Consider the following 72,089-nt stretch of genomic DNA (forward strand, 5'->3'; position numbering starts at 1 on the left):
CTAATCACAATTATTCCAGTTATTTGAGACACTTTAAAGATTTAACAATTAAGACAACCAGAACAGGAAAAATCTGTCCCTTTGCTACTTATATTACCACCATTACATAAAGTGCTGGTATAGATTTTACCTCTTTATCAGGCCACAGATGTATTGTTTCCTAACAGAAGGAGGGAGATGGAGAAAGAAGAGCAGATGGTGACAGCATCATTGGCCGCAGCCTTTCAAAGATTATCAAATTAATAATCTTTTATTTTTAAAACAAAATATGTGAGGCATTTATGAAACGTGATTGAAAAGTAACCAGATTATTTTTTTAGAAAAATCTAAATACAAATGGAATTTGGTTTTTGTTTTAATTGATCCCATTATTTTCTTTGATACAGCATTCCTGTTTGCTGTTCAAACTATGAAGTGACCAAAGCATCTCCAAAGGTGCATGACTGAAGATCAATGGTGGGATTCCAAATATTTTCCTACCGTTTGTATGAGAGTGCGCTTTGCGCACGCACACACGCTTTGTGTATACAAACACTTAACACATGCTTCGTGCACGCACAGCACTCAAAGACTGCCCTTGGTGTCAGCGTTGGTGAGCTGAGCTGTTGTTTAGCTCAACTGAGGCATGACAATCTGCTATGCTGTGCGAATCAGCTGAGGTAAAAAACAAGGGAATATAGGACAGTGAACGGTGGGGCAGGAGGGCGGGGCGAACCAGAGGTGATATTTGCCGGTTCTCTGAACTACTCAAAATATCCACTACCGGTTCACCAGAACCAGTCTGAATGGGCTGAATACCACCTCTGCTGAAGACCTAATGACTGTTGAGGCCAACAAAATGAAAACCTAACTCGAAGACATTTTTTTTTCATTTCTTTGTAAACATGACAGGGAGCAGGTTTATAAAAGCCTATCAGTCTTGAGAGAACTATTTCTGGCTTTAAACAAAAAACCCCTTAATCTTTTCAAGTGGAAAAGAACGATATTTTACTCAATGCAAGCAGGATGAAACCACAAAAAAAGGGTCATTAGAGACTCAACCCATGAAATTTCCTAAGGCAGAGTCCATGAAGGCATCAATCAACAATGTCACATGTCAGGAACAATATCAGGGATTAAAACCATAGATGTTCGGTAGAGGTAGTCCCAGTGGTAATATTCAGCCAGTTTGGACAGGTTACAGTAGTGGCAAACTGTGGTTGGGGGTGCCCCGCCCTGTCCACCCGCTGCAGCACTATGCCATCCTATTTACCCATGTTATCTAAGTTGCATGCATGCGTGCAAGGCATGTGTGCGAACAAAGCACATGTACAGAAGGCCATGTGTATGTGCCGAAGGCGTGCATGAGCGAAGTGAGAGTGCGCACACACTCACATTTTCGGTGCATGGTGAACTGGTGGTAAAATTATGTGTAACCCACCTTTGGTTAGCCCTAGTTAAGTGAGCACATTGGGACAGGCCAGTGAAGTCATTAAGGGAAGTGGTCACTAAGTGAAACCACAACTGTGCTCATAGTCTTACTTCAATTTATTTTTGCTGTAAAGTCCTGAAAAGGTCATAAATATGAGGATCAGTCACAAGGTTACTTATTCATTATCATCGTAACTGCAGACAGTTGCTAAATGAGGCAGTCATTAAAGGACATCCTGTAACCAATTAAGGGTTTTTTATAATACTATAAATGTTCTAACCCTCATTAACAAGAAACAAAGGTATCTCCAATGCAGTGGTGGGTTTCAAATCACCTTCCAACTGGTATGATTGGGACGGGGCCATTGGCGTCCTCATGGATGCGCGCAGCATATTCGCACACATGCGCAGTGTGCACATGCATTTTAGTGTTTCCGCAACTCTCCACAATGCTCCAGCTGCTCCGCAGAGCATTGTGCAGGTGCTGTATGCGCCATGCACCTATGTGGAAGTGCAGAAGCCTTTAAACACTAGTAAGGAGCTCAGGCGGGTGGGTGGGCCCTCCGGAGCACCGTACCGGAACAGTATCTGGTGCTCCATGCTGGCTCCAGGGTGCACCGCCTGCAACCCACCACTGCTCCAATGCCATTGCCATCTCTAAAATGTTTACCCCCTCCCTTAACAATGGAATGGTTCCTTACACGATCAGAACTTATATGGTTTCTTCTGTACTGGAATAAAATTTGTTTGTGTGCTATGCTGATTCCATTTGTTTGTAATAGCATTCCATGTGCCTTCGGCATTTAGTTATGCTGGCCACATGACCACTGGGATGTCTTTGGACTGTTAAGTCCTCGGGCTTATGACCTGGGCTGAGTTGAACTCGCTCTGGCTGTGCTGATTGGTTCCAGTGCGCCCAGAGACAGGTGCGTTGAGTGTAGGCCTTGGATTGGCCGACTGCCTGGCAGCGGTTCTACAAATGGCTGTCAGACAGCCCTTGTTGTTCGTTCATAGTTTTACGTAGCTTGTTAATAAAGGTTTGACTGCAACTTGGCGTCTGGTGTTATCTTGCGGACCAAGCACGGACAGCACTGGCTTTTCAGCTTTGAAATGGAGATGAGCACCATCCCCTAGAGTCGGGAATGACTAGCACATACTGTATGTGCTAGAGGAACATTTACCTTTAAAGTCCTTGGAAACATCCTAAGTAAACCAAAAGACCAGGCAGCCCCAGAAGAAAAAACAGGAATCAACTACTATATACAGTGTAAAGACTGCAACAGCCACTACATAGGACAAACAGGCAGAAGACTAGCAGTATGCATCCATGAACATCAAATAATAGAAGCCATGATGAAAACTAATTTCTCAACATATGGACAGATCTAACCATAGTCTCAACTGGGAAACTGTGATCATCCTAGACCAGTGGTGGGCAACCTTTTTTTTCAACTGAGCCAAATCTCGCCAAAACCACAATTGAAATTTATTTGGAGAGCGGCATTTTTAAAACCGAAAATACATAGGATGGTACACTGTTTTTAGTTTCAATAAGTTTTTATTGACAATATTCTGCATGCAAGTATCCACATAGGTTGGGAGGATACAAATAACACAACTAATAAAACAAAAACTTTAGAATGATATTATTTATCGATAACGTTAAATTCCGTAAAATTTGCCTTACAATGTAGAGAAAATTACATCCTGACAATGACTGACAAAGTCATAACCACTAATGTGAACATTGGCCTTGCATTTCCTTGGATAGTTTGAGTAAGTCAGGTTTGTATGTTGTTTTTAATTTCATCTCTCTCTCCCACTTTCTTTCTTTCTTTCTTTCTTTCTTTCTTTTTTTTCTTTTTCTTTCTCTCTCTCTCTCTCTGGCTCTTTGTCTCTCTCTCCCTCCCTCCCTCTCTGTCTCTCTCTGTCAATTTCTCTGGGTGTCTATCTGTCTGTCTCTCTCTCTGTATCTCTGTCTCTCTCTCCTCCTTCCCCCCTCTCTGTCAATCTCTCTCTCTGTGTGTGTGTGTCTGTCTGTCTCTCACTCACTCTGTGTGTGTGTGTGTGTGTGTGTGTGTCTGTCTCTCCCTCTGTCTCTCTCCCCTCCCTTCCTCTCTCTCTGTCACTCTGTGTATGTGGGTGTGTCTGTCTCTCACTCATTCACTTAATCACTCACTCTGTGTGTGTCTCTCTCTGTGTCTGTCTATCTTTCTCTCCCTCCCTCCCCCTCTCTGTCTCTGTGTGTGTGTGTGTGTCTGTCAGTTTCTCTCTGATTCCCTCCCCCCTCTCTCTCTCTGTTCCTCTCTCTGTCTGTCTGTCTCATTCACACACACACACACACACACACACTGTGGTCACCTTGTTGAGTGTTCCAATCACATTTGAAACACTCAACAACTTGCAGGCCAGTTGTTGAGTGTTTCAAATGTGATTGGAACACTCAACAAGGTGACCACAGTGTGTGTGTGTGTGAGTGAGACAGACAGACAGAGAGAGGGAGTGAGAGAGGGAATCAGAGAGAGACTGACAGAGAGGAATCAGAGACGTACTTTTAACTACCTGGCAGCGGCGTTTTGCCTTGGGGGGCTCCTCAGAACATCCCAAGACTTCGGAGGGAAGTTTACAGCCCTTCCTCGGAACGCTTCGGAGGGAAGCTTCTGCAAAAGCCCGGGCGATTGACAACAAGTCTCCCAGGCTATAATTTTCCGAGCTGTGCGCACGTGCCTGTTTTCCACGACGTGGAGCAGCGGCGAGATTCTGCGCAGCGAGCGATGATTCCAGGGGCCATCCGGGAAGATGAGGAATGCGAGGGGGGACCCTGCCCCCCCCACTGATGGCCCCCGGAATCATCACTCGCCGTCCAGAATCTCGCCGCTGCTCTACGCCGTGGAAAACAGGCGCGCGCGTACAGCTCGGCAAATTACAGCCTGGGAGACTTGTCACTCGCTGGGGTTTTGCAGAAGCTTCCCTCCGAAGCCCGAGAGGAGGGAGGGAAGCGGGCGCCCGGCACACAGAAGAGCCGCATTAAAATGTTTAAAGAGCTGCATTTGGCTCGCGAGCCGCGGCTTGCCGACCACTGTCCTAGACCAAGCCAAGTCTCAAAATGCTACAGAATTTCTGGAAGCCTGGCATTCTGGTATATTGGTCATCATTAGATCTACATACTGTGCAAAAGAGACAAGCAACAAGCCGAAAGGGGAACAAAAAGACCAAAACACCCTCCCCATCAGCAATCAACACCAAGATGACCGTAGATTAAGATCAAGATTAACATCAGGCCAACAATCAAGAAGTAAACAATACCCTTATCAAGGGAGTCCCAAACAAGCTAACAGTAAATGACCCAACCCAAAGAACCTCCAAGACCACTCACACCAATACTTAAAGAATAAGTAACTATAACAGTCCTGTCAAAGTGGTGGCCCATGGGCCGGATGCATCATGTGTGGCCATGCCCACCCCAGCTCCACACAGGCAATAAATGTCACAATATGTCACAACACATCACATGACACCGTGCACTAGCATATAAACTGAGACCCAAACTCCACTCCTTATTAACATTGATGATACTACCTAATTTGGGTAATTAAATATGTGCAAGAAAAGAACCAAGTTCAGAGTTCACCAAGGAGCTCTTATACTGACCACAGATCCTAGAATGTCTTGACTCACAATTCAAAATTAAATGTCTTCCTTTCTATTGTTTTCTGTTCTCTCTCCTGAAAGTTGGAACCCAACATTTATTGGTTCTAGACAGTGCATGGACCTCCTCCTCCAAGTTGGACTCCCTATATGCCATCCACAATGTGGTCATTGTCATATTAGTCCAGGACCATTCCTTGGCTAAGAACACATAAGATTACAGAAGTCCAGATATCCAATAAATTTGATTTTTAAAATTACTGCATATGGATTAATGACCACTTAAAGAAAGGCTTGGTAAAACAAGGGCAGGGCACAATATGAGTGACAATTGTAGCATTTATAAATAAGTCAGCTATTAGGAAATGAAAACTTTTAGAAGCCAACATGTGAATGAATATGAGTTATTCATTTAGTCAAGCTAACTACTTCTCTTCCATCTTGTTGAAAAAGACATATGCTACTTTTACATTCTAGCATTCAGCTGCCTGATTGGATTTATTCAGCGTTTACAAACTTTGACATCAGTCAAATTTTAATGCCAGAACTAAAGGCTAAATTACTCATTTATCTTTAAAATTAACTCATTATCATAGTGTTGGAGAATAGCACATTGATCTAACAACAGAGCTGTCAAGAGGACCAAAGTTTATGGCCTTTTTCAGATAATGTATTCACAATTATTTCCTATGAGTTTACAAAATATGAAGTTCCACTGTGCTTACAGAGGTCTGAATAGGACAATTCAGGAAAAAGAACAAACATGAAAAATGATGTCAAGGATATAGTAAAAGTTAAAAGCAATTTAAGGACTTTCTTCTTTGCCTAGCATCATCTTGATTAGTTACTTACAACTGACTTCATTTGGTCAAATCCAGACTGAATTTTTATTATGTGATATGATAGCATTATATTTGTAATTCCACATCTTCTGTCAAAATTGCACAATTATTAATCATCAATTGTTTCTGAAGTTTTTCAACTAAAAATATAATGAAAATAGAAATCAATAAGGTCATTAAAATAAACAGCATATGATACAAGCATTATTTAATTGTCTTCCTATCAAGGATTTTTGTGAATGGGGTTCCATAAATAGAAGGCCATCCCTTTTGTATTCAATTACAGGAAAATTTCCATAGATAACTGAAGGACCTTGTGCATACAGTAAGACAGAAGATATTACATTGCCCTCAAATGGTCCTGGTCCCAAGCCTTAAAAATCAGCAGCTAAGCATTAGGTTCAGGACAGTGGTGATATTCAAATAATTTAACAACCAGTTCTCTGCCCTGATGACCAGCTGGGTAGGTGTGGTTCAGTTGTCATGTGACCATGTGGGCGTGGCCAACTCAATGTCATTCAGGTCGATGGGCGCTTCACCTTAGCTGTTACAATGTAATAAGGGTTAACCGGAGAAGCAGTTTCTGTAAGCAGGACATTAAAGATTAGGCTAGAAACAACACCAGAATGTTTCCTTCCTGAGTTCTTTACAGGATTAGCCCTGTAAAGTGGAAAAAAACAAAATGAGATTTCTTTCAACAACTGGTTCCCTGAACTGTTTAGAAAGTTAATAGCCGGTTCTCCAAAATAGGTGTGAATTGGCTGAATCCTACCAGTGGTGTAGGAATCAACCGCGATTGCATATCTGCCACTCAACATTTAAACTCTATTAATGCTATTAATTTCTATACCATCTTCAAAGATACTATTAGAGCAAACCTCTGAAATCAATAGTATTGATATTAATATTACTGCTAAAGTTTAAACTATAAGTATCTTATTTCATTTTTAATGAATAAGAAATAGACACATGCAATTTTTTTTTATTTTGTATAAATATTCTAAAGGGCCAAGTGGACAATACAAGCTTAATGAAAAAGCCATCTTTGCTGAAAGTTGTGCCTTGGCTGTGAGTTGCTTCTTTGACTCTATTTTGAAAGCTCAGAAGATCTGAAGAAGATCTTTTGAAGATTCACACATTGCCAGAAGGGTACCTTTCGGCCATGCAGGAGGGTTTTCTTTTTCTTATGAGATTCTCAAGCCTTGAAACCGTTTTCCCCTGAGAGTTGCATTTGATCCCTATTCTAAATATTCAAACAATCTTCAAGTTTATCCTTTTTGTAAAAAAAAAAGGAGGGGGGTTAATTGTTAATTGGTTTTAGAATTAATTCAGAATATCTGTTTCAATATAGCTTTCTAATTCTTGTTTTATGTCTAAAAAATTGTCAACTTCCCTGAATACTTGCAAGAGTATAGGGGGGAAAAATAACTAAGTCAACCAGCTTGGAATATCTCAAAATTAAGTGAATGTTTATTATGCTCTTTGAGCAAACACAGAAAAAATGTTTGTGCATTTTTCATAAATAATTCAATACTTACTAATCAGGGGTGGGTTCCGGTTGACTTTACTGTTGGTTTGCTTGTGTGTGTGCATGTGCATTTCAATTAAAATTGTTCTGTGTATGCGCAGAACTTAAAAACGAGATGGCGGTGCTGCTGGCACCAACCAGGGAACTGGTTTGGGGGTGTGGCAGGCTGGGTCACTGCCGGTTCCAGCGACCCAGGCCACCATACCACTACCGGTTCAGCCGAACCAGGCCGAACCGGTAGGAACTCACCTCTGTTACTAAAGCACCCCATAATATAGTCTAAGCCTAGTCAGTATCCTGATACAAAAAGACAGGCTCTCAAACTGAAATATTGCACTTTCTTAAAGAATGTGATTTAACAATGGCCAGATCCTGGGGTCAAGATTTGGTTAACTCTGTAAGTAGCAACTCAATTTTTTCCCTCACATTGGGAGTAATTAATAGTTTCAGATTTACCCCAAATAACCTTTTGTTCTTTTGTCAGATCTCCCTGGGCAATGACAGCAGGGCAGATATCTATCTCAAGAGAACAAACAAATATGATAAGATATATCTCCCTGTTTTGATTTCCTCCATCCCACACGTACGATGTTATCCCACAGTGGGACTGTTCTGAAATCTTTCCTGAAGTAATGAAATGAAGAGGGTGATGGAATGGGCTCATAGGGACGTTCTGACTTATTTTGACTCACCATTCTACTTAATGGCAGAGTTAGAAACATTCAAAAACCACCCCACATAACTACTATGGGACTATGAGCTCATGTTCAATTCTTCTTCATGATTAAAAATTCACCTTGTAAAAAAACCTTCTATTTAACATCCCCATACTGCTGGGAGATTAGAAAATTAAAAGAAAACCTTGCAAACCAACATTTCTCTCAAATGGCTGTGAGAGAGGATCTGTCCTATTGGAATAAAAGGTTAACGGAAAATTAAAAAGCCAAAGGCTAGGTTTAACTCTACTCTAATTAATATGATTGCTAACTGCAGTACTACATGGGTACTCACCTAGCCACAGAAACCTCTGTAGTTGTTCCAGAAGCATTTCATAGAAATAGAGTAAGAGAAATTTAATATAGGCATCCTGGATGCATTATTATTCTGAAAGCTGTTGCTAACCAGCAAGGTGGCTAGAGTTCCACATAATTAATGTGCTTCTGGTACTCATGAAGAAACCACAGACACACATATTTCACATGTTAGCCATTAATCAAACTTAACTGGTCACTAGCCAACTGCCTTTTAAACTGTTTTGAAAATAACTTAAAAGCGGAGATATTGCATTCACTTTTATCAACTTTTTCTTTGAAAAAAATCCAAGAACCGTTATCAGGTTGAACACTGAATTTTAGAGCAAATCTATTGCTTTTCCATTTCCATTTATTTAATTATCGTATGCATTTCTGAAAATAAAAATAGAAATCATTCTGTAACAATTCATTAAACAAAGGAAACAGCAATACTGCTCCTAATTTTGAACACAAAATAATTAATCTTCCTTAAATTTATCTGCCCTCCCCTTTACTACTGACCTAGATAAATGCCATGAAGATATTCAGTTTCTTCCTGTCTTTTCTCTTGTATATAGAGTATACAATAATCTGGGTATTAACTAGATCAGGGGTGTCAAACTCAAGGCCCAGGGCCCAGATTCGGCCTGCAGAGTGCTTAGATCTGCCCCATGGGGCTACCCTGGAAACAGCGAAGGACCAGCCCATGGTACCTCAACCAGCAAAAATGGAGCTCCCAAGCTCCGTTTTCACTGGCAGAGGGTTTCAGAAGGTCATCACAGGAGAAAACAGAGCTTGGGAGCCCATTTTCGTTGGCAGAGCACTTGGGCCACCACAGGTGCCCCTGATATGAGTGACAATGAGCTGGCCATGTCCACCCTGGCCACACCAATGACATCCCTGAGGGCAAACATAACCCTGATGCAGCGCTCAATAAAATCGAGTTTGACACCCCCTGAACTAGATGACACTAAATTTTACCTGGTGTGTTACACCATGTTATCCAATTCATAACTGGTAAATGTTTTGTGAATTATATCTGCCTTTGAGTTATCTTCATTATAATCAGCCCAGTTTCGGTTATTGTTTTTAACAGTCGTTGATATGTTGCTATAGTAGTGGAGTTTTCTTCAATATTCTCTCTCTTTTTATGGATTATTGTTCTTCACTTCAAAGTCCAGCTGGAAGTGATATCTATCTGCTGGAGGTGATATGTGCATTTAATTCAAGTGTAATGACAGTTTTCTTTCACACCACATTTATTGTAGTTTAACCCACTTTAACTCCCTCCATGAAAGAGCACATTGCGAATGTGGCTGCAACTCTCTTTCCACTTGCACAGTAGGAACATCTGTGAATGCAGTTTCAATGTTCTGGCCAAGCATAAAATCTGTGAATCTGTGAAACATTGAAAAGGCAAGACCTAGAGAGTTTCATTAACAATCCATCGCAAACGCCAAGTGACACCTCATGTATTTGAACATGATTTGTAAGCTGGGTGTTAGAGAGGTGTAAAATTATTCCATAAATTATCTATGAAAGTGGTAAAATCTACGACTCCTCTGCTCTTACTTATTTTTAGATCTCAAATTTTCAACAGAGAAAAAATTCTTCAGCAACAGAATCCTAACACTGAGGCAAACTAAAAGGAGAACTTAAGAACAGTTTAAATAATGCTAGGTGTGATAATGATTTTTTTACCATGCCATCTCCAAAGATGAAGAAAAAGCTACAAGACCAGATTGACAATGATGCTAAACTTACTATAAATAAGATCTCCATGAAAGTTAGATTAGATAGAGAAAGTGCAAAGTCCAAAATAATATTACTTCATGGACTTGGTGATATTGAATACTCTCAACTTTAATGTTATGTATATATGTACACTACTCTCATGTCAGATAAAAAAAGTTGTCAGGCCTGGAAGCCATCTTTTACATTGGGCCTTCAGGCCTGCCACATTTTCTACTGTGGGAAAATGGGAGGGTGGATTATATGGAGTATGGGAGATATACAATCTAAATAACATTCCTTTCCCAGAGAGTCCAGGACATCTTGCCCTGCACCTGAAGTGGTGTGGTTGGGAGGCATCTCCAGTTTTGGACAGTGCCTGATTGGATTATGTGATGGACATGTGGGTGCTGGGTAGGCACTTAAACTTTCACCTGGGTGGGGAAAACCTGGAAACTTTCAGATTTGGATTTTTCAAATGTGCCAATATGACATCTCTAATAAAATGGAACTTTAAGGAACTTTAAGCCTCAGAGTCTTCTTTCATTGGGGGTGTTACTTGGAACCCTGACAAAAGGAATGATACGTATATATATACATATATATATCTACGTGGATATTTTGAATATTGATAGTTTATGCAGAAAGGGAAACAAAGGGATTTTATTGTTTGCATTAGGATATTGTAAGAGGCGACTATGACTTAGGGACATCCAGCAGATAAATAGAGAACTCTTATAAGACTCAGATGAAATGAAGATGGCGGGAGATTTTATATGAATGAAAAAATGTTCTTTTTCATTAGCCACTCCTGGCTATACATCATTGTAAACAGATAAATAATGTTGTTCCATCCATTTATTAGAAGGATGAAATAATGGGGCAGGGAGAAATCACTTTTCTACTGCTCATCTTCCCACTACAACCATATTTCTGAATTGTATATGAGGGGAAAATATAATTTAGGAGCTGGTGAAAGGGATTCACACTGATTACAGGACTGAAAGGAAAGATATTCTGAAACTTGGATGTCAGCATTAGTCAGAAAACAATTTGGGGGGAGGGGGAGTTGCTTCTCATTTCAGGTGAAGTTTAATAAATGTTTGACTTACTGACAAGACCTAGCAGAATTTCTCAAACACTTAATCCAGCATGGTTTGACTAAATTCTAAGTCCATTCTATATTTAAGGCTTTTCAGCTTATAACAATGCATGGTTAAGTACAAATCTTCACAGAATAGTAGAAAGACTGTACAAAAGGACCTTTGTCAACATAATAATGCAACTCATTTTATAGTTTAATTCTAGTATTTTTTTTCTTCTAACCATTTTATGCCTTAATAGACTTAGTCGTGATTGGGTGTGTTGTTGATACCGATATTATAGTCTGAAAAGCCAGCTTAACTCTTGCACTACCCTCCTCTTCATTTTACATGCCATACAGAAAGATCTACATGTCTGGAAGAAACAGGAATTATCCTTCGTTGTTCAATGCTTTGTAAGAAGATCAGCCTCTTCCACATGAAGCTCCCAATTTCCATATTCCATCTTGAGATGACCAGAATTCCTTATTTTGAAAGCAGATCTTTTGGATTCAAACCTGACGATACAGAGTTTAAGAGACTCTCTACACAATAAAAGAATATATTCTTTCCTGACAGTTAAAATATTCCTGACAGTTAGAGCAATTAATCAGTGGAACAACTTGCCTCCAGAAGTTGTGAATGCTCTAAAACTGGAAGTTTTTAAGAAGAGATTGGACAACGATTTGTCTGAAATGGATAGGGTTTCCTGCCTGAGCAGAGGATTTGACTAGAAAACCTCCAAGGTCCCTTTCAACTCTGTTATTCTGTTATGCCTATTATAATATATAATGAACCCAAAATGCTATCCCCTTTTCACACATCCTCATCTACCTATTGTTTAAATGTGGGCCCTGGCCTAGATTTGCTTTTTGTGTGGAGTTTATATCAGTATATTTGCAGACACTCTTCTCACTACATTTTAGAAATTTGGATAAATTGGAGCATGATTATTGAGTGATCACAAGTCTATTGGCTTGATAGCAGCAATCAGCAAAAGCAAATGCCTTCTCGGACCCATTAACTTTAAGTCGACTCAGAAGTCCCAGATACGAATAGCCAAATACCACTTAAATTGTTTCATTAAATGACACAAAGAGTAACTTTTCTTTTATGTCTTGAGTTGCATAATGAATTAAAAGTCAATCATTCCTGAGGGGGAAAAAATAGAAGAAATCTATACTGATAAACTGGTCACCTAAAATGCTGCTTTGAATTTTTACCTTGACTATAGTACAGTCTCGTTGAGTCTGCCTTTTCTTGTGTTTTACATTGTTTCAAAAAGACTGTTTGCCACCTGATTCACATGTCCAATATTACTGTCAGGGTTCCAAGTAACACCTCTACTTAATTGTCCAGGCCTGACAATTATCTACAGCAGGGTTGTCAAACTCAAGGCCCGGGGGCCTGATGTGGCCCATGGAGTGCTTAGATCTGGCCAGTGGGGCCACCCTGGAAACAGCGAAGGATTGGCCCACAGTTCTTTGCCAGCAAAAATGGAGCTTGGGAGTGCAGCCTTCCTGAGCTCCATTTTTGCTGGCAGAAGCTTGCGGGAGGTTGTTGCAGCCAAAAACGGAGTTTGGAACCTATTTCCTCTAGCACAGTGCTCGGGCCACCACAAGCACCACGAAACAAATGATGTACAGCTGGCCATGGTCCCCTTGCCCCTGCATCCCCCTGAGGTCAAACACAACCCTGATGCAGCCTTCAATGAAATTGAGTTTGACACCCCTGGTCTACAGTATTCTATTACTTTTATTACCTTTGTCTAAAGTAAGAATTAATTGTTTAGCTAATAAAGCTATGAGATTGTGAAGAGACCAATGATAGATGAAAATATAAGCATTATCAGAGGAAATGATTGAAAAATACATCCATTTAATCAGCAAAATATGTATACCAGGAAATCAGTTTGAGAACCTTTTTCTGTAATATACAGTTTCCCTGTGTCTGAGAAGCTAGTATAAGATATAAAAATAAACTGTTACCAATTCAGCTTGTGTATTGTTCCGTGTTTTGCCACATTATACCAGCAAAGCCAAGAGTGTCCTTTTACATCCAAGCATGGTAAAAGAGAAGATTGTGCAAATCTCCAGTAGAAGGCACACTTCAGAGTTTACTTTCTTCTCAAAATGGAATGACTGTATTCAAATGGCAAAAGAAAAACAAAGCTGAGTGAAACATACGGGGAGAGGGGGCGGTTTATAAATTTAATAAACTAAACTAACTAAACTAACTAATACACCAAATTAACAGCAGCAGCAGCAACAACAACAACATGTAACAGTGATACCCATTGTCATCAGGGCACTTGGCATCATGTCCAATAATTTTACAAAACACATCAAGGAATTGCAGCTTCCTGCAATAACACCAGTGGAACTGCAAAAAACTGCGCTACTAGGAACATCATATACAGTATTTTAAGAAGATACTTGGTTGATACCTAGGACGCTGGCAGCAACCCGTATCAACCATTAGAACCAGTCAATGGTATATGTGACACATCGTTAAATGTTCACTTGACTGAGTTTCATGTTTAATGAATAAAATAATAATAACAACAACAAGAAGAAAAACATATACATAAGAATCCTTAAGGAAAAGGGCAATGATGCACTAATCTTAGAATAATTACCTACTTTTCTTCTTTTTTCTCGGATTACTTGTTGCTTTTCTCTCACACTTTTCTCATCTCTCCTGAAACCTTTTAATCTCTGTATCTTGACAGAGAGCTCTGAGCACCCAGCTTTCAAAACTGTTAGGCACATTGTTACACGCACAGCCTGAGATTTTGTGTTTGCTTGCATGCAAGCTGTAACAATGGCCTCATTGCCCGATATACTGCACACAAAACCATTGTCTGTTTACAGTCTGAATGCTACAGTGTTAAGCACAGTATCATGTTCAGCTAAAATTAAAGCTTTGGACTGACATTCTAAATAAAATTTGGAACCACTCTTGAATCCAATGTTTTTTGTCTGTTGCCTTACTTACAAAGCTACACACAGAAAGCATGAGAGTTGTCTCTAAAGATCTTTTTATCTTCACAAAAGCCCCCACATCATCATTATTTGAGAGAATGGCTTACCTCCACATTTTGTGTTCCCTTTATCATTTCATTTCACTGGTAATGTTAGGGATAGATATAAGCCTCTGTTTAGAGTTATTCATCTACAATCTGCTTCTAATGCAAGAAATAAATGGATAGCATTTCTTCTACATCAAGATAAACAATGCATTTTTCTCTGATCACTTTGGAATATATTATTTGAGTGGTAGTTTTTATTTTATTTTTCAGCTCAGTGTTTATAACGTTAATCGCTGAACTATAAGAACTTTAGTATTGAACTGTCAGGAATGATTTGTTACCAGATGTTAGCATAATTTGCCAGCTGTCATATTTTAATCATTTTTATTTGCCTAAAATATGACACAACTTTTGTGGTAAATCAAGACATATAGCTGAACTCATTTAATGTAACAGTAGCTAAGAGAAGAATATAAAAGAAGAGAGTCTAATGATAATGGAGACATTTTAGGTTGTTAAAACTGGGAAGAACTGGCACAATATTTCTCAGTGACAGTGGCTATTTGATTTAAAACTATAAACTGCTATGCTAAATGACTACATTTAGGCTTTGGCTTTGATTTTGACCATCATGTGAATTTATATCTCCCATAAAATGTAATGTAGAATTATAATCAGTGATTATAAAATCCATATAGTAAAGGCTACATAAAACATAACGGAGGACAAAATTCCAGCCACATTATTTTCAGTGTGGACACTAGTACATGAAATTAAACATCTTGTAATTTTAGTGGAGGGAAAAATTTGTGCAGTAATGATGTCAGAGAGGGTTACCATGTTTCTTTTGCACTACTCAATCCAGCCCTTTCTCCCTGGCAGAAAAAGTATGTGATGTAAGTACAATTCATCCAGTTTGCCTTTGAAAGAGTTGAGATCACCCAAGCCAATCACATTCAATAAAGATATATCTTGGTTAAATGATTAATCTAACTAATGAATCAGTGAGCTAACCATGAACCAATGCAATGTTGGAAAGGAATTATATAAGAAGATCAACATTCTGTCTGCTCATTTTAGGAATAACTGAAAAATGAACATAATAAAGCCAAATAAGGCATGGTGGGAGAAATCAGTGAAATGATGATGATGATGATGATGATGATGATGATGATGATGATGATGATGATGATGATAATTCACTCATTAGGCAGTGAACTCAGAATGTTGCTGACCCCTCCATTCTAAGCCTCCTCTCCTTCTAGTGGTATCATCTAGAGCACAATACATTCAAACTTGCCCTGTACATTCCAGAACACACAAACATATGTAGATGTAACATGAGAAAACAGAAACACACACTCAACTTAGGTTTGCAACTTCATTACACAGAAGTAGATATAGAAGCTTCTTCTGGTCACTGCTGGTAAGGGGACCAGAAAGAATTACAGAAGCCATGCTTGATGTGGTTTCCCTAACTCATTTCTAAAATATATTGTTCCTGCTGTGGCTAAGCAGATGAATGTCACCCACAAAGGAAGGGGAGCAATCAAAATAGGCAAGAGGGCAGGTAGAACCTTTTGGTGTAAGTTTTATTATTGTGTGTATGTATATCAGTGTTGCACTCATATACAAAAGACTTGCATCTTAAAGTTCTGACTGCCACTTTGCTGATTTTGATCTCCTCTCTTGAAGATCTCACTGAGGTTCATTTTTCTTCATGCCTAGTAGTCTCCCCAATTCTGCAAGTCAGTCAGTCAGTCAGTCAGTCAGTCTGTCTGTCTGTCTGTCTGTCTGTCTGTCTGTCTGTCTGTCTGTCTATCTATCTATCTATCTATCTATCTATCTATCTATCTATCTATCTATCTATCTATCTATCTAGAGAGGGGGGAGGGGCTTACAAATTGCTAAACAATTTTTGTAGGTATTAAGAGTTAAAAGTGAATGAAATCCTGTATGAGTGAGGGTGATGATACTGCATAAGATAATGGTAATAACAACTCCTAGATAAAAAAGGTCACAAATCCAATAGGTTGATTTTTACCATTCATTGTGTAAATAATTTTTCTTACCACCATTGTCCATTGTCCCATATAAAAAATACCAAACTAAACAATTACTTAACTAATCCTAAGCAACTGGGCAATTCAGTATTTGCAACTGTGATGTAGCAGTCAAATTGCCTTAAGGAATCACTTTTATGCCACCAAATTCCATTAATTCTACACAGTGATTGAATATTTAGCCCAGAAGGTCTCAGCAGCTCATCTTAAATTAGGTTATCAAATTGTATTAAATCCTAATGCCTAATTTTCAAATTCTGGGGAAAAAAGGGGGGAGATTAAAAGGCCATGATCCTTAAAGTTCATTCACAATCAGATATCTATTATCAAGGGCATCAGTGTTTTCCATCCATGGAAGCAGTCCTTTGAGTGTAGAAATCCAAAGAGAAAGACAAACTTCACTGAAAGAGGTTAAGCTTAGTAAGAAGCATCTTGGTTGTAATGCTGATCGGATTAGTGAAGCATTTTCTTTTATCCACAGTGTGTTGCTCTTGTTCGTGAATTACTTCCAAAGTGGTACCAGTCAGCAAATTATTTGAAACATCACACTGGGAGATTTAAACCAGCAGTGACAAGTAGTTTTAAAAATCTGTGGTGGAACAAGTTAGATCGCTACATTGGGGTGATTTTCCAGTCAGAACCATGTGAGTTTATTATCTTTCGTGATTCTCAGATATTCAGCAGAAAAAGATAAACCACTGTGATTCTAAAAATTGCTAGGTACAAAGAAAATCCTGATACACCTGTCTTGTATTTCAGCACATTGTTTTGTTTTTGACCTTGCCCTTGAATGCATGTTGGAGGGATTTAAAAAAAAACTTATAACATGTATACAAATTTCAGGTTTGTGTAATATTTAAATGTGATGTGTTTATTAATCAAGTAGCTTGGAACTCTGGCCGAGCCTCTCTTTTAAGGTGTCTGTGTATGTGATAGGTGTTTTCTCTATATGCATATGTGTATGGTGGGCAGGACTTGGAGAAAATTATGTGTTATTTGTAAAAGTTATATTGGTTGTAGGTATTTCCATATTGAATAAAGAGGGATGCTCATTCAACTTTCTGCTATGTTATCTTATTGTGAGAATTGTCAATGTCATTATACAAAGGCAAAAGATCTTAAATATAGAAGGCTTAACAGAAATTGCTTTTTTTCTCAAAATATCATTTTAAATAATCAAATTTGACTGCCACCAGCTATATATTTTTATTACATCAATGTCCTCAGATACAGGACAGTCTTATCCACAGCTCAATTTCATGTTCTCTCCATAACTGCTTTGGAAGGGACATATAGGAAACTCCTCATTAAATTCAATATTGTGACATGAGTGTCATAAAAACCACTACCCATGTTCTTTTGTCTTGTCAGTTCTATAGGGACATTTGCCACCAGTGGAATGACTTGCCCCCAGAAACTGTGGGTACTCCAACACTGGAGATTTTAAAGAAGAGATTGGACAACCATTTGTCTGAAATGGTATAAGGTTTCCTGCTTGAATGGGGTGGACTAGAAGACCTCCATAGTCTCTTCCAATCCTGTTATTCTGTATTCTATGTTCTAACTTTCATCCATAAATGATTGTCAATACTCATGCTGGGGATTAAATTGCTTTGTTTTATAGAATGTATTTATATTGGTCAATGACTGGAATAAAGTATCAGTCTGTCTTACAAATAATTTGGGTATATGTTCTGTGGAGATTATCAAAGACCCCTCACTGTAGTTCTAAGAATAGGCCTGCTTCTTAAGTATGAATTTATAGTACTTCTTGTTTCTCATGGAGTATTTTGTACTTCCTACACCACTGTCCTTTAAAGACAATTTGGGAGAAAATTGAAGGAGATAGAAGCAGGTGCTTAAACAGTATCTCACTTCTTTAAAGAAAGAATCTGAAGACTGCTAAGTTGAAGTCATGCTTCACTGCATGCAGGATAAAGCTTGTAAGATGTGTGCCAATAATAAAACTCTTGCAGAGTAATTGCAACTCTCAAAAACTATTACAAGCCGAAGAAAAAATCCCGGTTTGAAATATACCGGTTCTGGCAGAGGTAGTATGGTGAGGCAGCAAGCATAGATGATTTTGTAACAAAACCTCAAAGTAAGGCACGACACTGTGAATGTGGGCCTTCCAAAGATCTTACACAGAGGGCCAAAATTGCTTTTGGCATACGTGATAGCAATTTGAAGGAAACATTTATAGAAAATTCCTCCCTTACCTAGTAAAAGCAATTGATGTTTGCAGAGCAAAAAACTTTGTAAGAGCTTAGGCTAAAGTTAGTCCTATAATTCCACAAGGGGTACTATTCAGCAAAAAAAATAAAGCATCCAAGTATCTTACATTTTACTTATTTATTTATTAGATTTTTTATTTTTATTACTTTATAAGTAACTCAAGGCAACAAATATACTTAGTACTCCATGCTTCTCCTAATTTCCACACAACAACCCTATGGAATAAGTTGGGCTAAGAGAGAGTGACTGGCCCAAGGCACCCAGCTGACTTTCATGAGCTGCAGTAGCACAGTGGTTAGAAAGTGATACTGCAGGCTGCTTCTGCTGCCTGCTGCCTGCCTGCAATTTGGCAGTTCGAATATCACCAGGCTCAAGGTTGACTCAGCCTTCCATCCTTCCAAGTCTTGGTAAAATGAGAACCCAGATTGTTGGGGGCTAATATGCTGACTCTGTAAACTGCTTAGAATTTGGCTGTAAAGCACTGTGAAGTGGTATATAAATCTAAGAGCTATTGCTATTGTTAAGGCAGGACTAGAATTCACAGTCCCCTGGTTTCTAGCATCTTCACGTCATCTTTAAGAAGATGTTGGATAACTATTTGTCTGAAGTGGTGTAGGGTTTCCTGCCTAGGCAGGGAGTTGGACTAGAAGACCTCAAAGATCCCTTCCAACTCTGTTATTCTATTCTATCTTCACCACTACACCAAATTAGCTCTCATGTTCTCAGTTGTATAGTACAGTGACGTCTAACCAATAAAACAAAATAGTTCATTATGACAATATGCCATTGTTGCAACTGATTCTGTACATTCTGCTATCAAATTCAGCTTGTGGAGTAATTTGCTTGAAGTGCTCACAAGTTCAATTTTTTCAAAAATGTAAGAACAAAATTTTGTTGTTATTTTTAAGCAAAAGCAAAAGTAGTATATTCATATGTAATCTGAGCCCAGAAAAGTGATGTTTGAGTGCAGCAAAGTAACAATAGCAGGAGCACCAGTTTTAGGAAAACTAAACTGTAATGCAGACACAGTTGTTAATTTTGCAGATATAATAGAAAACCTGCAAGGAAAAGTTTGCCATTATAAAGACTGGACAATAGACAATATTTTATGATGGTCTTTTTACACATGAAAATGTTTGCATAGCACAGCACTGAAGTAGAATCTGACAATGCTGAGACAATTATGCATGACATCCTTACTCAACAGAATTACATTGGGTCAGGAAAGCCATATTGATGGTGACAACAAAAATATATATATCCTTATATTGATTTATATTTTGTATTAAATTGTATTAATTTTTTGTATGGATCTTAACCAATTGTGATCTATCACAGCCAGAAATGGACAAATCCAGTATGTCAACCCAAGGATGAGTTAATTAATCTACATCAGTAGTCTAATTATAACACAAAAAGAAAATTATGCAGGCTATCTGGTCTCATGAGGCCCCAAAAAGGCAATGTTACATTGTTATTCTTTTAGCCATTTAGTTGTGCCCAACTCTTGGCAACTTTCTAGGCAGGTACTCTCCATGCTACCCTGTCAAGCATAGCTTTTTTCAATTGTTGCTTATTCACTTTTGTATTACATTCAATGCTATCAAGTCAGTGTGTTCTTTGCATGCATGACATGGCCAAGGTAAATCAGACATAGTCTTATGATTTTAGCTTCTAATGATGTGTCTGGTTTTATACGATTTAACACCTCTTTGTTGGTTACTCTGGCTGTTCATGATATACACAATAATTTATGCCAGCACCACAGTTCAAAGGCATCAATTCTTCTTCCATCAACCATTCTTAGTGTACAACTCTCACACCCATGCATCATTACAGGCAAAACTATTTCTCCAATTAGCCTGCTTTTTGTATTTATATCAATATCTTTGCTTTTCCAGATCTCATTCACGTTACCACTGCAGTGCGGCCTAAGGTTATCCTGCATTTGATTTCTAGAGTAGAATTGCCATTATGAACAATTTTAAATCCAAGGAAGATACATACTAATTCAAACTAACTCAATTCCCTCCTTGTTGATTTTAAGCTTCTCATGTCCATTTTTTTGCTAAATAACAGGAATACCAAACACCTTTGGTATGCCCACCAAAAGCAATCACAACAGTGGCAAAAGTCAACATGTATAAAAGAGTTATATTTTTTGTGATCTCTGTGCTTGAAGGTGGATATTAAAATTCACATAATAATAATAATAATAATAACAACAACAACAACAACAACAACAACAACAACAATAATAATAATAATAATAATAATAATAATAATAATAATAATAATAATAATAATAATAATAATAATATAACAACTTTAGTATGGGCAAGTGTCAAATAATAAAAGGAACAAGCTATATTCCTATCAAATGTTAACAAAAGCAGATACATTAGCAGGACCAGCCGCCTCAGTCCAAGAAGCAACTACAGGATAATGAGACATAAGATTAGGATCTTAGTGATACAAAGCCAATATCACAGAAACAATTGGTAAAAGTATACACAATCAAAACGGATACTGTACGCAGTTATCTATCTTATAAGTTACATATAAATATTTAATATGTAGAAGTAAAGGCTAGACTGGAGAACCAAATGCTAGCACTCTCTGGATTTAGAGCTCTGTAATTGTCTGAGTTGACATGACAGTATTTTTATCATTTAGTGTACAGAGAACTTTTCAAAGTAAAGAAGGATATATTATGTCTCTTGTTCCTTTAAAAAGCTTCTATAGGAACAGTGCCATTCAGAAACGTAATTATTAATGAGGGCGATCCAATCATATATTGTCTGTGGTGCTGCCGAGTCTGTTTCCTGTTCCTTAATGTTATGTTGTCTTTTGTTTACTTACCTGCTGGTTGGTGTGATTGCGGATAGGAGACAGGATCCCAGAGGGACAGGCAATTGCAGCTGATGTAAGTGCACCCATTTAGAGGGAATAAATATTAAAACATCAGCTTGTGGTTTTTTTTAACTGTTGAGGTGCTTTTCCCAAGCAGTTAATCATAGTATAAGCCCTGATGTCTGAAACAGGAGAAAGTGGATAGGGTTGCTTCATTTTAAAATAGGGTTTGTGTGGTATGAAAACAAAACAGCAATAGCACTTAGACTTATATACCGCTTTACAGTGCTTTACAACCCTCTCTAAGCGCTCTACAGACTCAGCATGTTGCCCCCAAAAATCTGGGTCCTCATTTTACCCACCTCAGAAGGATGGAAAGCTGAGTCAACCTTGGGTCTGGTGAGAAACTGAACTGCCGAACTGCTGGCAGTTGGCAGTCAGCAGAATTTGCTTGCAATGCTGCATTCTAACCACTGCCCCACCATGGCTCTTAAAATGAAACATGATATTAGATTCATCTTAAATCTGTTTTTTGTGGGGGAAGGGAGATAAATTGCAAAGCACTTGTTCAAGAGGACGGAATAACAATTAAGAGGATGCAACAGGCAGAGTATCACTGTGAACTCTCATCCTCCATACTACCTATCTCTTAATTCATCTGAAACTACTGTTACACTAAGATGAAATATCTGTGGGAACTGCTTTTGAAATGGTCCTGGGGAAGATTGAGCACATGTTATGCAATCCTGCCTTCAAGAAATGGTAAGCAGGCTGTCTTCATGCTGAGGCAAACAAGACATATGGATGAGATATAAATGTCTCCTTGGAATTTCTACTGATTTTTGTCCTTAGCATGTTTAGCAGCAGGCAATAGTAAAACTCGGGAGCTTTCAAAAATGGCTTGAGAATTATCACCATGCTAAAAATGCCTAGTATCCCATTATTGACTCATCAGCTGATACCAGTTTCCTAATTAGGTATGTAATTTTGGATTATAACAAGATCCACAGCACTTTCTCCTGGACAAAAACAATGATGGACATGATCTTCAAAATAATGGGTGCTATTATGTAATCCAAGCCCAACACCTAATTTGCATGGCTCTCACTGCATATATATATAAAGGAATGTGCTTTCAATCACCTGGTGATTCTATCATTTGGAACCCCATGGTTATCTCTATCTTCTCCTTGCTAGAGGTGAGGCCAAATTCTTGGCAAATTATTTATTTTTGTTTATAAATGGAATTTGGAGAGAGACCATCCTCCATCACAGAACAACTCTGTGTATACTATAAAGGGTTGTAGTTTTCTTGCAGTCGCGGAATATAACCAGAGGATGGAAAACACTATTATCTATTAATAGAAATCTACCAGAATCATCAAGAAAGATCACATTTAGCACAAACTGCTGGGAGTTTTAGGAACATTTATTGCTACCTATTAAAAAAAACTTATTAAAAAGTTTGTGCAAAAAATAAAGATGTGTATTAATTTTAACAATTAAAAACAGCTGCAAGTGAGTAGCGAATGATTTATTTCCCCATAAATTTGGAGATAAAGGATTATAACTGATAGCATTGTTTATCATTAGCTACCTAGCAGTATTATGCCTATTTGTTGTACTTAATAAAACCATGATAAATACATCTTTGCTTGAATGTTAGCTCCAATATGTGTTCTGCAATCTTCTTGAGAAACTGTAGCCAAGTCTAATTAAATGCTTCCAATTAGAATTGTGCAGATAGGGAGGAAATTAATGGTTTCATTTGTACTATTTGTTTATTTCATTGTCAGGCGCACTGGATATAATTGCAGTGCCATGGAGAAATCACCAAAATTATTTTCTATTAAAGCTGTGCTATATAAATTCACTGCACTTGCCTCTCTCCTCTCAACTTTAAAAGCAAACATAGCTTTCTAAAGAAAAGACTTGACCAAATGATTTTCCTTTCAGTACGATGTAGGAATGTATTGAACAATATATTTAGTGAGATTGGAAAGATACTGTATAATGCTACACACAGATGATTCAGAAAATATCTGGTTACAAATAGTAATAGCAATATCACTTACATTTATATACTGCTCCACAGTGCTTTACAGCCCTCTCTAAGCAGTTTAAACTCAACATATTGCTCCCAACAATCAGGGTCTTCGTTTTACTGACCTTGGAAGAATGGAAGGCTGAGTCAACCTTCAGCTGGTTAGGATCAAACTCCATGCTGTGGGTAGACTTAGCCTGCGATATTGCATTCTAACCAGTGTGCCACCTGGGGTCTACATTATAAAATACATTATAGAAACAAAACATACCATCAGAAGACCGTGACTATACCATAAGCTAGAAAGAAATATTATTTCCACACGCAAACTATATTCCTATTAATTCAAGGGTATATTAGAAAGAGGGATCCATATTCATGTTCACTTATGATCACATCACAGTCATGTCTGAAGTAAGTTTATTTTTTAATCATACCTTCAATACAAAAATTGTGGAATGACTGAATTGATGGGGTCCAGTTAGGCCACTGAATCCAATCCTACCCTGTCCAGGAATTCAGTTTAAAGCAGTGGTTCCCAACATATTTTTGGCCATGAACCACCTAAGCATCTCTGAAATCCTGATCCTCCCCCTATGACATATAATTTTTACTTTACTCAAAAAGTGAACTCTACTCATGGTGAGGAAGTCTAAAAGGCCATTAACTTGGTTTAAACAAGGTTCAAATTGCCCCCATTAAAAGTCAAATTGCCCCCCCTGTGGGGTTTGGGAACCACATTGGAAACCACTGGTTTAAAGCAGTTTAAAAACAAAAGGACAATTTACAGTCTTAATGATAAATTATATTATTACTATTATTCAATTGGAGTACTTGTCGATATTTGAGCACATACTGTATTTAAGAAGAATTTAATCTTCTGGTCCATTCAGAAAGAGAGTCTTATAGCAGCTTATTAAAGAAGATTCAGAGCTTTTCAGAGATTCACTTTCCATCATTTCCAAAGCCATGCTTGCTAGCATTATGAGAATGGACATTCAGAATTAAAAGGACATTACCAAGGAGACAATTGGGCTAAAAATGCTTAAAAGGGATTGTGCAAGTGGCTCTCTAATGGCTTTTTTCCTAAGCAGTTGTATTTTCCTACAGACTAAGAATACATACATCCTGAAAATACTGTAATGGATCAATGAAGTTTGCTACTGAAAAACATGGCAGTGCAGCTGGAGAAAGCCATAAAACTGCAGGATATTAACTGCAAAATATACTTAAGATATGAACAATGGAAAAAAATAAATCCCCCTTCTTGAAGGTTCGGTTTGGTGGTGTCTGATACAATAAGCTGGGAAGGAGTTATTTTAATTTTATGTATATTTTCTGAGAGGACAGTGAACAAATGTAGATGACTTTGCAAAGATGCATTGTTTGTAGCTCACCATGTGACTGTGACTTTGGAGAACTTTTGTTCTGCAAATCTAGGATGGGCACATAATCTAGCTCAGTTCGACACAATTCAGCTCAGTTCAGCTTGACTCGACTTGACTCAACTCAACTCAGTACATTTTATAAATAGAAATGAATCATCAAAAAGCACTGAGAGAGCCATAAAAGACTATTCCTTCCTCAGAAGTGGAAGGTTTAGACTTAGAGCTTGCATAGATTTCTTCCAGGGAGACTAAGATTTTTCTCCCATGACTTGCCAGAATGTCACTAAGTGATAATTTTGCCAGTACAGAACATTCTTGTTACTTCTTTAATTTTGCAATAGCTTGTTTCAGAGATGTTCTTTTTTAAAAAAATAATAAAGCATTGATTGTACCTTTGGTGATTGGTAGAAAGAAAACATGAAACAATCCACAATGAGCTTCAATGTTTTACTTTCAAGTAATAAGCAAAGTGAAATATGGTAGAAGAACAGATGCAAATCCATGTTGGCTTTAACAAGACTTTGCTATTTTAATATTTCTGAATATAAGAAGTCTTCACCCATTGTTGTAGGCTCAAGTCGATTACAAACCTAAGTTCTCCAAAAGGAGAAAAGGAAATAGGAGGTATGAATGTGAATTCAATAGCATGTTGATTCCTCTGAATTCTCAATGTGCCATGGGTTGCCTCTTCTTATCTTTTCACGACTCTAGTGGATTCCTATTCCACCTAGTTCCTGATTAATCAATCTTTCTTGACCCACCTGGGTAACTTGTAATTTTTTTTAAAAAAATATTATTTTATTTCTCATATATGCATCCACAAATATACATTCTCATAAGTACTGTTAATATTTATGTGTTATATTTTAACATTTATCACAATTCATTTAAAAGTTTAGAAATATAATTGAGGTGGCTTTTCTGCAGCCCCATACATCCATCTTATTTTACAACAACCCTACTTCTTCTTCCGTCTCCTTTCCTCCCACCCACCTTTCTTCTCTACCTTCTTCTTTCCTCCTCTCTCTTTTCTTCTTCCTCTCCCTCCCCCACTCCTCCTCTCTTCTTCCCCTTCCTACCCCCTCTCTTACTCTTACTACCCCTCCCTTCCTTGTAATTTTTGATGACTATTTTTTCCTCCATATTCCTAAAATATTCTTCCATCAAAAAGTACAATTCTTTGATCCTTATTAGTTTGGTACTTCTTTGGCCCACCTACTAATTTCAATTATATAACCTGTTTTTAACACATCTGCCTAATTTGGTGAATTTGTGGCTGTGAGTTGCTCTTACAACAATAAATGAACAAATTCCTGCTGCACCAATAAATAAGGAAGATATGATCTATGCAGCTTCATACAACACTGGGCCTTCAATGTTCAAAATAATCCTTATTCTTTCCCTATGGCAAAGCAATATTTAATACATAATTCTCAACAGTGTTCCAAGCAATAGGCTATAAATTAATAGTAGCCTGTGCATAATGCCATCTTCATGATGATATGACTATGTCTATGTCTACTTAAAGGCATCACTCCGCTGACCAGAACCCTTGAAAATACAGTGATTGTAGCCTTTAATCCAAAAATGTAGCAGTGAGGCAAAAACAAGGCAGTCTTAAACTTCATAAAAAGAAATGTTCTAGATGACAAGAGACTTTGACCAAAGAAATGCGCATTTTTGATTGAAGCCTTCAAACTAATGAGGCAGAATGGAAATTTAAAAATTGGCCTCTTCTCCAAAATAGGAATTACTCCAAATCATGAAATCAAGTGATTGAAATGAAAGCCAAATAAGTACCTGATGCATCTAGCCAGGATCTGATGCAGGATTCAAGCTGGGTTGGTCACTGGGACCAGAGGTTTTATCTTCTGAGCTTTGATTCTTGACTCATGCTGGAGCCCATCCTCAGGGAACTTCTCTGTGTGCTTTGAACTGTATTATGTGTCGAGTTTATATGGTGCCTGCTATGTGTAGCTTTCTAAAGGTAGGTTGGGGAGTTGATGGCTGGCTATTTAGTTATTGGTGATTTTGGGTATCCGTTCTGCTTATCCATTGCTTTCCAGATGTTTGGCTTGCTGGGTATCACAGTAGTTCTCACCCTGTCTTACAGTGTTCTGATGCAACTCTTTTTGCGTGAAGTGGATGGCTGCTGTTGAAATTCAGAATGCGTGGAGTGTTGGTGGCCTTTTGATCAACTGTGGTTTGTAGGCTTCCATCATCTTGTCTGTTGACAAGCACATCTAAAAATTGTAACTGCCTATTTCTTCCCCCATTGTGAACTGTATGTCTGGGAAGATAGAATTCCAGCAACTTAATAGCCAGCCGTCAACTCTTCAATTTACATTAAAAGAGCTACACACAATAGGCACCACATAAACACACACAGAACAGCCCAAAGCACACAGAGAAGTTTCCTGAAGAGGGGCTCCAGCACGAGTCCAAAATCTCAGAAGACAAAACCTCTGGTCCCAGTGACCAACCCAGATTGGATCCTGCAACATTATCTTGGGACATGTATATTCACTTTCATTCATTAGGCATTTGAATTTAAATTAGTATCAGTTTCCAGCAAAAACAAATCAAAACAAAACCTTGGGCAATTACCGATTAAGAGAGAATGGATTCCATGGCATCAAATGAACAGTGTTCTATTGAAGACCTTTGACAGAAGAAGGTCCTTAATATTCTTCAGGCATGCTGCTGGTGAATGATTAGTGGTAGAGGTAGCTTGCTTAGCCTGTCATGCAGCAGGCAACAGCAATCCACTTGAACCTGCCACAGTGAGAATGCTAAATAAAAGAAGAGGTGTGGTAGTAAGATTTAAAAAAAAAAAACTAATCCTACTTCCAGGAGGCTGCAGAAGAATGAAAGTTGTTATTTTTATTCTGCTCATATATTATTTTAAAAGCTAGAGGTCATTCGTAAGTATAATCAACACAGTAACATAGTAAGCAACACAGTACAATACATTATACATAATACATGAAATTAGTAATTACAGTGATTTCTATACAAAACATTAAAGATTTATCCTTATTTAACAGATCATTGACTATGATTTTTTTTTTTTTTAAATCCCTATATTTTGGATGTGGTATGAGCTCATGTATAGAATTATATTGCAAAAATGGTGTACAGGTTCAGAAAAATAAAATCTGTCAGATTTCCTTTTGAAATATAAAGTCATTTTGGACATAGAGGCACACTCCTACAAATTAATTAGCCATTTTTTTCTTGCAAAAGGAACTATACATACTGTCTATTAGGAAGCGTAAAGTGTCCTTACAGCAATTACCATGTACAAAACTATTTTAGCTTTGGGAGAATGTAAGGTTGAATGATATTTAATTTTTTTTAAAAAAAAATTGCAGGCAAGAAAGGAAATTCAATTTTAGATGTCATTCTGTTATAAAACTTTTTCTAAAGTTATTGAACTTTACCTACAAATTGCCATCACATGTGGAAAAATGAGCCAACCTGATTAAAACATTTACACCATTATTTTAGAAAGTGAACTTGTCCAATTTAGCAATCAATAATTTAAAAATGTACTGTGGATAAATTATCTTAAAACAGTTTTCTCTAAGTGTAATATTTGGTGCGAATTTAATCTTTTTCTTCCATTGAAATTTCTTTTGTTGCATATCAATTACTTCATCTTAATTCTTCATTCATTTAATCAAGTGGCCTTTAATGTCTGAATAAAATTTGACCCACAGTTTATAAATAAGACTCAGCAAATGCTATGAATGAGTTATGTATATCTACTGAAGAAGATCAAGCTGGGGAAAAATGATATGGTAGAAGGTACATATTTGACTCCAACAAACTATTCTATTCAGAAAATACCTAAATGTGTCAATACAGCTTTTACCAAAAAGACATATTTAGACCATGGGAGCATCTGTGAAGGTATCTAATATACAAACATTTTAAGAATAAGCTAATAGCTTATTTATTGTTGAAATCAAAGAAATTTATCTGTGGCTTTTAATCCAGAACAAAACCTGTATCCTTTAAGATACAAGTATCTGAGAATAGCAATTTTCCTCAAGAGTTGGAAACTAAGCAGACACTTAGATGAATAGCTTTCTTTTTAACCACAGATTCGTTTTTCAGAATCATACTATTATATTCTGTAAAATATTATTTTTGGTTACCAGCTGTGGGACAGGATAACCAAATTTGGTCTATTTCACCCTCTTATAAAAGCTTTAAAAAGAAAAGAAAAGAAAAGCTACTGATAGTAAAAGAACAGTTCCAACTACTGCATCAAAATATTACAACAACTAAGATTTCTAAATAACATAAATCAGATTTTAACCAATTTGGCTTAAATCTGTCAACATTGTCTAATCCTACTCCCTTCTCATAAAGTAAACACTACAAGAGAAATATAAGCTATGACCTTTCACAGGATTTGGAAAGATATAAACTTGGACGGCATTCTGGATATGACTTTCACTGACCCACACCAATTTGTCTTTTATCTTTCCTTCCTTCTTTCCCCAAATTTATTATGATGGAAGCAGATCCACGTTTTCAAGTATTCAATTGCTTGTGCAATATTACATTAAGTGGAAATGAGATGTAATTTCAAGTACCAAAGGTTGGGGGAGGAATTCTTCTTTCTGATTATTCACTTTCTTTTCTGAGCATTTTCTAAGACTACTTATCCTGGTTTCATCTCTGGGAATTAATTTAAGAGTAAGAACATCCACATATACTCCAAGTGATGCCACAGGAAATGAGGTTATAAGAACTGCTTTAAAATCAAGGGTGTGTGACTGGATATCAGGGATGGGAAATAACAATCATTAGGAGTATGCTGGAAATTCTTATTAGGAAAATAAGTAACTGATCTAAGATTTAGAAAATAACGTGGTTACTAATCCTCTGGAAGTCCACAGATTTTGTTAACCTTAACTTTCTAGGCTGCTACTGGTTCTTTTTTTTTTTTTAATAAAAACTTTCTTTGAAAGCCAAACCTTAAATTAGACTAAGATTCACATCTAAATTTTAATTGATTAGCAGCACTTAACTAGCTAAAACTAAGATAGATGCCATTCACAACCACCCTAAGCCATTCTCTTAGCCCCAGACCCTACCAAACTATCTGTCAATCAATGTCAGCAATATTGGAGCAACATCTTTACTTTGTAGGGGGTAAGTATCCTATGTTGTTCATGCCACCCAGTTAAAGCTATTATAGCTCTCTCCCTTTCCTCCCTCTAAAGAATTTAAAATGCATTCTTAGCTAAATTCCAAAAATGTATTATTGAGATATGGTATGCTAATTCATTTTAGAAATTTCACCTATCTATGGGGAAATTGAGAGGAGGGTGGTGGCTCAGTGGCTAAGATACTGAGTTTGTCGATCAGAAAGGTCAGCAGTTTGGCAGTTCGAATCCCAAGTGCCGTGTAACGGAGTGAGCTCCTGTTACTTGTCACAGCTTCTGCCAACCTAGCAGTTTGAAAGCATGTAAAAAAATGCCAGTAGAAAAATAGGAAACACCTTTGGTGGGAAGGTAACAGTGTTCTGTGCACCTTCAGCATTTAGTCATGCTGGCCACGTGACCAGGGAGATGTCTTCGGACAGTGCTGAATCTTCGGCTTTGAAATGGAGATAAGCACCGCCTCCTAGAGTCGGGAACGACTAACACATATGTGCGAGGGGAACCTTTACCTTTACCTATGGAGAAATTGACATATTTGATGGCTTTTCTGGATAGAGAAGTTTGTTTCCAACTGAAAGACCTGAGTATGTTTCAAAAAAATTTCCAAACCCCAGTGAATGTATCAAACCTGACAAGGAACCCTTAAGCAGAGATTATCTCATCATTCACTTTGTAAAGGCCAGTTTTCTTACATCATCACCTGGGAAATCTGTAAATACCCAAAGGAACAGCTTGCAAAATCAACATGATTTTTGAAACAACCTTTCTGATATAGGGAAAAAGTGGTGTGTTTGATTTTAGATAAAATAAAAGAAAGTGATTCTTAAATCCTTGATGAAAATCTGTTGCTTGGTTCATACAAACTCATCAACACCTGCTATCTGTTTCATAGAAACTCCTCAGAATGAAGATACTTTGCATATCGTTATCTTAGTTATTTTCTTTGACATCTCCAAGTACAGCGAGCAACTTGCTTGTACTAAATCCTGAGAACTGCCAACTGTCACTGTGGTATGAAGCATTAAGCTATATTTATTTTATTTATTTTTAGTAGACTTTTATGATGCTCCAGTTGAAAGCTACTCTGAGCAGTTTATGGTGCAGTATGCAGTAACAGGATTAGAACATAAAATAGTATACAGATTAACATTTTTTATAAAGCAGAGAACAAAACCATTTCTCTAGGAGGCATCATAACTCACCTAATCCCCCAAAGGCCCTTTCCAGAATTCTAGCAATGTTGGGACCACTCATATCTCTCACTAAATCATTTAATCTTTTATTGAACGTTACTGACAGCAAGCAACCTGGCACCAGTGATAGTTAAACTAATAGGCAAGTGGAATGTAAAAGAAAACAACTTTATTGCTGCATGGGAATGGAAAAATGGGGTCTTACAGCTGGGTACACACTAAGTTCATGCAGCGATGCATGGAACTGGGAAACAATTCATCAAGATCAGATCAGACAGATCTGGCAGCAACCAGAGGTAAGAACTCTGCTGCTAATTGCAGTGCAGCAAGTCACATTTGATCCATAATCTAATACTAATTTGTTAGGTCATTTAATGACTTGAGGTGATATGGAAAGAAAAGTGTGATAGAAGCTGATGGCAAAGGATAAATAGAACAAGCACTATCAATCTCTGTTGGGAGATCTCACCATACAGATTCTCACTATGTCATGTAGCTGTCTTCTGTAATAACTCAGATTGAGTTCAGGTAACTCAATCATAGACAGGCATTATGTAAGCGAGTATGAGTAAGTGAACATGTGTCTGGTTTCTCTCTCCCAAGCTTTGAAATCAATAAAGTCTTATTATTGTTGAATTTCAGTGTCTTCTGCTGTTTATTTTGTAACATTAGGCTACCTCTCCAAAGATTGAGATCTGCCTACCCCATAACATTAAAGTTTTAGCTGGGTGTTATAGAAAATACAAGCTATGGTGTTCAGGGAAAACAAGGGCTATTTCCTGGGAGATAACTTCCAATATAACAGCAAGTTGTTTCACATCAGATGAGCAGATACCCACTCTTGTGGTTGTTGATATTAATTCCTAGGGTTTGATATTCCCTTCCTGCTTTTACTAGATTGGCAATCTCATAGTTCACAGCAGGAAGCTTGAATTGCACCCAGAAATCAATTGGTAAACCATGCAGCAATCAACTAGAGATGTTGCAATCTACTGCATTCTGTACTACCACATTTTTCGGAGTATAAGACGCACTGGAGTATAAGACGCACCAAGATTTTGAAGAGGCAAATTTTTAAAAAAAGGTTTTGCACTCTACAGAGCTCCTCAAAACGGCCCATTTTTCATGAAAAATGTCCCCGTTTTTTGTCCAAAAAAAGGGCCTGGATAGCCTTTAGGAGGCTTATAGAGTGCTTCTGGGGGCTGGGAGGGGTAACGGACAAAAAACGGGCCATCCCCAGCCCCTATGAGCACTGCCATTTTTGCAAAGGGGGTGGGGTTTCAGGAGGCAAAAAATGCTGTATTCAATGTATAAGATGCACCCAGATTTTCACCCTCTTTTTTGAGGGAAAAAGGTGCATCTTATACTCCGAAAAATACAGTAATTATATCTTCAAGGGGAGCCCAATGCAGAGTGAGTTGCACTAAATCTATCTGAAAGTTGCTTCAGGCATAAGTGGCCATCATCAGGGCCTCCAGTAACATAGGAGAATCCCTCTTCTAAAGAGATGGCTGGTTAAAAATGTGATGAAAAACAAACAAAGGCATATTCCAACATTGTCAGAAAGAAGCTTGCTTGTCTAAAATTATTGATCTCTGATTAGTTTTTTACTTCAACAAATCTTGTCAGACTGAGGGCTCTACTATCTATATCTATAATATGCTCCTTGAACTATTAGAGAGAGATTGTCTTCACCCTGTTTCCCTCACACAAAATATCTGGACTGACTTTCCTCTTCTTCGTCTGGAATGCACACCCTCCTTCCTGGAGTATCCATCTCCTCACGACATTCCATCTCATCCGTTAATTCCAATATAACAAAAAGTATCAGTAAGTGCAGGTAGTCCTTGACATGACCAAAGTGGAGCCCAAAATTTCTGTTGCTAAGTGAGACATTTTTAAAGTGCATTTTGAGCCACTTTATGACACAGCAATTGTTAAATTAGTCACATGGTAGTTAAGTGAATCTGGCTTCCCCATTGACTTTGCTTGTCAGAAGGTCACAAAAGGTGATCACATGAACCCAGGACACTGCAACCATCATAAATATCAGTCAGTTGCCAAGCATCTGGATTTTGAACATGTGACCTCGGGGAATGCTGCAACTGTTGTAAGTGTGAAAAATGGCCATAAGTCACTTTTTCCAGTGCTGTTGTAACTTCGAATAGTCACTAAATAAACTGTTGTAAGTTGAGAACTATCTGTATTTTCCAAATCTTGCTTTGATCCAAAGCTTTTCAAGTACCACCCTTGCCACTTGTTTTCTGCACTATAGTTTAGGCATGCAACATATGAAATACATTGCTGAGTGAGGCCCCTTGAGCAGACAGAACTTCAAATGCTGATAAGTTGCAATAATTTCTCTTCTCAGTGCTTTTCAAGTGACCTTTCATCATGATATTATGTCTATTCAGGGACTTCATGGGATTTAATAAAAAAAAACAGGGATGCAAATAATGGTAATAGCTAATAGGAATTGCCATCTACTTTTACAGGGAGTGCCATTTCTAAAAATCTGTAGTGTTTTCTAATGAATGTATGTCTTTGCAGATTAACACTTCCAAGGAACAGGAATAGATTGGGCTGGGGGCTGTTACTTCCTTCAAATTCAACACCCCAAGAAGGGGGTTGGACTAGAAGACCTCCAAGGCCCCTTACAACTATTCTGTTCTGTTCTGTTCTGTTCTGTTCTATTCTATTCTATTCTATTCTATTCTATTCTATTGTGGATATTGCCTTGTGGCTATATCCACTACTGGAAAAGGCTTCAGGAGTCAACCTCAAGGGAAAATCTGGAGCCAGAGTCCCAGAAGCAGTTTGTGATTATGTACAACCACGTTCTGGTAACTCCTGTGATGCAGCTGGATGGAACCAATCGTATCGGCTCTGCCATTCCATTGGACTATTTCAGCGACATGGAGAGGGGGGATCTGCTGCTTGGGTAACAGTCTAGCCTCCATATTAATCTACCAGGCCTCGTGCTCTGGAGAGGACACTCCAGCTTAACTCTCTCCAGAGCACAATACCATAGTCTTTTGAGACTGAAGGATGGCAAAGCAATGCTATTCTATTCTATTCTATTCTATTCCCCCCTCCATACTTTTTTAAATAAAAAGAAAAAAAAACCTGCAGATTTCAATACAACACCAGATATTGTTTCGGGTCTTTCAGTATATGTGGCAATGAAATTGTAAGCTGCTTCATCAGGAAGGTTCTATCAATTTGATTCCTACTCAGTTCCAAAAAAAAGGGCCTGTTCAGCTTTTATCTGAAAACAAACCCTAAGAATCAACTCTAATGTGACAGCCCAATTCTCAAAAGCAAGCGCGCTGTGTCATGAAAGGCTTGGAAGCCACTGCACAGATGAAGATGCAACTTTTCATTTTTTAAGAAAAGAGAGGAGATGAGGCATTTCAAAGCCAGCCTGCTTTGCTAGTGGCAAGCCTGCCCATTTCAAAAGTCAATCCTTCTGTGAAAAGGATGCTGTAATAGCTTGCCAAAATATCCCAGGGTGTAATGGCTAAACAAAAGGGTATCTGCGATGAGCCTGTAAAGAAAACAGATTTGTCATCCAGCTCATCTGTTTGTCGTCTTTGCCTGTGCTGGGTGCCAATGACATATTGTCAGACTGTGGGAAGTCACCAGGTGTGTCAGGCAGGGGGGAACCTAACAGGTGCATTGCATAAGTCCTGCAGGTTGTATTGTTAGCATATTTTTTGGAATAGGGACAAGTGGAAATGAAGGCATATATTTTCACCAAGGGAAGCAAGCTTGGGAAGAGAGCATTAGCTTGTCAGAATAAAGTCAGACTTTTTTGAAGTCCTTCATTCCCATTGTACAAACACACACACACACACACACGGAGGGAGGGAGGGAGGGAGGGAGGGAGGGAGGGAGGGAGAGAGAGAGAGAGAGAGAGAGAGAGAGAGAGAGAGAGAGAGAGAGAGAGAGAGAGAGAGAGAGAGAGAGAGAGAGAGAGAGAGAGAGAATGGTTGCTGAGCACTCTGAGCTTTTGCTATTAATCAGAATTACAGAAACATCTGTCTTAAATGACTGCACTGATCTCTTGGAGGCACCCTGGTGGAAATATATCTGCAACATACCAAAGAGGCCAGGTGTGTCTCCTAAACATCTGGGAGTCATTGCTTAGAATGTCTTGATCTAATCTTGCAACAGACAAAGGGCATAACAGGCATATGTAAATAGGTCTTAGATTGCAGAATAACAGTGTTGAAAGGGACCTTGGAGGTGCTCTAGTCCAAGCAAGAATCCCTATACCATTTCAGACAGATGGTTGTTCAGTCTCTTCTTATGAACCTCCAGTGTTGGGTCATCCACAACATCTGGAGGCAAGTTGTTGTACTGATTAATTATTCTAACTGTCAGGAAATTTCTCTTTAAAGGGAGACAGCATAGGAAACAGCTTAAGTTATAGGGGGTGGGGGTGGGGAACAGGGATGCATAACACATCAACTGATCAGAATTTTGTCCAGGTTTTTTTTAACATGTTACATTTTTCTTTTGACATCTAACACTGATGATATTACCTAGTTTGAGTAATGAAACATCTGCAAAATGATTACTTGCAGAGAGCACCAAGGACTCCTCACCCAAGGACTACAAATATTCTCATTAGCTAGCCATACCCTTACTGGGATCTGAACCTGGGTTGTATTACATATTAGGCAGATGTATTAGCCACTAAGCCACAAGCTCTCCTCCTTATCAGCTAAGCCAGGGAAATAGGTATGTATTTGTGTTGCAACCCCTGGTATGCCCAAATATGGGAGGGAGCTGACTACTCCCCCTTTTCTGTCCTTCGGCTCATTACAGAAGACCATCCAGGCAGAAAACCATATTTTTATTTTTAATCTTGCCTTTGCTATGTTTGTGTTGTATTTGTGCTGATAAACAAATAATGGGAGACTAGTATAGATCTATTTCAAGCTATTTAGCTCTCATCAGCTAGCCATACCCTTACTGGGATTTGAATCTGGGCTGTATTACATATTAGGCAGATGTATTAGCCACTAAGCCACAGGCTCTCCTCCTTATCAGCTGAGCCAGGGAAATAGGTATGTATTTGTGTTACAACCCCTGGTATGCCCAAATATGCTAGTTGATGAGAACTAAATAGCTTGGAATAGATCTATACTAGTCTCCTTATATATACATGCATACATACATACATACATACATACATACATACATACATATATATATGCTGGTTTTGTTGTATTCGGGTCTTTTCCCATGTAGGATTGGGATTGTCTTGGCAACATTAATATTGCAACACAGCAGCAGCCATGAGGAAACCACGCTCGCTGCCTCCTGCACCTCAAAAATAATAAGGTCTCCCCGAAAATAAGGCAAAGCACTTATTTTGAAGGTCCAAAAAATAAGACCCTATCTTGTTTTCGGGAAAACACAGTGTGTATGTATGTATACACAAACACACACACACACACACACACACACACACACACACACAGGTATATACAGTATACCTATATCAAGTAGAAGGAGGTATATGTTTGGGATGGCTTCAGGGACGTTTAAAGTAGACCAGACTAGTTATAAGGTTAAAATAACACAATCTGGCAAGTCTAAATGCATTCTCTACTTCCCTTTAATATTAATGACAACTAGAGAGGAACTTGCTTGAGATGCTTATTAGGATCAAAGTTGTACCTCAAACTCAAATTTCTTTTATCTGACCATGATTTCTTCTCCCCTGTTCCTCAAGGTTATAACTTCTGGCCATTACATCTATAAAAACTACTAGGAGCTTCAAGCCACAAGCTAGTCCAATGGTGGATTGATGGATTCATGTTGGCTCATCTCCACTTGGGAGCCCTGCTTCATAGGGTCTTATGATTATCTCAGAACTAACTTCTATAAAAGAGTTGAGAACAGAAGTGGGGCCAAAATACATGATTTTGTCACTCTTGACTAAGTCGCCAAATTCCATAGTGCTGATTGGTCTTTCAGGCCTTGAATGAGTTAAAATCTATCATCTGCCCAATCTGTAGCAGGTTGGGTTGTTTTTTTTTTCCTGAGTCAAAGAGCAGTTACCTTGTTAAAAAGTTATTTGGCAACAGTTTTGTTTTTGGTTTTGTCTTTTTTTTTTTTTACAAAAAAAGTGAATAAAACATACTAAAAGCCTTTCCTTTATTAGACTTAAAGGAATGCTTTCAAAGGAATGCTGTTTTAATGCTACCATAGACACATACTACATATTTTTCAGAAGTAAAGGCAATATTACAATGCACTTTTGATTTTGTTTTTGAAACATAAGCCTGAAAAATCAAAAGATAATGTCAACAATAAAGCAGGATATCCAACAGTAGTTGGTAATATTAAAGAAATGTTGTGGAGATACTCCAGAACACCTGACAGCTGCAAACACTTTTACACAATAAAACACTTTTTAAAAAAAATCTACCTCCACTTAAGTTGTCATTGCATCTGGCCTCACAAATCTGGGCAATGATTCTGTTTTAGCTAAGAGAGAGAGGCTGGGCTCCTTGCTACCATCTAATGGTTGTTAAGTTGCTGGATCAATAGAAAAATGATTGGATGGAGGGTTCAGATCTTACAAGTATCTTCTCAGAATGTATTCTCTACTGATGTTTGGTGGAGGGTTCAGATCTTACAAGTATCTTCTCAGAATGTATTCTCTACTGATGTTTGGTGGTGGATTTTGCATTAGGAAGTGTCATCAATTTGCAGCCATGGAAAACAGCCGGTTATTGCCCTGATAGTCTCATTGGGTAGAGCTATAAAGATAAAAAATATGGCAACATATCCTCCTCCTCTTGTTGGGATGGAACAAAACCAGAATAGCGAGAGTAGAGCTAGAGAACTTAGATAGAGAGAGAGCTTTTGTATAAAGCTAGCCTTTACACAATGGTTACCCAAGAACTCCTTTTCTCTTTTGGAGTGGTTCTGTGCTCATAAGTGCTCTCTCTTGATCTTCTTTTAAAATTCAATTTTAATTTCAAATTGAATTCTCAAATTTCTTTTCAAATCCCCCATGCAACTTGAAATTTGTCTAATTTTTCACCCTGTCTTCCTCCCTGTCAACATTGTATTTTGATTTTTTTATCTTATTTTTACAGACATTTTTTTCTCTACATCTTTATCTTACTTAGTCTTTGTTTATGTATCTCTCCTACACATTATTAATTTCCCCCACCCCTCTCTCTCTCTCATGCAATAGCCTACTTTGCTTCTGGTTCTCTCTTCCCCAGGTCCATTTTGCCTGCATTTCCTGAAGCATAGCAAGAGACACTGAGGGTTTGAAGGGTAGGTGCAGAGCTCAGTCAAATAAAATTATTCTGACTTTTGATCAGAAGTGGTATTCTATTGGTTCAGACCGGTTAGCCTAAACCGGTAGCAGAAATCACGCATGGCCCTGCCCACCTGCCCCGGCTCTATGGCATCTCATTTAGGTCCTTTTTCACCAAAAGCACATGCGCAGAAGGCTCAGCACACACTTACATTTACAAACCAGTAGGGAAGGTAAGTGAATACCACCCCTGCTTTGGATGATTCTTTAGAGTGATAAAGTTTAGCTTAAAAATCCTGCCTTGTTTTCAATACAATTTCACAATTGCTGTTCTTTCAGAGTGGCCTAACCATCCTGCAAATTTCAGCCCACTTTGATAAAAAGTAAAATTACAGGCAGTTCTTGGCTTATTACCACAACCGAGCCTAACATTTCTGTTGCTAAGCAAAACAGTTGTTAAATTTGACCTTCCTTGCCATAGTTGTTAAGAGAATCACTGCAGTTGTTAAGCTAGTAACACTGTTGTTAAGTGTTACAAAACTAGCACTCTGAAACAAAGCTGGCACTATGCTCCCAAATTGCCACTGACTCCTCTTTTGTCATTTTTATTCAATCTTTCTACCCTGAGTTCATTTTCCTTACATACCATGAAAGCCTTCATCGATATAATATCCTTTATTTTAGATCTTTCTTGCAGTATCTCTGGGTAAATGAATCAGCAATGGTTGATCGTTGTGCCCGCACTTGTCTAAATTTAATGGTTTACCAAAGTGTTCTGCCTTACTCCAAATTTCAGAATGAAAATGTGTCTAAAATCACATCAACAATGTAACTTAGAACTGAAGCAGCAAATGTTGCCTTGAAATGTTGCCTATAAAAAAGTAAAAAAGCATTCAGTTTTCATTTCCCTCACAATGCTTTCTAATATCTATTGAAATGTAAAGAATAAAACTTTTATATGAAAGACTTTCAACCTTTAAAAAAAGAAATCAGAGTTTTATTGCCAGGATCATCCTATTCTAACCTCATAGTAGCTCCCTAATACCAAGTGACTTGCTTTGCTGAAACATTTTAATAGATAAGAATGCTTTCTTTTGATTTGATACCACACTCTTTCAGAGCACTGAAAATGCATGAAATAACACTGCTGAATAATATCTACCAAAAAGAACTGCAGGTGTGTGATTAAAAGGTGGTGGGGGGGGGAGCTCTTAGTTTGAATCAACTCTTCCATGTTCCTTTTTCAGCTTTATTGGTGGATGACTCAAATCAGGCTGTCATTTCATTTTTTGTGGTCATTTGAATCTGAGATTAAAAATTGGAAAAAAAATTAAAAGATGGTAAGAAAAGAAAATGAAACATTATAAATCCAGCACCCTCACTGTGCTCTTACTGAGATCTTTTAAATACATAAAAGAAGTAAAAAGTATCAAGATTAATCTGCTCATGTTATGACATAATTAAATTTCTATATCATTTACCTCCTTTTTTGGTTGTGATGTGTGTGTTTTTTTAAAGAGTTGTTAGTAAAATTGCTGGTAGATAGTGCTGTGCAAGGAACCAAGATGCTATTTGAAAATTAACTATTGAGAAAAATCAGTGGTACCAAAGCCCTCCCACAAGAAAAAGATAGTATGATTATAAAAATGTGTACTTCTGTATTGTTTCTATACTCATTGTATCCATTAGATCAGACTTTTGTGGCTTGGCAACCTAATTGGGGTGGGGGGGGGAGAGTGGAACCAGCCTGTGTGAGTTGGAGGATGGAGTGCATGCGCACAGCTTGACTTGTGAGAGCGGCAGGCCAGCGCACACGCATATGCGCATGCAGCTCAACTCACACAAGTCTGCCAGTCACATGAGTTGAGCTGTGCATGCACATACCAGCCCGCCGCTCATGTGGCCTGGTTCCAAATAGGCCATGGCCCAGAGGTTGGGGACACCTGCATTAGATAACTGAATAATAATTTATCATTTTTCGGGGAAATATTGATTTGGAAACAATATCTCAACAAGATTAAAAATAAGATGTCATAAAATACTGAATTGCAAAGGCACTTTGATCAAGGAAATCCAAATTAAGAGATTACAGGATCATAAAAAGAGAATTTTAATTATTGAATTATAGAAGCACTTTGATTTATGAAATGATGGAAAGACATCAAATGAGGTGAACTTCTAATGGAGTGGTCCATAGCCTTCATGGACTGATTGACACCTATATTATTAGAGATCCATAATCAATCGTTTAATCTTTTTATAGTGGCTTTATAATTTTATGATGCTTACATTACAGCAATGTTAAACCCTGGGAAAGACCCACCTGAATGTAGATGCTTTATATCAATATATTTGCTTAATGCGGATGCTTTTTTTTTTTTTTTGTATGTTATGTCATGGTTCTGAGTAATGCTTCCAACCAATTCAAGACTCTGAAGCCTTGGCTTCCCCAAAAATCCTATTTATTGGGTACATCATATCAGCACAGTCAGAGGTGAAACCAACACCGAATAATTCCCCGGTTGTGGGGTTTTTTTTTGTGGTATAATTAAAGAATATATACTGTCCCTTGTGTCACAGGTCACATTTGCCAACCAAACTGGTGATGAGCTTCTCAGCATTCCCTCCTTCCATTGGTAGGACACACTGAATTGGCCTTGGTTCTCAGGAACTTTATCATTGTTATGTCTGGCACATTGGAGGAAAACATTCTACATTCCATAAGTCTTCCTCCCCTCCCCTGTAAGTATGGCAACTAAGAAACGAAGCAAGAAAAATATGACTTCAGCTAGAGTTGTTTCAAAAGTTGTCATGTTATTTATTAATGTGGCTTTTAGATTTTTATCTGTTTTAAGTTGTGTGCCAATCAGTTGTGGGGAAGTGGGTGGCTATATGCAGTAAATTTGATTGATAAATAAAATAATAACTGTAACACTAACCAGGAAGCTTCAGGGAAGCTTCTATGATTCTGTAATTCATCCCCTTCAATCTGGACTTATAAAAAACAGGCATCTGACAATAACCGCCCTTATATTTTAAGTGTCATATCAACTAATTCGAATCAGATATTTTAATTTTGTTGGACACTGAAAAATCTTTTGACACAGTTCAGATTATGAACTGCAATCTAGGAAGATAAGAGTTTCCATCATCTTCCCACATAATTTACAATTTGATATCTTTTCCAATTGGCTAGCTAGAGTGATTGGGAACATTTTATCTTCCAGCCTCTCACGCTATGTAGCGGTACCCCTCAGAGACTTGCCTCCATTCATTTTCCATTTGATTCTTGAACCATTGGCTTCGTTTATTAGACAGTCTCAAGAAATTAAGGGCGTGGAGGTAATCAACATTGAAAAGATATTGTTTTATATGCTCATAATGTTATGCTTATCCTTGATAATTATGCAACGTCATTGACAAAGTTTATTGAGTTGTGCAGCAGAAATCTCACAGCATGCAACCCTATGAGTTATTTTGTGTGATCTGTGACAGTTCAAAAACCTACACCACTGTTAAAACCCAATCCCTGCTGGGTTGGCTCTATAGGCCCCTGTGGTCTGCTATTGCTGTTCTGCCTTGCTGCTTTGTCTGAGCTGGCATGGGATGACCACATAGGCACACAAAGCAAACATTGCTGGTGATATCACCATTCCATGCTAGTTGCCACCAGGGGTCCATGCAGAACAACAGAGAGACAAGGCATAGGACAATAGCAAGATTGCCTTCATGGTGGTACAATATTTTACTGTGTTACGTGAGGTAACATGTTTTTTTTTCTTTAATAAATCATCAATATATCATCCTCATTGACAAAAAACCCCACATTGTAGAGTAAAAATTGATTTTCCAAGATAGGTGGGGAAAAAATAACATTTGGTTACAGAGATGAAAAATAAAATAAAATATTTCGTTTGCAACTATGTTTTGTTCTAAAGGTTTGTAATGTGTGGATATTATGTGACAATATTATTGAGAGCTGTAACTGGCAAAGTGCAAGATGAAAAAGTTCAGCAACTTATCTGGTAAAACAAATATTATTTGTTGATATATTTTTTTCTCCCCACAAATATCAAGGAATAAAGAAAGGATCCAGCAAGAGCAAGTGTTGTCATGAACAAAATTGAATTACCTTGATATGCCACTTACTGTCCCTGCTCTTTCATTACATTTTACATAAGGAAGCACTGTGTGCTAAAATTATACAAATGAACCAAGTAATGAATGCTGTTGTTAAAATAATTAATGTTTCATGTTCAATGGGTCTCAGTCATAGGCACTTATGGATAGAAAATATGAGAAATTGCTGTGTTATAGTGTAGGTAGATGACTGAACCAAGAAATCAGTGGTGGGTTCCTTCCGGTTCAGACGGGTTCGGCCAAACTGATAGTAGCTTGACATCCTGGGTTGCTGGAATTGGCAGTGACCCGGGCCTGCCAAGCCCCCAAACAGGTTCTCCCATTGGCACGACAGGTGCAGCCATCTTGGTTTTTTTTGCTTCTGCACATTTGCAGAACAATTTTAGTTGTACTATGCATGCACGCACAGAGCACATCAAGCATGTGTGCGCAGAACTTCCCTGAGCAAACCGGCAGTAGTCTCTGCCGGAACCCACCTCTGCAACAAATGTGCTTAAGATGTTCTCGTTTTATATTACTTTATTTTATTTTTTTGCTGTAAGAAATGAGATAATCATCATATCAATGAAAAACAAAAACTTTCCTTATCTGCTATTGACTTTTAATTTTTCATTTGGATTTCATTTGGATCTGATAGATGTCATGAGCCACCTGAAAAAAAAACTCAGATTAAAAAGCTATTTATTAGAGAGGTACATGACAGTGTCAATTCAGTTTGGACTAAAGAGTTGTGTTTTCTCTCTATCATGGCACCTGCCCTGTGCAACAGCATCTGCCCAAATCACATGCCATAAACATTTTAAAATAAATAAACAAACAAACAAACAAATAGTAAAGGTTTTCTTAGTGAACAATACAGCTTCCTGTTGAAATATTGGCCCATTTCTCAGCCCTAATGGCTAAGCCACAGTGCTTAAAAGAATAACCTGGATGAAAACGGATGTTTTAAATAAATATGGAAAGCAACACATGTAATCATGCATGGTGCAAAAAAGCAAAATAAGTAAGTAAGTAAGTATGAATCCATACAGCAATGCCAAAATATTATGGATTAATCTATATACTACTAATACTCTTATGTCTATAAACTGTAACCAGGTGAAATGGTGAACTTCGTCAACAAGTGTATGTCAAGTTAACTTACAGAATGTTGGTACCCCATTACTTCTGAGGCAATGAAATTCAGGGAAAATATGGCTGCTTCAGTGATGCTAGGCTGCTACTGCAGTCTGCAGCCCCATGATTCTTATTTTCAATATTCAGTGACAGTTTCCCAGCCATTTGTTCCCTGGCTCTCGCTCCCCATATAGCAGCAGTTATTTACATACCTGCTAAGAAAGGAAGAGAAAGGAGAAGGAAGAGAGAGACAGGGAGGATGAAAGGAAAGGAGGAAGAAGAGGGAGGAATAGGGAGGAAGGAACTCACACACATCCTTCCCAGCTCATGCTGTTCCCTATGTGTGCTGCCCTGATCCGTGCTGCCCCCCTCCCTTTACCCATGCCACACCTCTTGTGCATCCAATGCATTCTTTGAAACCTGCCCCTTTGCACCTTCCCTGAACCATGAAACATAGGTGTCTTACCTACCTGCACACAGCCTACTTGACCTGTACCCCCCCCCCCAAAGTGGCCTTGGACATGTAATTTCTTGGTGGTTTCCCTACTGCCTCTTTCTGCAAGCTTCCCACAAGCAAAATAAATGGGAGAGAGGGAGGGAGGGAGGAAGTTAAATTGTATTCTTTTTATTTTATTCTTTTTTATTTTATTCTTTTTTATTTTATTATTTTATTATTTTATTATTTTATTATTTTATTATTTTATTATTTTATTATTTTATTATTTTATTATTTTATTGTTTTATTGTTTTATTGTTTTATTGTTTTATTGTTTTATTGTTTTATTGTTTTATTGTTTTATTGTTTTATTGTTTTATTGTTTTATTGTTTTATTATTTTATTATTTTATTATTTTATTATTTTATTATTTTATTATTTTATTATTTTATTATTTTATTGTTTTATTGTTTTATTGTTTTATTGTTTTATTGTTTTATTGTTTTATTGTTTTATTGTTTTATTATTTTATTATTTTATTATTTTATTATTTTATTATTTTATTATTTTATTATTTTATTATTTTATTATTTTATTATTTTATTATTTTATTATTTTATTATTTTATTATTATTTTATTATTTTATTATTTTATTATTTTATTATTATTTTATTTTATTATTTTATTATTTTATTATTTTATTATTTTATTATTATTTTATTTTATTATTTTATTATTATTTTATTTTATTATTTTATTATTTTATTATTATTTTATTTTATTATTTTATTATTATATTTATTTATTTATTTATTTATTTATTTATTTATTTATTTATTTATTTATTTATTTATTTATTTATTTATTTATTTATAAAAGACAAACAAAACATATAAAACATACAACCTTCAACTGTTTCATATAGCGTGTCATTGGTTACAGGTTTTTGTGCATCTCCATTCTCACCACTTACAATTGTATATCACATCACAAATTATCCATTGAATAAGCATAAAATACATTATTATCATTGTATAGTCATTGTTCCACTATGACTGTTATTCCTTCATTTTACACAAAATATTCTAGGTATTGAGTTAGTATATATAGCATCATTATACATCAATTGTTCCACTCCAATTATTATTCCATCGTTTAAAACAAAATGTTCTAGATATTAAAATCATATATACAACCTCATTCCATTAAATTGTATTCTTAAATATGAACTTGCAACAAGAAAATTGTTTTACATAATTGAATATAAATATATCCTTCTGATATTAAGATATTGATTTAGTTATTTAACCAATTTATATAGCCAGCCATCTCAAGAAATGACTGGGTGAATATAAGATATTAGTCATTTATCTATTTTTGAAAAGCCTCAGTGCTCTAAAAGCAAGATGAAAAGCAATATGTCTTAATACCAAGTTAATTTATACTGCTATTTATAATTAAAACAGATCCTTTCTCTAAATTAATTTTGTCATATTTATTATTTCAATCATAATAATCTAGAAAGTTTTACTCCTTGCGTAATCTCCCCCCCCCCCCCGTAGGGTTGTTTCTTTTTACATCATTATCATCCATCATCATGTGTTTGCTTCTCTTTTTCTACCTGCTATTCCTTTTGTTGTTGTTGTTGTCCACTGATCCTTTAATGCTTGTTATCTAATGATGTCCAAGCTTTTAAAATCTGAGATATTACCTCAAGGAATTTTGTTGCCTGAAGCAGCTTTTCCCGAGAGAACTCTTCTGATCCCTTGAGAAAGAAAATAGGGCAAGGTTTAGCTTACCACATCTTGAAGAGCTCAGAGTTACATTGTAGTAAGAAGTATAATTACAAATGAAATAGTCTCATGTTTGACAGTAAGGATATTGATGATGTGAGTGAAAATATCCTCCTCCTTTTGATTGTTTTGAGATTGCCAGAAAAAAACTACAGAAGTGCCTCATATTCCTGTTGGATTGGCAAATCTAAATCTGTATATCCTAGAATACTTTCTTTTTGGGGAGGCAGTGTAGGGTGGTTTTGAGGAGATGGCATTATGGAAATGAGAATCACAAGTGGATGCCACCATTCTGTTCCTGCAGATCTAGATTGGTAGCAGCCTTTGAGTCTTCCAGGTTGTAAAGAAGATACTTAAAAAGAAAACAAAATAACAACAACAAAAGGAAGATAATGAGACATAAATTGAATAAAGCAAATGCCTGACCTGAGATTATTTTTGAGTTTACAGATTAGGATAAATGACTCCTCCTTAAATTGTTAAAAAGACGCCTTGAACCAAGCATTTGGAAAAATACAAAATATTAGTTGGCAATCCAATTCCCAACCCAAGCTCCAATAACTAAGTTTTTCTTCGGTAGTCAGAAATTAATTGAAATGACTTGCTTCTCATCATAGTGAACACATCAAGCAAGCAGCTTTTCACTTATTTCCTCTCAAAAGTTGGGCTAAAATAATTTTAAATAATTTCTATTATCAGGTGAGGGTGAAAGTTCAGATGTCAATTCAAAGTTGATATTCTCTAGAAGTCTAAGTAGATTGCGTCCAAATGGAAATTTCTAATATTTCTAATTGAACGGTTGTCTTTGAGTTCAAAAACTGCTATCAATTGTCAACTATATTTGTGTATAGTTTTAAGAGAGAGAAAGAGAGAGAGAGAGAGAGAGAGAGAGAGGGAGGGAGGGAGGGAGGGAGGGAGGGAGAGGGAGAGTCAATGCTCTGTATGTTAGAGGGTCATAAAAATAAACAAGCGATCCAAAGATTCCACAGAAATGAAATGCTTACTAAAAATATGTTATTATGATAGAGCAGTGTTTCTCAAACTTGGCGACTTTAAGTCCTGTGGACTTCAACTCCCAGAATCCCCCAGCCAGCATAGCTGGCTGGGGAATTCTGGGAGTTGAAGTCCACAGGACTTAAAGTCGCCAAGTTTGAGAAACACTGTGATAGAGAGATTAACACAGTGAATAAATTATGATGCTACTGTTCTTATCTGTTCTGAATGCATCTGTGTGATTTAATTACAAACCAAACTTTACAAATCTAACATATTTTTTTAATCTACAAAGCATCCTTGAAGTTCTTTAACTGCTTTCCCTCCTTTTCTCTCTCATCCTCATTCACATAATTAATCACTGGGTTTTTTTTTACATTAACTTCTTAGAATTCCTTTCTTTTCTTTGCTCTCTAAGCTGTTTCTAAGGTAAAAAGGAAAGCAGAAGTTGGAAAAATATCTCCCTTTCAAGCTCTCTTAAAATCTGGTACTTGGGCCACGTTTTTCTTGTTCCAACTCTTGAGCTGATGTCATACCCAAGCCCAGGGTAGATGACAAGTCTAAGCCTGGGGGAGAAGTCAAATGCATCATCAGTTTCAAGTCCACCTGAATTCTATTTGGCCATTAGTAGTTCAGATTCTTGTAGAAAGCATTAGCTTACAATAAAACTATATTTATTTGAACTGCCCAGTCTCTTGATTTCCTGTGCTTGACATCCAGAGAACAGACATTGAGATCTAGTTGACACCTAATAGACAGAATCTTATCAAACTAAATATTCTAAATTTACTAAGATAGATCTTGAGAGATTTTAGAGTGTGGATACCGTGAATTTCTCCCCCTCCCCTATTCAAGCTTGGGTCTGTCAGTCTCTCGAAACTTGTTGATTGCATAATAGCCTTTTCTAGAAACAATTTAAAAGGGAAACTAGCTAAAATAAATATTCAATATGTTTTAAATATTTATCATGTTACCATCATCCAATGTTTGAAAATTTTATTTTTTGAGAATTTGATTTTAAAAACAAGCAAACTGTAATTGGAAATTAGTTGGCTTTTTCATTCTGGGTATAAAAGAAAGTGGGTGGTTTCTTTAAAAAAATAAGATTTCAAACTTATGTTTGTCAAACTAATCAACTCTAAAACAGGGTCTGTTTAGAATGAACTTTGATGACACATAAATTCATATATATATTCAAAAGTGAATAAGAAATATTGAAATATTTTGTTAAAGGGGCCAAAGCTCATATTTGATTTGCAAATTTAAAAAGAGCACTTTAATTCAGGATGTTTAAGAACACATATTAGATATTTAGCAAGCCAATATATTTTAACATGTCCTAAAATTTCTATTTCTCAGCTTTGGCAATTACCCTTAGGTATGCTATATATTCCAAAGTCCAGATTCTTCTGGTGACTATACATTCAATTACGATTGTCATATTAATTTAAAATGTATTATGTATTATAAGTCTATTTTAATGTAAACCATTCTAAGTGACATTGAGTAATTTTGGGATGTTAGTAAATACATCATTATATGGCAAATGTTTGGTACCTTCACAAATCAAGATGATCAGCAAAATTGGCCCTTTAATTAACTGATATTTTATATTTAACCCTTTACATTTACTTAAAATGTTAAATACTGATAGGCGGGTATTCCATATGCTTGCAAAGTCTTTTGAGGAATAAAATGCTAATAGTAGAAGAAATAATGTTGATATTAAAACATAAAACTCAAAAGATGAGAGTAAATAGCAGCATTAGAAAACTCCTTTTGACCAGTTTAAGCAATAATCGCAGAAGTTCTTAAGTCTAGCACACACAAAAATAAAGCAACAACTGTGAAACTTTTAGTTTCAGATTCTTAAAATTAAGTAAAGAATTATGCTCAATAGAAAACCAAAGAACAATTAACAATACTCAGCAAATGCATGACGAATGCTTAGGTGCAAAAACCAACGATGAAAATCAAAAAGGAAATCCACAAAAAAATGGAAAAGCCCACTAACCAACCCATTTCTTCAATTCTTATTAGCATTTTCTGCACTCATTTCCTTGATTCAATTAGTGCTGACAAAATATAGGTTGTTATGGGATCTCAGATATGAAACCCTTCCCATTCGCTAAATTATGCATAAAAGGACAATTTCTTACATCTAATTTACATATATATATCCCTAGAGTGTAACTGTTCAATTTTATCATCTTTGCCAATGATTCCTCCATCTTCGCCCATCTTATTTAAGAGACTCTGGGTGGTTGTCAAAGAAAAAACACACAGCAATGTAAAAAATATAGTAATAGTAGTAGTAGTAGTAGTAGTAGTAGTAGTAGTAGTAGTAGCAGCAGCAGCAGCAGCAGTAGCAGTGGTAGTAGTGGTAGTAGTAGCAGCAGCAGTTCAGTTGACTGAGTTTCACGTTTAATGAATATATATTTGAATTGGGAACAAAGCTATTTTTATGACAAAGTCAGTTGCAGCTTTTAAAGTTAGATCAAAAGATATAAATTGACAGGCTGTTTTAAAACGAGCTAACCAAATGAACCCATATTCAATATTCATAATGACATGCTGAACATCATGAAATTGGCTGCAGCGAGAATAGTTTTAGCAGAGAGGGCTTGTCAGGTCTCCATCCAGAGGAAGAGGAATTCTCATGGGAGGACAACCAGAAGTGTGGTTTAGAGTTTCTCCTCTAGCTTCACTAACAGTCTCACATGTTATTTGTGCTAAGAGGATTGTAAATCTACAAAACGTATCATAGGATCATAAATTTAGTGCGAACTCTGTATATTCACCAATAGGGTTCAAAAGAGGTTATTGTTTAATGGCATTGAATTAAAGCCTTTCATAGCATAGGATTAGATTACCTGAGGAACTATCTTGTCCAAATAGACATCAACACATCCTACCCATCAAGGAAAAGTATGTTTGGCATCCTATCAACAAATAATTTTAACCAACTGGATCAAGGAAGAGAGCCTTCTCTGCCATTGGTCCCACCCAATGAAATTTCTTCCTCCCAGAGGTGAGACATGCCTCCACTCTTTTGACTTTCCAGAAGAGCATCAAGACATGGCTTTGCCAATTGGCATCCAGGTCTCAGAGTGATAACCAACCCTGGGGGTAATTGGTTGCTTGAGGGTGCTCTCCCTGCCTCTTTAACCTTTTAACTTTAAATTTCTAATATCTATGTTTAAATTGCTTTTAATTCTGCCTTTAACTATTATTATACTTTATTCATTAAATGTGAAACTCAGTCAACTGAACTGCTACTACTACTACTACTGCTACCACTACTACTACTACTACTATTACTATATTTTTTATATTGCTGTATGTTTTTTCTTTGACAACAACCCAGAGTCACTTAAAAAAGATGGGGGAAGATGGAGGCATCATTGGTAAAGGTGATAAAATTGAACAGACTTTAATAATATGGCCATTATCAGCATCTATACATTTTTTTATCTTTTCCCATAATATCTCTGGTTTCAATATTAAAGCAAATTTACCACTGATCCTGAATTTCAATTGTATAATCAATGGTAGCTGTATTGTGCCATATATTGTCAGAATACTGTATATCCATGATGGCGAACCTATGGCGTGCATGTCATAGGTGGCACGTGAAGCCATCCCTTTGGGCACGCGAGCCATGGCCCAAGCCAGTTCCATTGTGCATGCACACGTGCACAATGGACAACCAGCACCCCCCCCCCCATTTTTGGTCCTAAGAGGCTTCAGGGAGGCTTGCTAGCACCAAAACGGGGATCACGTGTGCATGTGTGGGGGTGGGGGAAGTGTGGGAGTTGGGGTCTGCAGTGGGCATTGGATTATGGGTGTGGGCATGCATGTGCGTACGCTTTTGGCACCCGAGGGGAAACTATTTTTTGCCATCCCTGCTTTATATTATCCCAATTAAAATGGAATTATGGGGTTCTTGGGGCTCTCTGAGCTTTATTGTTTTCTTACAGACATTTCATTACCCAGTTAGGCAACATCATCAGTTCTAGAAGGAAATGGGGTTTGCTCTTGGTTTATATACAAGTGGTTAACGGTGGTTCATAAAAAGTGTAGTAATGAAGCATATGCAATAAAATAACTAAGTTTAGAGAGCACCAAGGACTCCACAGTTCAACTCTAAGCTACAAATATTCTCTTCTATTGAAAGGGGAATTGATTACATTTTTGCTAAAAGTCAAAAGAGCATGAGTTGTTTTAGGATTTCAGCATCAGTTTTGAATCTGAATCTTAGTTTTACTTGTAGCTACATTATATTTGAGAATTTTCTGCTATAAATTACATTTTCTATATATAGTGTACTATTATAAAACATATTCTACTTTGAAGTATGCTGGGGGGGTTATGTTATTGTTCTTATTTAAAAAAACAAAAATAAAACAGAGATTGAGTCAAGGTGTACAAAAGGACAACAAAGTGCATTAAATGTTTTATTGGCCATCTGCCATCCACTCAGTGGTTGTCAATAATGATCCATCAAACAATTAATACAGCTAATAAATTAGTCACAAAGTAATCTAATTGGCCAGCCACTAGTAGGCACCAGTTGGAAATTAATGTACTGCAACTATTTGAGATCACACCTGACAGCCCAACCAGATGGAAAAGTAAAATGATTTAACAGATGATGATTCCACATTCCATACCATGTGGCATTATTTGATGTTAAGATTTCTTAAAAATAAGTACATATGGGTGCCATGTGAGTTAAAGTATATATATGGAATAATGTTAATTGTACCTAAAAATCCTTCATAAACTTTCGATGTGCCTCTTTTACTAGGTAGAATCCAGACACATTTTCGCCTTTATTCTAAAAGTTTCATTTATCCACTTAGGAAATGTAGTATGTCACTAGAATACTAATGACACGGCAGTAATTTTCCGTACCTAGCATTAAAACTGTGCTTATTCCTGGTCATGCTAGAAGCACATTCTGTAACCAGCAAGCACCCCACGAATTCAAAGTGTTGGACCCAGCAGGAGTTAATGAGATAATAAATCTGGCCTCTGCTTCCAAATAGAAAAGTTTAGCTTCAAAAATATAGTTCTTGTAAGCTCTACCACAGTATAAGACTTTGAGAAAATGTATGTATGTAACCCTGCATTCATGTCTTTATATCTAATTACAAAAGAAGAACATTTGATTGTGCAGTGGAAGAAGATCAACACTAGCAGATAATGTAGGGTGGAAAGTACCACTATTTTTGGAGGGGGCGAAGACACATAATGCCTTCTTGCGGGCTTTGCTAATTTCATGCACACATTGTGACATCACACTATGATGGCATGATACTGTTTACATCATTAGCACAGGAGCCCCCCAGGACTGTGTGCTCTCTCTCTCTGTTCTCTCTATATACCGATGACTGCATCTCAAATGATCCATCTGTTAAACTACTGAAGTTTGCAGATGATACAACAGTGATTGGTCTCTTTTGAGACAACGATGAAACCGCATACAGACAGGAGGTTGAACAATTAGCCTTGTGGTGTGAGCGGAACAATCTGGAACTGAACACACTCAAAACCATAGAAATGGTGGTAGACTTTAGGAGAAACCCTACCATCTCCTACAATGCTAGACAGTATTGTAACTATCAACAGTTGAGATCTTCAAGTTTCTAGGTTCTATCATATCTCAAGACCTAAAATTGACACCTAACATCAAAAACATCATTCAAAAAGCACAACAAAGAATGTTCTTTCTGAGCCAGCTCAGGAAACTCAAGCTGCCCAAGGAGCTGCTGAGACAGTTCTACAGAGGAATTATTGAGTCTGTCATCTGCACCTCTATAACTGTCTGGTTTGGTTCTTCAACCCAACAAGACAGACACAGATTTCAGAGGATAATTAAAACTGCAGAAAAACAATTGCTACCAACCTGCCTTCCATTGAAGACCTGTACACCGCACGAGTCAAAAAGAGGACTGTGAAAATATTTACAGACCCCTTGCATTCTGGACATAAATTGTTTCAACTCCTACCCTCAAAATGACACTATAGAGCACTGCACATCAGAACAACTAGACACAAGAAGTTTTTTCCCCAAACACCATCACTAAACATGTAATTCCCTGACCACTGTCATATTATGCACTAAGGTTGCATTACGATTACTATTAGTCTTTTCATCATTCCTATCACCCATCTCCTCCCACTTATGACTACAGGACTGTAACTTTGTTGCTTGTATCCTTATGATTTATATTGATATTGATTGTTTCCTGATTGCTTATTTGTAACCTATGGCTATCATTAAGTGTTGTACCTTATGATTCTTGACGAATGTATCTTGTCTTTTGACAGCGCACGTAGAACTTTGTAGTAGAACACCATCATCCTACAACTTGCTCACAGAATGAAATCATTTGAAGGGGCTTTTCAGATCAATACCCCACTAATACAGAAATACAAATGAAAACATTCTTGACACATTGAACACGTTCAGGGAAAGGAATCGCATATCCTGCCTGGGAGTACAGAATTGGTACTTCTTCCAAATGCTGAGATCGAGTGATACTGGAACCTGAAGATGGTTGTGTTGGATGCATAAGAGGAAAACAGCTGAGGACCAAATTCAGCTTCACTGCATTCAGTTTTATTTTTACTTAATAATCAAGAATTTCAACCTTACATGATCACTTTTCCCCAAAGTTCCTGCAACATCTATTTCCTTTCTTATTCTTGTAATCTGTTGTTCCTTGTATCTGTTAACTGTTAATATCCCAAACTTGGGGTATACCTTACCATGATACTGCTGTAGCAATCAAATGTCATCCCCTCTCAGTAGTTCCAACACATTTTCTTTATTTTTCATACCCTGAGCATTCGTTTAAGATTGCCATGAACCTTACGAGACAATGTTCTTTCTGATTTTTCAATGAATGGTTTGATAGGCACCATTACAAGACTAATCCAGTTTCCTTTTAGAGTGTATGAGTCTTCATCTGAAGGGTTTCCATCTCCAATCCTACCCTCCCTACACACCCAGGACTGTAGTTTAAATCCCTTTTTTAAACTTATTTTTCATTTTTTAAATGCAAATAATACAAACATAGTATATATACATCAAAATACAAAGAAAAAAGAAAAAAAGAAAAAGAAACCAATGTCACATGCACCCCCAGTCCCCGGAGACCCTGTTCCCCCCCCCTTATAGTTCTTTGTCTAAGACAGGGGTCGGCAACCTTAAACACTCAAAGAGCCATTTGCACACATTTCCCACAGAAAAGAAAACACTGGCAGCCACAAAACCCTTCCAGTGCCTGACTATTTCCTGAGCAGCTATAAAACTAACATATGTAGTTAAAGAAAACGTTCCGTTTTCTTCTGGAATTTTTCTTTTCTTGGATTTATCCATAATTGGCCTACCGGGGATCGAAAAGCTCTATAAATCGCATGCCAGCGAGTATTGCACATTGGCAGTTGTGATGCATAATTTGAGTGACAGGAAGCTGCAGCAGAGGGATGAAAGAGCCACATGTGGCTCCAGAGCCATGGGTTGCTGACTCCAGGTCTATAACAAGTAAGAGATGTACAATATATTCCAATTGTACTGTGATTCCCACCAAAACAACATATATTCTTGAGTAGGTTTATTCCCTTTACCTTTCACCAACACTGATTTTATAAAATCCCCCTATATTTCATTATAATTGTTTGCTTTGATCATCCCTTTTAAAAAAAAATAATTTCCATTGTTAGTTTATCATTTGTTGCCATACTCCAATTTTTTTTTATACCACTCATTTCTTTGAATATCCAAATTTTGTCCCCAGTATTTAGCCATCACTAATCTAGCTGCCATTATCAAATTTACAATCAATTCCTTTTTTGTTTCATTTATATCCCATTTTTATCCATCAGTAACAGTAATGCAATTCTCGGTGACATGTCTAAAGTTTAAAGCCCTTCTGATCAAACTTGCCATTCTTAAACCAAACATATTTTTACCCATCTGTCATCGGGTGGACATAGAGATTCAGAGATTTTGATTGAAAGACCAGTGCAAACAGTATTCCAATTGGTCCCCCCCCCCCACACTTTCCTTTTATTCAGACTTTTGGTAATACATAGCAGAAGCAGCTTCATTTTTATTTGCAAGTACAATTTACAGCCATCTAATTGCCTGACATTTTATGGTGATCAAAAGCCTTTCTTTTCTACTGCAAAGATTGCCTGCTGCAGCGAGTGCTTTAGACATTTTCCTCACAAACACTGACTTTCAACTTCAGGGAAACAAGAAATATGTTTGTGTGTGTACTTGTGTGCTTGGAAAGAGAGAGAGGGAGAGAGAAAGAGGGAAAAAGGAGAGAGTGAGAGAGTGCACTGCTCTATTTTTAACCTTGTCTATGCCCAAATTCTAAAGGTAAAGAAGGTCTTACAGAGATTAATGACAATTCTATTTCCACCTGACTCAGGTTGGCAGATTGTCCTCTGTTGACTTTCCTCTGGCAGGTAAATCTTGGACTTTTGTTACCTTTCATCATCTTCTGGATAAGTAACAAGTCTGAACAACAGCTGGCTTTAACTGACCTCAGATTTCACTATCAGAACATTAAGGTGTTTATCCAAACTTTGCAGCAACAGTAAGAACCAATCTCTAAAAGTTAAATAGAATATGAAACTCACATGCATCACAAAAGGTGGTAAAAGAATAGTCAGGTTTATCGCCACCACATCTGTTAGCATGAATAAAAAGACAGTTTCATGTGCAGTGACCAGGAATACAAATAAGATGGGCTAGAGATAATATACAGCAAATTGTTCAAAAGGTCAGAATGGGTTGGATTTGATAATACGCCTAATTGTAGGCAATCCACCATCCCCAGACCATGTAATCCCTGAACAGGAGGCCCTATCACAATAGCAATAACTAAAAACCAACCTGAAGAATAGATAACGTCAGAGAGAGGCTATGCACATGCATTAATAACGCTGTATCTATTTCCAATTGTTCCTTGAGTAAAAGAAATCAGGAAGCAAAAGTATTTTGAGGTGGGGAAATCATATAAAAAGTTTGTTAAGGTATCAAACAAGAATGAAGAAAATGGTGAATATGATTTTGGAAAGGGGAGGTCATGACCTCTGTAAAACATCAAATGCAAGATTTTAGAAATACCCAGAGAATACAGCTAAATCATCAGTGAGTGAGTGAGTGAGTGAGTGAATGAATGAATGAACGAGCCATAAAGATATTACAAAGACACCCTTTGGAATTTTGCCTCCTCCTCCTCCTCTTCCAGTAAGGGTTGGATATGATCAGAGTAAAAGGGATCTCTTTGGAGCATGGCTATTGTCCCTTTGGCCAGCTGTATAGTCCTTTTGGTATTCCCCTTCTTCATCTTCCCTAAAAAATCTCTGGGTTTCCAGTCCATATATTCCTGGACTGATTCTGTGATTTGGAAAAAAAGATTTCTGCAGTTCTTTCTCTACTCATGGTCGAATTTGCACAAGTAACAAAAGAAAACCTTGTACTGTAAGCCTTTTGAAACATATGTACATTGTTATAGGATTCCTATCTGGTTCCTGGAGCTGTGGGGTTTTTTCTCCACTGCCTTGACAAAATGTAGGTCTTGTGCAAATAATGTTAAAAGCACAGGTTTGATGTTAACAGTTTTTCAGTGGAGGAGATAGTATGAGGAATTCTCTGGGGTCAAACTCTGTTGTTTCACACTAGAGTGATATTAAGAAGGCCTGCGTTAAAATCTGTGTAGTAGATTTTAACATGGAAGAAGACAAAAATGCTCACTCATGCTTTTGTTCTATGTATTGATATCCTTCTGCCCTTAAATAAGGTCTATAGAAAATCACCTCTCTCCCCCCTGCTCCATGCATATTGCTCTTCTTGCTGCAAAGAAAACAAATCATGAATTTTCTTTTTATTTCCCACCAAAGAAGTTACAGAAAGGGAAGGATATATTGCCACAACACTGCTGCATAAAGGTAGCAAAAATGTGCCGATTTTCAAGGTTCACATTTTGTCGAGAAGTATTGGGAAGCTATAGGCTACCAGGATGCATTTTTAAAAATTGTATACCTCTGAAAAAAGATTGCCTCTAAGTTTGCCTTTGAGCACGATGACATCTCTACCCCCACATTTGTTTCTCAGTAGCCAATTATGTGAATACAGTTTTAGGAGGAATGTTGATTGCTGGTGATGGCTCTTAAAAAGAATGACAATGAATGAGAAATTAAATTGGAACAACCAAAGCAAAACAGATCTGCAAATTGAAGAGGTTGAGGAAGTCAGAACAGGCAGCAGGAAGGGAACACTGAAATGAGTTATAGACAATTTTTAATTAGAAAGCATTTGGGGAGGGGACCCAGGTGAGCTTGCAAAATGTCTGCTTATCTTTTATATGAATTGTACATGGTACCAGATAATACAAAGCACTATTTTAAAGACTGCTTTAATTGTAGATTATGGCTAAATTGAACACTGTTTCTTTGGTGTCAATGAGAGTATTGTCATTCCCAGTGACGTGCGGTGAGCTTTACAGCTGGTGAGGCTGGTGACGTCATCACTGTGAGCCGCGGTCCCCTTCATGTTGACTCAGGAAGGAGGGGAATGGGACCACGTCAGCCTCCCTCCTGCGCACGTCCCATTCCCCGCCTTCCTAAGTCAACATGAAGGGGACTGCGGAGCGTGCTCCGTGGGACAGCGGCTCACGCTGCGCGATCCCCTTCATGTTGACTCAGGAGTCAGGAAGGAGGGGAATTCCCCTCCTTCCTGACTCCTGAGTCAATATGAAGGGGACCGCGGTGCGCGCTCCATGGGACCGCGGCTCACGCTGTGCGATCCCTCCTCCGCGATCCCTCCAGACTCCCTCCTGCACACGTCCCATTCCCCGCCTTCCTAAGTTAACATGAAGAGGACGCTGCGGTCACGCTGCGCGATCCCCTTCATGTTTACTCAGGAGTCAGGAAGGAGGGGAATTCCCCTCCTTCCTGACTCCTGAGTCAACATGAAGGGGACTGAGGTGCGCGCTCCGTGGGACCGTGGCTCACGCTGCGCGATCCCTCCTCCGCGATCCCTCCAGCCTCCTCCTGCGCACGTCCCATTCCCCGCCTTCCTAAGTCAACATGAAGGGGACCACAGAGCGCGCTCCGCGGGACCACGGAGCATGCTCCGCGGGACCGCAGCTCACGCTCCGCAGGACTGCGGCTCACGCTCTGCGGTCCCCTTCATGGTGACTTAGGAATGGGACGTGTGCAGGAGGGAGGCTGAGGCTAGAGGAGCCTCCTGCACATGTGGTCCCATTCCCCTCCTTCCTGACTCCTGAGTCAACATGAAGGGGACCACGGAGCGCTCCCATTCCTGACCACGTGTGCAGAAGGCACCTCAGCGCCTTTTCCCTTTTCCCTTTTTAAAAATTTTTTCATGATGAGAGCGGTGCGGCTCTGCCTCCCCTGCCTCCCCTGACCGCACGTCCCTGGTCATTCCACTATCTAGACTAGATTACGTCCATCTGTATTGAATATGCATAAATATTGAAATGAGCCCTATGGAACATTAAAATTTATACTCACAGGACTTTTATGAGTCTAGGCATAGTGGATTTACAGATCCCCTGAAAAGGTTTATTTTAGATCTAGTTGGCATCTGGTGCTATGATGTGGGTTTTATATCGGATGAAATGATAAGTGAGCATATCCTCCTCATTGAACAAAGACTATAGACAGTCATTATACCTCTGCAATTCCTTACTAATGATCTTGTTAGCTAAGATTGATAGGTCATGCTGTCCAAAACTTCTTAAGAAATCAGCCTGCCCATTTCAATATTTATATTTGTCTTTTTCAAATGACTGCATCATCATAAAAATAGAAATGGAAAGGTTAGAATTCAGGAGCTAAGCCTATCATGAAATAACAGTCTGAATGTCGTATTAAGATCTATCACAAAACAAGTGTTTCTCCATCCCAGCAATTGACTGGGGAGTTCTGGGAGTTGAAGTCAACACATCTTAAGGTTAGAAACATTTTCAAGATAGAATAGCTTTTAAGAGAATGTGCTTTCCACTCACCTATTATCCTAGCATCCCATTAATTAGACTTCAGGCTAGATCAACATTTCCTTGTGGCTACATTCTATGCAGTCTTTGTAACAATGGGATGAGCATAAAAATCCTTCTACAAGTTATGCAACTTATCTCACTGTAATTGCTATGGAAATGTGGTTAGGAAATCATAATTGAATACTGTCCTGTGAAAAAGTTGTTCATAGGTGCATGTGTAATGGGCAAAACAAGACTCTTACTCTCTCTCTCCGTCCTTGTCTCCCTGTCTCTCTTGCAAAATGCAGTTAATGCTTTTCCATACAAATTGTAATACCAAACTGCAAATGATGGAGAATGCCAGCAGGCCCAGCTGTTGTGATTAAAGTGTGCTGGCACCCATAATTCAGCAATTGAGTGATATTGAGTGAGCAATGGAATTTTAGCCCAGCTTTAGAATAAAAGCATAACAGTCCTAATATTGCAGTTTCAAAGTTCTGAATGCAGTAACTGCAAAGCAGGAGAAGATTCATAGTAGAATTGAATGTGCATTACACATTCAATTACACAGCAAATTCAAGATTTCTATTGTAATTTATATACGCCTACACCTTTCATCAATTATTTTATTTTATTTATTTTAAAAGGCTGACGTAACCATGCATATTGTAACCATAATCCAAGGAGGCTCACAAACACCACCCTTATGTACAAAATACATAAAGGTAAGGATGCATTGTCCTCAATTTAATTCAAACCATGATTAGCCTTGATATGCGGAGCAAGAATTGAAAAGTTCAGGCAACATTCAGACACTGTGTTCTTTGAAAAGGAATAGGGGAGCAGAAAAAAGATTGATTTGGGGCTTCATTTTTTCAACTATCTGGGTAAGACAACAAAGAAATATTGGGACCTGCTCCAGATATTTATATCCAATAAATATCAGAACCAAGGTTTGTTCCCAAGGAATGTATAGTTCCTCATTTATCTGAGATACCGTGTGGTTATTGTTATTCCACTCTGTCAATAATAAGTCTGTTACCCTATCAAGCTGTTTTTGTTTTCTCACACAGTGGTTAAAATTGCTTTCAGGTAAGAAATGGAAATATAAAGCCTTAAATAGCCTTCTGTAGGAGATATGGTTCATTAATTCATCTTATGTTGCTATGAGTGTAACTTTGTCCATAGGTGATTTATGTTCTTCATTTCTTTCCTGTGAAGGGTCTGGTTTTATAACTGGTTCCCCATAGATTTTAATTTGTCAGTGCAGTGGCTGTAGTATCTTTTTGACAGTAGTTGCTGTCCTATCTAGTAGTGACTTCATTAGGACAAAAGTTGATCACTGCGTATCTACAAGTTATTTTGGGTAGGAGTCCCATTTTGAGACTTGTTTCTTCTTGTCACCCATTTTATTGGCACAAATACAATCAGAAAATAATAAGACTCATTATATCTCCTATTATTTGTCATTACCATGATGCCACTTTGAATGATTTTAAAGAAAAATTTTTTTTGACTACCAATCAGCAAAAAGTGCTAATAAAATCTCACATTTGTTTTGTGTGGAAAATCTGAATTTTTATAGTAAACCAGAAATCAAAATCCAAAACACTGACAAATACTGCAAGAACTTTTAGCACAGATATAACAATGGAATTTGGCCCAGGAAATGTGCTACAATAACAATGAATTGAGATAAAATCATAAACAATGAGGAGGAGGAGCTTCCAACGATGGCGGTCGCCTCCTGAGCTCCGGAGTTGAACTATGGAGCGCCCGACCGGGTAAGGACTGCAACCGGCCCTATGACATCAGAGGGGGCTGAGAGTTGATAGCCCGACCACCCTGGCTTGTTTTGGGCCAGTTTTGGCCTTCCAGGGTGGTCGGTGAAGATCGGAGAGCAGGAAGGAGTTGAAGATTGTAAGCGGCAATCGGCTGGGAAGAAGCCTGTGAACATGGCGACGGCGCAGTGCGGCTGCGCGGGCAGCGCTGACGCCGGCAAATTTAAAAAAGCCGAAAAGCAAAAAGAGAAAGGAACAAAGGGAAGGAACCCCGGAGAGCCCCCAGAGAGCTACCGGAGGCACCGGAGGGTCATTACCAGCATCGGGGGCACAGGGAGGAACAAGGAAGGAGCAACGGAGTGCCGGAGAGCACCGGAGAGGCACCAAAGACATCGGTGAGGCTCTGGAATTATGGCTGGGGATGATTTGGAGCCTGGAGGCCACTGGAGATCATGGCTTGGGGATATGGACAGGCTTGAGCAGCCTGAGCAGGCACTTGGAGCCATGGACAGGTCTGAGCAGCTGCCCAGCCTAAAACAATCAGGACAAGAAGCCCCCCCCCCCCCATTAAGGAATTTCTATTCACCTGGGGCCATTTGAACCATCTTTCTCCCATTTACCATCTTTGCCTCTCCCCACCATTTGCGACACTTGACTACCTCCCATTTCCCCCCCTCCCTCTGAAGTTACCATCTAGTTACCATCTAGACATTATTTACCATCTATTTACCACCTATTACTTACCATCTTCCCCTGAAGTTACCATCCAGACATTACTTACTATTATTTACCATCTAGACTTTAAGACTCTGGTCCTTCATTGAGACCCTAGCCCTGCCGGCTATGACCTAACAACTTTGTTTTATCAGTACCTTACCCTATTGGGACTTTTAATAACGTATTCGAGGTTAGACTTGCTCCGCCTGCGGGAGGCCCCTCTCTCGCAGGCTTGGCCCTTGGCTCTTTCAAGGGCCCGCCTCGAGGACGGGTTCGTGGACCCCGAGAGGTGCAGGAACCGGAAGCTAAGGGGATTTTTAGTAAAATGTTTTTTATCTTTTTTAGGGGGTCCCAGGGTGGGGGGGAGGGTTAATCAGACCGGGAGGAGGGCCAGAGCCGGACAGACAGGTGAGTCCAGGAAGGACGGGGATGCGGTGGAGGGGGGGAATATAAAGGTCACTAAAGCAGAGGGTTGTCCTATTACAACGGTCACGGGGAGGAGGGGATGCGAGGACAGGATAAGATCCCAAGGTCGGTTGGGAGACCGCGGCTGTTGGTTACGCCCGGTCGCTTGCACCAACCCCTGCAGTCTAGGTGGACAGGTCCTACAGAGCCAGGGCCTGCGGCTGATGCTTTGCAACGCAAGGTCTGTCACCAACAAGGCCCCCCTCATTAATGAGTTGATCTCAGAGGGGGAGCTAGACCTTGCAGGGATAACGGAGACCTGGTTGGGCCACGAGGGTGGTTTACCCCTCGTGGAAATGTGCCCACCGGGTTTCCGTGCATTCCATCAGCCTCGGGCCCTGGGTAAGGGTGGAGGGGTGGCGGTGGTTATGCGGGAATGTTTAGAGCCGAGGGAGTTCACTGTCCCTCAGATACCCGGGTGTGAGTCCCTTGGTGTGAACTGGGGCCCAGGGAGGCAGTGGGGCTTGCTGATTGTATACTTGGCTCCTCGCTATGCATCAGCAGCCCTGCCCGAGCTCCTCGAGCTAATCTCAGCGACGGCAGTTGAGACTCCCAGACTTTTGGTCATGGGGGACTTCAACTTGCCGTCAACGGGAGCGGCTTCCGAGGTGGCTCGGGAGTTCATGGCTTCCATGACGGCCATGGACCTGACCCAATTAGTGCAGGGCCCCACTCACGAAGGGGGCCACACACTGGACCTCATTTTTGTATCTGAACAGTGGACGAGTGATCTGGGAATAGGGGATTTAGTCATCACACCCCTGTCATGGTCAGACCACTCATCCCTCCGGCTGGACTTCCCTGGCGCTATCCCCCACCGCGAGGAGGCGGAACCAGACTCTATAAACTGGTACCGCCCCAGGCACCTGATGGAATCTGATAGATTCCAGACAGAGCTTGGGCCAATTCCTGTAGCCTTGTCCCGCTCCCGCTCCGAGGACCTGGTGACCGCCTGGAATAGGGCGACGACTGGGGCCTTGGACCGGGTTGCGCCTTTGCGACCTCTCCTGCGGCATCGACCCACCCGGGCTCCTTGGTTTACTGAGGAGCTTAGGGTGATGAAGCGTCACAGGAGACGTCTAGAGAGCAGGTGGAGGTCCTCACGCTCCGAATCTGACCGAACACAGGTAAGAGCCTATTTGCGGACTTACCTTGTGGCAATAAGAGCGGCCAAACGTAGACATTGTGCTGCTCTTATTGCATCCGCGGATAACCGCCCTGCCGTCCTGTTTAGGGTCACCCGCTCCCTTTTATCGCAGGGGGCGCGGGAGACACCCTTACAGGGTAGAGCAGAGGAGTTTGGAGAATATCTTCAGGACAAAATCGATCAGATCCGGAGCGGGTGGGCCTCCGTCAGTGGACCAGATGAGCTGCCAACAGCGAGTCTTGAGAGACCATTCTGGGAGGAGTTTGACTCTGTTGCCCCCGAGGATTTGGACAGGTTGCGTGGACGGCTGCGACCTACCACATGCTTAACGGACCCGTGCCCCTCCTGGCTGGTACTGGCAGCCTGGGAGGTGACACGAGGCTGGCTCCTGGGCCTGGTGAACGCCTCATTGGGTGAGGGATACTTACCTACCGCCTTGAAAGAGGCGGTGGTGAGACCCTTGCTCAAGAGACCTTCGCTCGACCCAATGGAGCTAGCTAATTATTGTCCAGTCTCCAACCTCCCCTTCGTGGCGAAGGTTGTTGAGAATGTGGTGGCGCAGCAATTTCCACGACACCTAGACGAATCCGACTATCTAGACCCACGCCAGTCCGGCTTCCGACCCGGGCACAGCACTGAGACAGCCTTGGTCGCGTTGGTTGATGATCTCTGGAGGGCCAGAGATAGGGGTTGTTCCTCTATCCTGGTCCTATTAGATCTCTCGGCGGCTTTTGATACCATCGACCATGGTATCCTATTGCGCCGGTTGGAGGGGATGGGAGTCGGAGGCACCGTTTTGCGGTGGTTCGGCTCCTACCTCTCCGACCGGAAGCAATGTGTGTTGACAGGGGGGCAGAGGTCGTCCCTGAGGCCACTCACTTGTGGGGTGCCACAGGGGTCAGTCCTCTCGCCTCTCCTGTTCAATGCATATGTGAAGCCGCTGGGCGAGATCATCCGTGGTTTTGGGGTTGAGTACCACCTTTACGCTGATGATACTCAGCTGTATATTTCAACCCCAAACCACCCCAACGAGGCTGTCGAAGTGATGTCCCGGTGTTTGGAAGCCGTCGGGGTCTGGATGGGGGACAACAGACTCAAACTCAACCCCTCCAAGACTGAGTGGCTGTGGGTACCGGCGCCTCGGTTCAGCCAGCTGACCCCATCGCTGGCCATAGGGGGCGAACAGCTGTCCCCTGTGGAGCGGGCACGCAATTTGGGCGTCCTCCTCGATGCCCGGCTGTCAATGGAGGACCATGTGGCAGCCGTGGCAAGGGGGGCGTTCCACCAGGTTCGCCTGGTGCGCCAATTGCGCCCCCTACTGGACCGGAGTGCCCTGCGCACGGTCACTCATGCGCTGGTGACGTCTCACCTGGACTACTGCAATGCCCTCTACATGGGGCTTCCCTTGGGACGCATCCGGAGACTGCAGCTAGTTCAGAACGCAGCCGCGCAGGTTATTATGGGAAGTACTCGTTACTCCCACGTAACACCTCTCCTGCGCGAGCTGCACTGGCTACCTGTGGCCTTTCGGGTGCGTTTCAAGGTATTGATTACCATCTTTAAAGCGCTCCATGGCATAGGACCTAGGTATCTGCAGGATCGCATCCTACCACACACGTCCCTGCGACCTATCCGCTCACACAGAGAGGGGCTCCTCCTGGTGCCGTCTGCTAGGCAATGCCAGCGGGCGACACCTAGGAGTAGATCCTTCTCTGTGATGGGCCCAACCCTCTGGAATGACCTCCCCCCAGACATTCGAACTACCACCGACCTCCGTTCCTTCCGGCAAAAGTTAAAGACTCACCTATTTCAATCAGCTGGCCTGGCACTTTCTTAGTTTTACCTCCCGGGGATTTATTCATTTTAATTGGGTTTGGGGTTTTAATAAGCTTTTAATGTACTATATTTATTATTCTATATATAGTCTTGCAACCTCCTCCACCTACGTATTTAATTATTTAACTGTTTTATGTATGTATTTTATAACGCATTTTAGTGACTGTACACCGCCCCGAATCCCTTTCGGGAGAAGGGGCGGTCTATAAATACGAATAATAAATAAATAAATAAATAAATAAATAAATAAATAAATAAATAAATAAATACAATAATGGAATTTGAATGCCTAGGACCTCCCAGTCTAGGAACAATAACTGATGTTTGTAGTGTAAATGACAAACGGTAGCTCTGTCACTGAGGAAGACTTACAGCAGTAAAGTGTAATAGAAAGGAGATGTAGCAGTCAATTGGACCTGAACAGAAACAATTCACAAAGGTTCTAATGATATAAAAGGGGGGGAAAACCCAGTTACTTATAAATGGAATTGCAGAAAGACATCATCTTTTTAAAGAATTGTTCAATATAAAACACCAGTTTTTCAAAGGGAAAAAAGGACACAAGCAAATCAGATAGAAGGAAGTGATGTTTGTTTGTTTGTTTGTCAACAAGTACAAGGAAACAAATATCAGTATAGACATAGACATGGACACATGAAATATGGCACAAATAAATGAATGTAAGCAAGCAAAACATAGCCGTAAACATATAAAATGAGTACATATAATTGGGGATAATAGGACAGGGATGGTAGGCACTCTGGTGCGCTTATGCACACCCCCTTAGGGACCTCTTAAGAAATGTGCAAGGTCCATGGAAGACAGTTTAAGGTAAAAGGTATGAGGGTGAGAGGAACTAACAACAGGATCAGGTAGTGTTCCAGACATTTACTACTCTATTGCTCAAGGCATATTTTCTGCTATCAAGATTAGAGCGGATTACATTTAGTTTGCATCTATTGATAGCCCTTGTGTTATTGCAGTTGAAGTTAAAGTAGTTGCTAACAGGTAGGACATTATGGCAGTTAATCTTGTGTACTAAGCTTAAATCGGAACGTAGAAGGCGTAGGATGTGTAGGAATGTAGGAGTAAAGAACAAGCTAACAATATCCTTGAAACCATCTAAAACTTGTCAAAAGATACTAAATATCTTGGGCAGTACAGAAAGACTAGTAGGGTTATTTTAACAACTACAATATCAGCAAAAAAGCAATATTGAATGAAATCATGCACTCATTAATGCCTGGGTGAGGGGATAAGGGTAGAATCTGGAAGACAAATGTCCAGAATTGCATATCCTATAATTTCTGTATCATATTTTAGGGCAATAAAGAAGGAGAGAACGTCATGCATTTCTCAAAGGGGGTGGGGAAGCTTCTTAGGTCAAAGTATCGTAGCTTCCAGTGACGTGCGGTGAGGTTTATGACTGGTGAGGCACTGACACAGTGCTGGGTTTTAAATATTTTTAGACTTGTGGACTTCAACTTCCAGAATTCCACAGCCAGGCATGCTCAGTTCCAATTTAAAGCGACAGCATATGTTTTTCTCCTTTGCTCCTTCTTTCTTTTTCTTTTTCTTCTCCTTCCCCTCCTTCCTCCCTCTCTCCCTTCCTCCCCCTCTCTCAAACACACACACACACACACACACACACACACACACACACACACACAGAAGTTGGATTGGACTATCTCTCCTACCCCTTCCCTCTCTCACTCACTCTCAAACAAACCCCCCCACACACAAAAGTTGGATTGGATATCTTTTCCAGTGGCTTGAAAGCAGCTCCTCTGTCATCCCCCCCATTCCCCTGCTGCCTTTCCCAAACACCTCCACCATTGCAAATGCAGCCTGCTGTCTGGGTGGGAAATGCCTGGAACACAATAAAGCCCACCCACCCATACTTGCTTTTACGTCATTGTAAGCCACCCAGAATCACTTTGCAGTGTTACATTTAACAGAGAAATAACTGTGAATGAACTGAAAACCTTTCAAATGCTTAAAAGCATAATATTAGTCAAGATAGCAATGGACCTTAGACTTATATACCACTTCATAGTGCTGGCAAGCTGGGGTGAGAGGAGAGGCAGAGAAGCTGGAGGGGAGCCGATCCGAGCCTTCCAAAAGAAAGAGGCTGGGGGGGGGGGAAGTGTGTGTACTACAGCATGGCTCTTTGCCTGGCTTCCTGCCTCCTCCTGTGGTCTCCTCAGTGCTCGCTTGTGCTCTCCCTCCCCAAGTGTAGTTTGATTGCAGGCGGAGCCACGTTGCCTTTTCAAACTTGTAATCAGTGAAGCTGGGCTAGATTTTTATATAGTTTTATCCAGCTGTGCGTGTGTGAGAGAGAAATGAATGGGGGCCTGGGGAGGAAGTCACTACACTTGGGGAGGGAGAGCACCAGTGAGGAGACCACAGGAGGAGGCAGGAAGCCAGGCAAAGAGCCATGCTGTAGCACACACACCGGCCCCACAACGTGGCTCTGCCTGCAATCAAACTACTCTTGGGGAGGGAGAGCACAAGCGAGCCAGGGTCCTTCCCTCCAGCCTTTGCCCAAAGCCCTGCACAGCACCAGGAGGATGAAGTTTGAATTCCTCCCCCTCCCTCCAACCCACACATACCTTTTCCAGCTTTTTTTAACAGTTAAGCAGAGTCATCCATGGTGAGGCAATAACTAGCTCAGCTTTTTCCTTTTACTTTTTTTTTCATGATGAGAGTGGTGGGGCTGTGCCTCACTTGCCTCACCTGACTGCACGTCACTGGTAGCTTCTGACCTACCATTTTTATAGCCAAAGTCTGGTTTTAATAATTAAAAATCAAAGGCAGAACCTCTGCCTCCGGTGGCTCATCAGAATTACATGGAGCAATTAAATGGTTTAAAGGTGTTTCCTAACTATTCTTGCTCCTGGATTAAACAAGAAAGAAAAAATAACAGTCTGCTTAAAGCTCTACTAGGTGACCCTTTTAGGCTGGGATCTGAAGCATAATCACAGGGAAGATGAAGGATCAAGAGATTAATTCTAGCAAACAGAGAAGGGTGATAAGCTGGCATCAAGCATTCTGCTCTGCCTTGAATGTAACAGAGCTGGCTTCTCTGCTGCCTGTAGTGTTTCCCCCCCTTCAAACGGCATTGAAGGTTGATTTTTCTTGGTCTTTCCTAAAATAGCAAACACAAGGACAGACTGACATAATTCCAGATACATGTGATATTTGGGTTTCTTCTACAAGTTGAATCAATGGCACATTTTTTTTTTACTAGTCTTCTAAGATATAAAACTTTAAAAAGTCCAGATAAGTACAGTCCTCCATTTCCTAAGATGTTTTTATTTTCATTTTTTAAAGGGGCAGGAACCCAGCATGCTTACACTTTGAAGTTTTTGTTGCAGCAGCATTATTTCTACAATTTTATAAAATGCTATCTATTTGTATCTCGCTGTTTGTAACTCCCCTCTCTATTCAAGATCCAAGAACAGAGGCCTGCTGTTATAGCTGCTGACTGATTTTGTCATAAATCTTTTTTTAAAAAAAAAAACAGTTTCAATAGCTGACCCTTGGTTCTGGTATCACTAGATAAAAATATTTTCCCATTTTCCCTCAAGCTCTACCTCCTGCAATTTCATAAACTACTGTATGATTATTTTTTTTTATTTTTTTGCTGCTTGACAAAAGACATTGCATTCTTTTATTTGAACCTGTTGGGGGTTTTCTAGTTGCTAATCTCTTGTTTATAATAAAGGGAAAGCAAATGCATTAGCAAATATTCTATGGAGAATGTTCTATCATTTAATAGAAATGATTCATTGAAATGATTGTGAATTGCTCAGTAATCTAAGGCTTGATTTATTTTTCTGAATGATCTACTTAGAATACATTATATTGGTATGTAGACATTATTTTTGGAAATAATCTCAGACTAGTGATTCTAATATCAACTCATAGTCATCCATGCCCTAGTCACCTCCCATCTTGATTACTGCAATGCACTCTACTTGGGCCTGCCTTTGAAAAATATCTGGAAGCTGCCCTTGAAAAGTATCTGCAATATGAACCAGCAGTGTGAAGTAGCTGCCAAAAAAGCCAACACGATTCTAGGCTGCATCAACAAAGGGATAGAATCAAGATCACGTGAAGTTTTAATACCACTTTATAATGCCTTGGTATGGCCATACCTAGAATACTGCATTCAGTTTTAGTCACCATGATGTAAAAAAGATGTTGAGACTCTAGAAAGAATGCAGAGAAGGCAACAAAGATTATTAGGGGACTGGAGACTAAAACATAAACACCTGAGAATAGAACAAGAAGAGAAGCAACTTAGAACTAAGGAGAAAATTCCTGACAGTTAGAACAATTAATCAGCAGAACAACTTGCCTCCAGAAATTGTGAATGCTCCAACACTGGAAGTTTTTAAGAAGATATTGGATAACCACTTGTCTGAAGTGGTGTAAGTAGGCTTAAGTGGGGAGGCTGGACTAGAAGACTTCCAAAGTCCCTTCCAACTCTTTTATTATATATTGTAGTTTCAATTAGTTGAAACTGTGGCAACCTACATGGTTTGAGCATGTTTAGGTTTGCACATACATCATCTCTCTTGCAGAAACTGCATTGGCTGCTGATATGCTTCTCGGTCCAATTCACCTTCAAATGTCACCGTCAAAGCCTACATGGTCTGGGGATAACTTCCAGTCCCTGAAAGCGATGGATGTTCGCATCCACTGCTCGTCTTCTTGGTGGGCTCCCTTTAAGCTTAGGGGGAGCACAGGGAGCCTTGGAGGGACTCCCTGCCATAGGGCAGCTTGTTGGGGCCCCCTGGATTGGCGGCAGCCACGAGGGGGTGTCTCCAGCTTCGCCCCAGGAGCCGGGGAGCATGGGGGGGTGCAGCAGCGTGCCCTCGCCGACCGGAGCCTGGAAGGAAACAACTAATCGGATGTTACAGCTGAAATGCGGTGAGGTGGGAAGCTTCCCTCAATCTCCTTTTTAACTACTTAATCGATGAACAGCAGCCTTTCCTAAACTGTGGTTTCAATCTTTTGAAGTGTTAAGACTGGAGGGTGGGTTTCAAATACCCCCCCCCCCGGAAAAGCGGCAATTGGAAAATCCCTCTCTCTCGGAAGAAAGAGAGAGAGTTAAAAGTTACTTTCTCTTCCTTTAAACAATGGGAGGATGATTTCTTGCTACAATTGCAAAGGAGGATTGCTGAGTTGTTACTTTTAAACTATTTTATGGAAACTTTGGACGTTGCTTTCTGATCTCCTGGGAAGGCGGAGCCAAGACGGCCAACTTCCTCCTTCTTCTTGCACTTATGAATGAAGTTTCCCTTTTGAAAGAATTTCTGGCTTTGTACTATATCACATCCTGGAGATCTCCAGGAGCCTCTCTTGCACGTATCTCTTTTGGATCTGGAACACTTGATTTATATCACCTGGCTTGGAGCTGTATAGAGACCAACGCTCTCCTCTGGACTTGCTTGCCTTATTACTTCTCCAGGTTGTGTCTTTCCACAGACGCCATTTCTTTGTGCAGACTTATAGCTATCTCTGAACTTAATATGGGTCCTAAAAAATTACTGCCTGGTAAGCCGTCTTCAGCCCCAACATCTTCCATGTCCAGCCCAGTCATCCAAAAGACACCATTGCCTTCATTTTTATAACCAAAAGTGACTGAAGAGAGCTCAAAGGAACTATCTGTTGATCAAATGTTTCAAACTATTATAAAGGGACAGGATGAACTGAAAAAACAACTGACAGATTTAAGTGATCAGCTCAGAGAAACGCAACAACAAACAACACAAAATAAACAGAGAATAGGTGTGCTGGAGGAGGGCGCAACTGGGTTGAGGGAAGAGGTTAGGACAATCCAGAAGGGGAATGTAGAATTTGAAAATCATATGATAAAGGTGGAATTTGAGAGAATGTCTTTTTTTCTTAGATTTCAAAACTTGCCAGAAACAGAGAATGAAGATCTCAAGGAGATCATGACCACAATCTTAGCAGAATATATTAAAAGAGATAAACAACAGCTATGGTGGGATATTGATCTGATTTATACGATTAATTCAGCATACGCTAGAACACACAACGTGCCAAGGGAAATACATGTTAAATTTCTTAGAAAGACTACAAGAGATGAGGTCTTAGGAGCTCAAAGGGTGGGACCACTAAAATATAAAGACAAAGAAATAACCATTCTTAAACAGATTCCAAAGAAAGTAAGAGATAAGAGGAAGAAATATTCCTCTTTAACAAAGAAATTATATAATAATGGAATCTGGTTCAGGTGGTTATTCCCAGAAGGAATGCTGATTTTCTGGGAGGGCAGTAGAATTAGAATCAACACAGTTGTGGAGGCGGAGGCCTTCATTAAGAAACATAGTGTCCTCCTAGATGAAACAGGGGACAGTACACAAGATATGAAGGAGGGAGGGGCCGTGGCTCTGCCAGCAGACAGGGGGGAGGATGCAACACTCAGAAGACTCAGGTTACAAAAATGAGTTGAAACATTATTGCAATTGTTGTTATAATATAATTCTTGGAAGTGATACAAAAGATGATTGAACATATTGATGATTGAATGTAAAAACAAAAAGCTGCCAATGTTTATTCAAATTTTGATGGGTTTTTTCTTCTTTTTTGTAAAAGTTGTGAGATTGGGGGGGATTTCTACCTCCCGCATGATGTAGTTGTCAAAATTTTCTGTACCTATTTACCCTTTTCCTTAAAACATTTGTAAAAACCAATACATTTTTTTTACAATAATAAAAAAAAAGCCTACATGGTCTGGGACCAGGTTATATGAAGGACCATTTTTCCACTCATATCTATCTGATCCACCAGAGCAGGGAGGCATGGAATGTTATAGCTCCTTCTCTTAAGGATGTGCATCTAGAGGGACCAAGAAGAAGGGCCTTCTCTGTGGTGGCTCTTCCTGTGGATCATCACCCCTGTAGAAATAAGATTGATCCCCGCTTTGACACTCTTACAAAAAGCCTCAAAGACATAGTTTTGCCAAAGAGCCTGTGCACCCCAGTGTGATATGGAGTCAATCAAGTGGTTGGTCGATTGCTATCACTGGGGGAGGGATTTATTAGTTTGTGTATTATAATTTTATTTAT

Source organism: Natrix helvetica (genome assembly GCF_964273705.1).
Source record: "Natrix helvetica genome assembly, chromosome: 1".
Lineage (NCBI taxonomy): Eukaryota > Metazoa > Chordata > Lepidosauria > Squamata > Natricidae > Natrix > Natrix helvetica.